We start from the raw sequence: 71,669 nt of genomic DNA on the forward strand, positions 1-71,669 counted from the left end.
GGTGGCATCTGTTGATGATTAGTTATTTGAGAAGGAGACCAAGTCAAGACGTTGGACCGGGTGGATTCAGTTTATAGTAAGGCAGTTTATTATGAGACAAAGATATTTGGCAAAGCGTGCACGGACTCCTTCGTTTAGCTCATAGGGAACTAGCAGAAGAGAGCCCCGAAACATAGTGTACATCCAATTTATACAATGAAATAACAGTGTGTTGACGTTGAGTCTAGTAGGTCCGCTCTCCTGACTGGTCGATGAGTGGAGGGACGGTCCACTCTCCAGGTGGTGTCGACTTCCCATTGGCCCTTGGCAGTGTCCGTTGTCCTCGGAGTCCAACACACCTAAGTGTGTGTGTGTGTGTGTGTATTTCTGGTAATTCGTGTCTGGGTGCTTGCGATATTCATGGAATGTTGTTCTTTACACCAGTGGTCAGTTCGTGTGGCTAGGGTGCTTTCATGTCTTGACATTTTTGTGTGAGTGCTTAGTCCGCCATCAGTCTCTGGGTGTGGTCGTGATTGGTATCCGTTGGTTGCTCAATATGTCTCTGGAGTTTTGTTGTGTGCTGTTGTGAAACATGTTGTGCAAATGCCCTCCTTATATATATCATTAGGTAAAACGTTAGATTATCTTTATTACAAATCTATGACTGTGCCACGTTGAAAGTCACTGAGCTCTTCAGTAAGGCCATTCTACAGCCAATGTTTACGAATTGAGATTGCATGGGGGTGGGCTCGATTTTATACACCTGTCAGGAACGGGTGGCTGAACTAGCCGAATCCACTAATTTGAAGTTGTGTCCACATACTTTTGTTTGTTTGATATATATATATATATATAACCACCTGAAACATGTCGGTTGGAGTTTGTACAGTAAACGCGCTATAACAGAACCTGATTTGGATACAGTACTGAATAGTAACAAAAAGCATCCTCTGAAAACTGACTGAACAGTTATAGTTTGCTGCTCAGACAACAGTAATGTGCAGTTTGTAGGTGTGATGCGTTTTGTTAAGATCTGATAGTGACAACAAAATGGTCTCATTGTAGGATCTAATTGTCAGTGAATGAATGGCAGACAATTCATGCAAAACACAAAATCTCAAATTCATCCATTCCAACAGTTTTATTTGTCAATCTTTTGAGTAATCACTTAGTACAACGACAACTAAAACTTTGCATTTCCAGTGAACCTTCATATCTGTGAATAATTAAGAACCATGTGTTGAAATGTAAATTAATTGGTTAAATTAGTAGAAAATGAAACCGTTAGAGCACAATGTATAACAGCATAATGTGTATAGAACATATGTCTAAGAGAAAAGACAAACCCGACTCAAATCAAAGGCTAAACCCAAAACATTTAGGCCATATCCTAACCTAAGATCCAAGTGTGTAGCTCACACGTTTCTTGTAAATCACGCATCGATTACAATAGAAGATTTGTGCTTAAAATGAGCGCTCAAATCTCTAGTCATGATTCGGCCCTACAGAAAAGGGTCAAGTTCTCATATTGCAACATTTAAATTTTAAGTGCAGGCTTTTTCTAAGTGTACTATAATCAAGGCTCTTCCAAGTCTGTACACATCCATATCAAGGTAGAATGGACCCAAGACATTCAGCAATTCCTCGTTGGCAGTGGCGCCTTTTACCGTCGCGTCCTCAAGCTGACGTGCGGTGGGGTGGAAGTTTGGCCACCGAGGTCCCCATTGTGTTAAGGGCAGCATGGATACGGAAGTGTAGCCTTGACTCCATGCTATAACCCTTGTAGTTCAGCCTGTAAACATCCAGATATGTCTTAATTATTCATCCTAGGCAGTAAAAAAATGCATCTAAAGTAGTGCTGGTTTCAATTGACACTTACTTGGCATTTTCTATGGTGGTGGTAGCCTTCCCCAAATCTCCTTGCTGCTTGTAGAGAAGACCCAGTTCATACATGCTGTATGGCACCAGGTAGCGGTCATGCTTGATCCCGTTTTCACTGTAAAAACACCACAACAGATTGTGAGAAAGCCAACAGATTTATTACATTTGGCTGCATCAATAGTCTTAACCCCTGGGCTGCCCCCTGAGGAGCCACACAAACCACATTCCTCAATGATCAGTGAATGGCGATAATAGCCTTACCTGGAGATGACCTGTGTGAAGCAGAGTTGGGCCTGGTCAAGACGGCCCAGGTGTCTCAGACACAGCCCCTTCAGCATCTGGACCATGCACTGGTCATCCACGTGGTACTCTGATGGATCTGGGAGAGGAAGGAAGAAAAAAAAAAAACTTTATTATTCTGTATTAGACGGGGGCTGATGGACCAGAAATCAGCCCTGGTATTTCTAACCTCAGACCATTTTTTCCCCCTTGAGACCCCCACACCGTCCCATAGATTAGACCTAGAGCATTGTGAAGGTAAACGAACTTGGGTCACTCTTCAGTTGCTCCTCTGCTTTCTTGATAGTGACCAGAATGCTCTCTGTCAGTTCAGGCCTTTTGCCAACAATGGTGAAGCCATTCCAAACGTATATCATTTCCTGTCATGAGGGAAATGCATTTTAGACCTAAATACTACATTTTAAAAGTTCACATATTGCTTTGAATGAATAAAAAGTGTTCTCACCACTGCAGGAATCAACAGCTTCACTGGCGTTGCGGCGCTGTACCGCTGAGCCTTCTTCGCGGCGAACTTCTCCGTTGGGATAGACTTCCCTGCCATCCGCAGCCGCAGGCTCTCCACTTGCCTATAAGACACATGAAAGTAGCCAAAACTATAAACCTTAACCCACCTTCCCTGTGTAACAGTGCCTTCCGTTCAGTTTATGATTCATATAAATATTACATTTATGCCATCCTGAAAATATAGTGATCTTTTTTTTGATGTGGACCTACTTTCTTTTCAAGTTGCATAGTATCTTTGGGTGCCATACAAATAAAATGCGTCTTTATTGACAACACATACCTGAACAACTGTTCCACATTCTCCCCAGTTTTCTTCACCTCCTCCTCTGGCATCATGCTGAGGATGGAAGCTTTCTGGAACACGTACACAGCCTGCCAGGAGAGACCAAAATTCACAATGAATATGTCCCATCTGTACCCAGACCTCCACGGGATATACCAGTTTTAGAACATGGGGGAGCTGTAAAGAGCAAGGAGGAAAGACCGTAAGGGTTAAATAAAAAAAATAAGAAAAAGGAGAGGAGAGTTACTGGAAAACTGGATAAGGACCTTAATCTGTGACCGGGAAGTAAAATGGTTTTAGTTAGGCTGCTAGGGCAGCAGGTAGCCTAGCGGTTAGTGTTGGGCCTGTAACCGAAATGTCCCTGGTTCATATACCCAAGCCGACAAGGTGAAAAATCTATCGATGTCCACTTGATCCTAAACTGCACCAGGGGCATCGTACCACTATGGCAGACCCTGTAAAACAACACATTTCACTGCACCTTTCCAGTGTATGTGACAACAACAAAAAGTGTGTGTACTATACCTGGGAACTCCATCCTAAATGTTTTAGTCAGGCTGCTACAGGTGTACTATACCTGGGACCTCCATCCTAAATGTTTTAGTCAGGCTGCTACAGGTCTACTATACCTGGGACCTCCATCCTAAATGTTTTAGTCAGGCTGCTACAGGTGTACTATACCTAGGACCTCCATCCTAAATGTTTTAGTCAGGCTGCTACAGGTCTACTATACCTGGGACCTCCATCCTAAATGTTTTAGTCAGGCTGCTACAGGTCTACTATACCTGGGACCACTTGCTCTCTTTGCAGAGAAGGTCTGCATACTGGTAGGCCTCCAGCCAGTCCTGCTGGAAGGAGTAGGACCACATAAGCTCCCAGTAACACAGATGGTGGATCTGACGCCACTCCTGCTGCGCCGCTATGCACTCCAGGAACTTCTTCTGGGCCTGGCGGACAGATACACAAAACAATGAGATATGGTTCTTGTTAGACAGAGGAGTACATTTTATAACTTGTAACATAGCAGACAGGGTCATATTCATTAGGGCACAGCATAGCAAAATACTTTGCAACAGAACACAAGCGTTTCTCATTGGACAAGTTTAGGAAGTTGCTCCCAGTTATGTTTTCCTCCATTTGGTACCCTAATGAATACTACCCAGGAAAATGTATGAAGATGCCATTCTTAAAAAGGGAGATTACTCACAAATTCAAAGTTACCCTTGAGCACAGCAATCCTGGCCTGGTAGAAGAGAATGAGGGCCCCCTAGAGAACAACCACAGTCGATGTTAACGGAGGAGAGGTGGCAAGTGGGAAGACCTTGCAGGAGGGGGACTGTTCACTTACATTGGGGAACTTTTCAATGTAGGGCTCCAGAAGAACATCAGACTCTACCAGGTTCGCCTCACCAGTACCTATAGAGAAGGAAAGACAAGGCATCAATCAACCCTAATGGCTGTTGTAAATTAAAACCCATTATCTAAGGATAGAATTGGACTGCCTGTGTAAATGTATCTTTTTCAATAATTCGTCTTTTGTCCAATCAGATCAGTTCTGAAAAAGATTTGACGTGAAAAGACCTGATTAGTCAAAAGATAAGAGATCACAACTGGGCTGCCTGTGTAAACACAGCCTAATAGTCCATACAAATGGATTAAATGCTCTTCACATAAGAAACCAGCTGGAGACAAAGTGACTTTGTAAAGCATGACTGAGACAGTTGATGATCACAGTACTGTAGTAACAATGGAGCAGTTTAGCATTGTCACCACCAGAGGGCATCCTTTATCCTCAAAACTCCAGTGGCCTGTGTGGCATTTGAGGAGTAGGTCAATGTTGCCCCTAGACACAAGTCTTAGGTCCTTTTGGGGTTTTCCCCAATTTAGGGTTCCCAGGTTATGGTAAGGTTTTGGGGAGGGAAAGCTGATCCTAGATCTGTACCTTACCCAGTATGACACTGATGTAGAGGTGGTACATCAGGAGGCACAGAGTGCTGAGGATGGAGCGCAGGCTGTTGCTGGCTGCCCCCTCCCTCAGCTGGGACAGACCCACTTCCTGTACAACAAGCCTCTGTCAACAACATACACTTCATTGCATCGTCATTGGCTTAATTATGAGGCATAATGGGAAGTAAACTAAAGAAATGTATAATTTAAAACATTTACAGATGTATTATTTTTTGACTTATGCAAGCACTCAGTTTTTGGGGGACAATAATTACTTTGAAAATAAAAAATATATATTAAAAAAAATAAATTAAAAAAAAGACTCCCCACTCGTACTATCCAAGAGAAAAGGAATATTTTGCAAGGCGGCCGGTGTGTGATGCTGAATAGTCTCAGAGAGAGAAGTGGTGAGACTGCTCCTCGTCACCTACCCGGTCTCCAGAGAAACCCATCCACTCCAGTAGTCTGAGGACCTTGCTCGGCAAGAGAGACAAATACTGAAAGAGGAAAACCAAACGGTAAAGATAGTGACCTCAGCATCTGAGGATCACAAAACAAAACCCCCCCTTGCATGTCAAAAAAAAAAAAAAAAAAAAAAGCCAATAGAAAATAAAAACATTCATAATTTGAGTTGAGAAAAAATATTTGTAATCTTACATTTGACCGCTTTAGCAACTCTTATTAATCTGCCTGTCCTACCATCTTCTACCTCACCCATACCGCTGAAGCTGAAACACCAATGCTCTTACCAAGTTAAATGAACCAATGCCCATGTTCACACCGCTCCTGAAGTGAGCTTGTGTGCTCATCTGGTCAGACTGGTTCTTTGCCATGGTTGACCAAACATCACATTCCCTATTAGAGAGGAGCCAAACAGGTATTTGGTTATTTTATAAGGATCCCCATTAGACATTGCAAATGAAGCAGCTACTCTTCCTGGGGTCCACACAAAACATGACATAATACAGAACATTAATAGACAACAGCAGCTCATGGATAGAATGACATATTGAACTATGAACTTGAGTACACTATCAACCATGCAAGATCTCCCAAAATACTTGACTCTCAAATGTGACCCTGCTAAAAACAATCACTGCTTGATAACATTTGATTCATTTCTTTCTAGTGCATCAATTCTGTGAACAGTCATTCTTATACTGGAAGCACAGGAGGCTGGTGAGAGGATGGTGGCAGCGGCTAATAATAAACTGGAATGGAGTGAATGGTATCAAACATATAGAAACCACATTTGATGTGCTTGATACCATTCCAGCCATTACTTTGAGCCCGTCCTCCCCAATTAAGGTGTCACCAGCCACCTGTGACTGGACCACAAAAACACGAAACATAATATCCTTTTCACATTATAACATAATATCCTTTTCACATTATATATATATCAACCAGTTCATGTGAAACCAGGCCAGCTCAGTACAGCTTGGTTTGGGTCAGTCGTGTGAAGAAAAAAAACAAAAAAAAAACTGCCCACTTGTAGATCAGAAAGCTGTTGCGGATCTTGATGCCTCCTTTGATGAAGCTGATCATGCTCTCGTCCAGAAAAGTGAGTGCACCCTTCTGCAATAGCGCCTCAGCATAGCACAACTCCGCATGCATCTCCTCTGCAGCAGGCAAGGAACAAACAAAGAGATGCCCTTCATTCAGTCAAAGTTTAGAATAGACCCACACATTTAAACCAATGTGGATGTAGTATATGTAAACAGTGCATTCGGAAAGTATTCAGGACCCCTTCCAATTTTCCACATTGTTATGTTGCCTTATTCTGAAATTGATTAAATACATTTGTCAATCTACACACACCATAACAGGTTTAGACATTTTTGCAGAACATAGAAATGTATTTACAAAAGTATTCAGACCCTTTGCTATTGACCCTTTGAAATTGAGCTCAGGTGCATCCTGTTTCCATTGATCATCCTTGAGATGTTTCTACAACTTGATTGGAGTCCACCTGTGGTAAATTCAATAGATTGGACATTATTTGGAAAGGCACGCACCTGTCTATATAAGGTCCCAACGTTGACAGTGCATGTCAGAGCAAAAACCAAGCCATGAGGTCAAAGGAATTGTCCGTAGAGCACCAAAACAGGATTGTGTTGAGGCACATACCCAAGAAGAATCAAGGCTGTAATCGCTGCCAAAGGTGCTTCAACAAAGTACTGAGTAAAGGGTCTGAATACTTATGTAAACGTGATAATTGTATTATAATTTTTGGGAAATTAGCTAACATTTCTAAACCTATTTTTACTTTGTCATTATGGGGTATTGTGTGTGTAGATTGAAAACAATTGAATACGTTTTAGAATAAGGCTGTAACTTAAAATGTGGAAAAAGTAATGGGGTCTGAACTTTCCGAATAAACTATACTGTGCATATTATAATTTTGCTACAGCAAATAGTATTTTAACCCCATGTGTGCTGGGCATCCTGACGCATGATAACCCAAACAATAAAATACATGAAATCAATGAAAAGGCCAGTCATGAAACATGTATATTTCAATATGGATGACTCATACTACATACTCATTTTCACATTGTCATGCATCATACTACATGTATGGATGTCCAGATATCATCCTTTATAACCTACAACCATCACGGAGATAGTATGCCCATCACACCTTCAGTTAAGTCGTCAGCTGGCTGCTTGTAAAACATTTCAGTGATGGCCTCCACCATGGTAGTCTTCTTCCGGAACCTGTGAGATAACGTACTGTGTTAAAGTTAGAATCCTTAGTTGCTACATCCACTTTTGGACAAAAATGTATAATATGTACACTACGATTGATTCTTGAAGACTATAACACAAATGCCTCATGAGCTTAGTTCAACTGTCATACCCAAATTTACATTTTGGGTTCTGATGGGGTAACTCCAATGTTTGCAAACTAACAGTCCTTGTATCATCCATAGTTGCATTACTCCAGGTCCATCCTTCAGCTTTTTACCAAAACAGAGGCGGGGTTTCCGCTTAGCTATTGTTTAGATTCCAGACTCTAGCTCTAAGTCCTGCCATTGCCCAACAATGTCTGAATCTGACGCGTGAGATAAAGCTTCAATGCATTGGCAATTGAAACTCTATAGAACTAGATGCCCTACATTCATGTCATTTCTATGAGAGAAGCAAAAGCATACATCTGGCACGTCTGCAGAGACTCCTTCAGAGCAGTCGTGGCCTTTTCAACATCATTGGGTTCAAAGGTCATGCCCGCCTGCATGACCAACATGCTGCTGTAGCCCACGGCGTGGTACATACTCTGGCTCCTCCTGAAAGAACATGACAAAACCCTTCAGAAACAGAAACTTGAAGCATTTTATTGAGAAATGGATCCAATGTGACCAACCAATGAATATACACAGAGAAAATGGACAGTTTCTGGTAGCCAATTAGGACAATTTGCGTTGGCAATATTGCAGTAGAATACACCTTATCGAACAGGTCACCATCAATCACCATTAGAGACAGACATGAGCAGTTCATCTTAAAGGATGTAAAGCCTCAAGGCAAGCTATGATGGTGAATGGGACATACCAGGGTCTGAGGAGATCCAAGGCGTCTGAGAACCGGTTGTTGAGGAAGAGGTCAAGGGCTTTGGCACTATCCTGCAAGGCAGTCTCTAAATCCATCTGGGATTTCCTGGGAAGGGAAACAGAAGTGCAGATCAGGTGTAGTATGTCTCCAGTAATGTTCTACACATGGATGTCATTGGCTGCTTTTGACAGGTCTCTAGCAAAGGGTTACTCAAGTACTATTTGAGAAGGTCGGGTAACACAAAATGTCAAAGGTAATTTATTGGCGTAATAAAATAAACTCACAACCCATGCGATTCCAAACTATTCAAACCCCTCTTGCTGGCGTTGAGAATTTAGCAATTTTAAAGCTAATTTCCTGTAATTCAACACTCTTCCATGTCTTGTGTGTGTTTATATGATACCAGGGGTTAAATCCCAACAGAGTTCCTAAAAAACTTGAGTCTGTATTGACCCCGTTCTGGGTCCGGATTGCAGTCCACCAGTTGAGTATTGGGGCTATAGCAATCACAGCATGCGGCAGACGGTATTAAATATCTATTTAGATACAACACAATGTTGAATCTGTCTGCATCGGCTGAGATTTGTGCAGTAGGCATTAATACTGTAACTATGGTTACATAGCTTATGGACTTCTGATAGCTCTTTTAAATAGAGGGAAGATCTAAATCAGTGTGTATCTTAGCATAGACTTGTGAAGTAGGAGACTTACGTCTTATCAGGTACCAGGAGAAAGGGATCCTCTGGGTCCATCTGAAAGTCAAGGAAATCAAGTTTATCAACTGCACAAGGAGCCATCATCAGTGCCGAGCCAAACTGCAAGCCATTTGGCTGTGTTTATACAGGCAGCCCAATTTTCATATTTTTCTCCACTAACTGGTCTTTTGACCAATCCCATTGGAGCTTTTCACATCAGCTCTTTTTCAGAGCTTATCTGATTGGTCAAAAGGCCAATTAGTGGAAAAATATAAGACACAGGATAAGTGTAAACGTATCCTCTGAGAATCAATCGAAATACCATCGCAGTGAATTTATTTTTCTTCTTTGGTATAGCAGTACATTTGTCACAGGATTCCCATTGGATAATTGAGAGTGCTGGGCATTGTTCAAATTCCTTAAGTGTATCCTTCCTTACCCTCTTCCTTGGTGTTTCTAATCAGTTATTACTTCAAAAGGAAGGCAATAACAAAGTCACTTACAGTGAGGGGTTTATTAATCCTTGGTCACACTGCAGGCCTTAACGCTCAAATCAGTTTTGCTTTTCAAATCCGCTTTGGCATACTGACTGTCCAAACCGCAAGTTACAAGTTACCAAATCGGATGTGTGTGTGTTCAGACTGCAGTCATTTGCTAACATGGCTACGCTAGTTGTCATTGTAATGACAGGTGTGTGCGCAGTGGTGTAGGCTGATTGGTGGTGGTGCTAGTGGTTCCTATCACTAGGAAGTTATGTAACAAGCTAAGGTGACAATGCCTGCCATGGACGTTTCCCAGGTGCTTTGAATACTCAATCATAGTGTATAAAAATGTTTAGAGCTTCAAAGTATAAGATGGTCCAACTTTCAAAACGAGTCCTTTTTGGCTAGCCACAGCAGTCAACTAGCTAGCTGTTTAGCTCTCTAGCACACAAACTAATTTGTCAACAATTAACAAGCTAGTTAGCTACCACATGTTCTTGTCAAACTGTCGTAGCTAGCAAGCAACAAGATATGCAGAACAGTCTAAAACCACTTCAGGGCAAATAAATCAGATTTGACCGTTAAGACAAGTCACAGCGCCAGGAATCAGATTTGTACCGGACTTCAAACCACCTACAAAGGGGGTTTGAAATGTGTATTGAAATATCTGATTCCATGTGCATTTTGGCTGTTCAGAATGCAGGAAAAATAAAGACTTATAACAGAAATGCAATTTTTTTTTTATTTGAGTCATTTCAAACTGCCAATGTGAACAAAGCTTTAATACCCCAGGCATGCCCCGGGAGAACCAGGTTACTGTTGATTGCATTCGTTTTGGAAGCGAGCTGCTTCCTAGGCGTGAGCCAGGTGCCATTTTGGCCGATGGCGAAGTGGTCTCAAAACAAAAGTGACGTACCCATATACCGGTTCAAAATAGCCAATTTTGATGAGTGTCACTGATAACTGAACTAAATGACTACCACCCCATAGCACTCACTTCTGTCATCATGAAGTGCTCAGAGACTACTCAAGGATCATGTCACCGCCACCTTACCGGCCACCCTAGACACTTCAGTTTGCATACCGCCCCAAAGGAATACCTATGTAAGAATGCTGTTCAGTGACTACAGCTCAGCATTTAACACCATAGTACCCTCCAAGCTCATCAAGCTAGAGGCCCTGGGTCTCAACCCCGCCCTGTACAATTGGGTCCTGGACTATGACGGGCCGCACACAGATGGTGACGGTAGGAAACAATATCTCCACTTGGCTGACCCTCAACAAGGGTGCGTGCTCAGCCCCCTCCTGTACTCCCTGTTCACCCACGACTGCGTGGCCATGCACGCCTCCAACTCAATCATTAAGTTTGCAGACAACAAAACAGTAGTGGCCTTGATTACCAACAACGAAGAGATAGCCTACAGGGAGAAGGTAAGGGCACTCGGAGTGTGGTGTCAGGAAAACAACGTCAACAAAACAAAAAGGAGATCATGGACTTCAGGAAACAGCAGAGGGCGCACCCCCCTATCCACATCGAAGGGACAGCAGTGGAGAAGGTGGAAAGTTTTAAGTTCCTGGACGTACACATCAGACACTGAAAAGGTCCACCCACACAGAGTTAGTTGAAGAATGATCAACAGCACCTCTTCAACCTCAGGAGGCTGAAGATATTTGGCTTGTCACCCAAAACCCTGACAAACTTTTACAGAAGCACAATTGAGAGCATCCTGTCGGGCTGCATAACAGCCTGGTACGGCAACTGCACCGCCCTCAACGGCAAGGCTCTCCAGAGGGTGGTGCGGTCTGCACAACGCATCACCAGGGGCAAACTACCTGCTCTCCATGACACCTACATCACCTAATGTCACAGGAAGGCCAAAAAGATCAAGGACAATAACCACCCGAGCCACTGGCTGTTCATACCGCTACCATCCAGAAGGCAAGGTCAGTACAGGTGCATCAAAGCTGGGACCGAGAGACTGAAAAACAGCTTCAAAAACAGCAATCACTAACTCAGAGGCTGCTGCCTACATTGAGACCCAATCACTGGCCACTTTAATTGATTGACAACTAGTCGCTTTAAACGATGCCACTTTAAATAATGCATACATATCTTACATTACTTATGTATGTACTGTATTTTATACCATCTACTGCACCTTGGCTATGCCGATCGGACATCGATATACTTACATGTACATATTCTCACTCACCCCTTTAGATTGTGTGTATTAGGTAGTTGTTGGGGAATTGTTAGATTACTCATTACTGCACTGTCGGAACTAGAAGCACAAGCATTTCGCTACACTCGCATTAACATCTGCTAACCATGTGTATGTGACCAATAAGATTTGATTTGACATTGGGACACAGGAGCTGTACAGAAACATGCTCATAGAATTAGAATATCAGATTGGCCATCAATCTTCTTATGATGGGATTAATGTCAGTCATTTTGGTCAGGGATTTGGTCAACCATGTTTGCCAGCGCTGTGATAATATACTGATTAAAAATATAAACGCAACATGTAAAGTGTTGGTCCCATGTTTCATGAGCTGAAATAAAAGATACCATTAATATTCCATATGCACAAAAACCTTATTCATCTCAAAGTTTACACAAATGTGTTTACATCCCTGTTAGTGAGCATTTCTCCCATTTGCCAAGGTACATCGATCCACCTGACAGGTGTGGCATATCAAGAAGCTGATTAAAGAGCGTCATCACACAGGTGCACCTTGTGCTGGGGACAACAAAAGGCCACTCTAAAATGTGCATTTGTCACAACTCAATGCCACAGATGTCTTGAGGGAGTGTCCACCAGAGCCTTTGCCTGAGAATTTAATGTTCATTTCTCTACCATAAGCCGCCGCCAATGTCATTTTAGAGAATTTGGCAGTATGTCAAACTGGCCTCACAACCGCAGACCACGTGTAACCACGCCAGCCCAGGACCTCCACCTCCGCCTTCTTCACCTGCGGTATCGTCTGAGACCAGCCACCCGGACAGCTGATTAAACTGAGGAATATTTCTGTCTGTATTAAAGCCATTTTGTGGGGGGGAAAACTCATTCTGATTGGATGGGCATGGCTCCCAAGTGGATGGCCTGACACCCAAGTGGGTGGCACCTGCCCAGTCATGTGAAATCCGTAGATTATGGCCTAATGCATTCATTTCAATCTAACTAACTCAGTAAAATCGTTAATTGTTGCCTTTATATTTTTGTTCAGTATATTTGCACACCAAAATTAACATCTGCTTCTCTGAATTGCCTTGTGAAAGTCTAACACTAAGATCATATTTTGTAACTTAGCTAGACATGTTGGCAATAGAACACTTTCAAATGCCCACCTGATCAGATTGCAATTTAGAATGGACCTTTTTAGAATGCGTAAACAGTAGTTGGGTGACAGCGGGGATGCAGGGTTGTGTTCCATAGAAAACAACTAAGTCAGCTTGCTCTAGTAGTTCCTCAACAGCACAGCTAGGAGAGCCCTATTGGTATGAAAATAAACAACTGAACAACTTGCTATTTAGAGCATTTCCACAAAATGCATGTCTTGTTTTTGGCTTCAAAGTCAATAACAAATGTGCATTGTCACACAGTGAGAACGATAATTGAGAATCCAAATAATGAATGATTACCTAGTTGGGCTAACTTTTTTACTTCTTGCTGTAGGCCAACATCATCCTCTTCCTGCATCCCTACTTGTAGCCTACCTGACTCTGGTATAATGCACTTTCACCTCTCACTATCAGTCTTGCATGTGCATCTTCCTGAATTAATATTAGATATTTTAACAGATCAATCTCGCTGGCATAACGCAAAATGATTTAGCTATAGTGTGGATGTAGGGCTGTTTTTGTTATGAGTTTATGAATATTTAATATGTAGCCTATAAACTGCATGGTTCCCCGTTTTTCGGTGGGAGGACAACACACCATTCATCGCGTGACTCCAATTTTACGTGGATATGGTGTTTATTATATCAATATTTGCGCATAAAGCCCTTTCCAATGCCATCTCTCCCATAACGAATTTTACGACACAAAAATATCCTACCATGTCCAACGAACAAATTAGGCCCATCTGTCTGCATTCATAAAATTGTACCGAAACCCATTTCCATCACAGCTGTCTTTGTTGATTTGTTTAGAAGGTAGCCTATGACTTTAATAGCATAACAACTGGGGATGGAAACGTGGTTAGTAAGGCTGCCCACTTAATTGTTACCCAGAAATGATTTGATATTGAGATAAAAACGGCAGCATTGGACCTTTTTAAGAACAACAAAACAATGAAGCTATTAGACATCTTCGACCAAATTACACTTTCCAACTCTAAAGTAATGTGTATGATGCTATACAAAAATTATTGAACGCTTCTATTGAAAGTAGGATTAGGGAAAATAAAATGTTGGCCAGTCCCATGATAGCAGATTATTTTGGTGTACATACAAATTACCCCCCAAAAATGTTATCACAATTTTAACCATAGAAGGGTCCTTTGGAAGAAGGACTGTTGAAATATGACATTATTGAAAATTGTTATTGAAATGTAACCACTGTCAAATTCATGGACAGATCTACAAGGACTGATCATCAACATCACAGATTCCCCCTTTAAAAAAATGTAGGCCTATTGAACGTTCAAATAATTAAAATAATTAAAAAGGCTAAAAGCGTCTTACCTTTTGGATGTTCCCATTCTTCACGTGAGCCATGTTCGATAGGACAGGAATGATTGTCAAATAAATAAGAAACGTTTTTATAAATACAATGGGGGGGGGAAATAGGTCTAAAAGATACAAGTTGATAAAAGAAAGAAGATAGTTCTCTCTGAATTTAGACGAAAAAATAGCTATTGGGCTTTGGAGTTAATCTTTCACCAGAAGGAAGAGAACTTACCCATTTGACACCTTTATTAAATAGCCTACTAAATTATGCATGGTGGGGTTTCATAATCAAGGACACACCCACCTAAATTGCAGGGCTCCCGAGCGGCGCAGCCGTCTATGGCACTGCATCTCAGCGCAAGAGGCTTCACTATAGTACCTGATTCGAAACCAGGCTGTATCACATCCTGCCGTGAATGGGAGTCCTATAGGACGACGCACAATTGGCCCAGAATGTGTTCTTAACTGACTTGCCTAGTTAAATAAAGGTTAAATACAAATAAAAAATGCAAAACGCAGCCCCACAATTAGCCTGTATTAGAGAGGGGGTTCGATTAATCTCGCCCGGGCACCCGTTTAGGCGTGTTTTTGCCGGGTTGAAAGTTGATTACATTCGATTTGGAACCTGGCTGCCCCACTCTGTCTTATGGCGAAGTCGGCGCAATGCAAAAGTGACGTAATTAAGCACGTGTAGAAATTATTAGGATTCTGTGATTGCTTTGGATAAAAACACTATCTGCCCTCCCAATGAAAACTAGTCATGGAAAGAGATGTATGTTTCTGGACGGTGCACTATGTTGACAAAATGACCGAGCGGCGGAGATTACTCTTCCATTTGAGATGGGCACTCCTCCCTCCCCGCTTTCGCTGGATGACGTGCCGGGTTTCGCCCGATTCAACCCGGGCCAGTGTAAAATAACTCAATCAATCGATAGTTTCCCTTGTATTTTCCCATCTCGAGACACTTCATTACCCAGAGTTACCTGGGAATTTTGACGTCATTTAGATGAAAAAATGGCGGCGGGCAGCAGCTCAAACGTGAACGAAAATATTCCAGTTTTTGAGTATAAAGACATAAACACCAAACCATTCCACGTTGGCTCATTCAGAACAGCATGGCTTGAGAAATTGAAACCAATTTACTATTCCTACGAGGAAAAATACGAAGAGACTGAAGATGCCGACTTTGCAAAGGAGATGGGAATCGCACCAGAAACTTTGGACGAACTGAAAGCTATCTGCAGGTTTGTACAGTAAGGGGTAGTTATACATGTATTTGGTACTCTAGCTAGGTAGCTGAAAAGCCATTGTGTCTGTCTAGTTGACAAGCAGTAACTTCTCAATATGCTAGTTATCGTTTGTCAATAATACGATGTTTTGGTGTTGAACTTCAGCGTCTGTAGTAGTGGACTTGGGATATCACTCCCCTTTGCTTTTGTTTTATGACGCATTTTAGAGTCTTGGTCAACTAGTTGTGTCAGAGATGGTTTTTATAAAGTGAAGGTTCAGACCCTTTGCTGTCAAATGACCCATCTGTTCTGTGATCTTCACATTGTTGAATTTTTTTCCAGCGTTGACACTCTTCGCTGTCAAGCTGAAGACGAGCCTCTTGACACCAACGTTGTGCCACCTGACCCCACTCTTCAAACACTAATGTAAAACATTACAACGTTTTTACTATACAAATGATATCCTAGACCATTTATACATGATACATGCACCAGTTCCATGTTCTGCAGACAGTTACTCATTCACTGCGTTAAAAAGGTGTTGCCATGTTCATGTTCAGACAGAGGAAGAAGAAGCAGGACTACAAAGGCACCCTGAGGATCGATAAGATCAGCAGAGTTGACCACTACCAAGACGAACTGGTTAGTTATACCCTGTGAAAGTAACCGCCCCTTCCGCTTTACTCCCGTGGTCTTCATGATTATATTATTTAAGTATATATTTGTTATATTTGTTTGGGGATGAATTTAATTCTACCTGGTGTTTGCGTTGCAGACCATTGCACACATTTTTCCCCCCCTTGAATACCATTTAAAAATGCCTACAAAAGTTCAAAAACTTTAAGGCCACTTCTTGGAAAACAATGCCTCACTTGCATAGAGTATAAGCTGTTGGTATGACCTTTAACCTGTAGCGTGACTGACACACACACTTGTGTGTGTTGTTTGATCTTCTAGGAGAGCCTGGCGGTGGGTAAAAGGCCTGAGGACCCTGTTGACTTGGTGCCAGAAGGGGAGATAATTTTGAGCATCAACGTTCTCTACCCAGCCATATTTGAGAGAGTATGTGCAGTTTCACTTCTTCGTTTCCAAGTCTTTGTGAGAATCACCAAAAGTTGAAAAGCCTAATTCCAACAATCTTCATCATTAGACACAACAATAGATGTGCTTTTGTAAGACATGTACATTTACATTTTAGTCATTTAGCAGACGCTCTTATCCAGAGCGACTTACAGTAGCGAATGCATACATTTAATATATATATATTTTTTTGTACTGGCCCCCCGTGGGAATCGAACCCACAACCCTGGCGTTGCACACACCATGCTCTACCAACTGAGCCACAGGGAAGACTCCACATTATCTTTGCCTATTAATATAAATTATACCATGGCATTGTAGAATACCCATTTCTGATTGGCTTAAAGGGCATTCTAGAGCTTGCATTATTTCCCTATAACGTACATTCTCTTCCAGTTTAAGTATGTGAGGCCCCACATGACCCTTCAGATGCTGGGCTCCCATAGTCTGGTGGACCTGAGGGACGCTATCTGCTGTATCAGCGACCTGCAGGTCTTTGGAGAGTTCAGCAACACACCCGACATGGCACCGGACTTCATCAGCAAGGTGACACACACAGAGACATACTCAAGCTCAAACCATACTATTGTAATGGTAGGTGGCTGCTTATATTTCCCTGTTTCACACATGTACAAGTGTGTATTATACACGTGTGAAATGTCTTTTTTGCATATCCCAACTCCCCCTGAGATGCCCTCAGAGATTGGGGTCACGGCCAGGGTCAGCCATTATCAGTGGCGACCCTGGAGCAATTAGTGTTAGTCTTTGCTCAAGGGCACATAGGTAGGTTTTTCACGTTGTCGGCTCGGGGATTCGAACTAGCAGCCGTTTTAGTTACTGACCCAACGCTCTAAACGCTAGGCTACCGTCGGAATGTGAATCCATATTCGGTCGACAGTTCGTCTTAAAAAGTCGTCCCTTACATCACCGAGCAGTGCACAACAAACGAATGAATCCAAATGTTAGACGCTACCACCCCACATCCAAAACCGAACATTCAGTAGATGCCAGTAGATTTCTTGTGCACGGCTCGGTGACGTAAAGGACGACTTCTCAAGAAGAACCGTCTAGCGATCATGGATATACAGTACATTCCAACGTGGAACACGTGCTGCTACACAGGTAGTCATTGATTGTGAGTCTTGGAACACGTTGACTATGGAACAGGATTAGTAATAAATGAGATGATAAGGATGTCTAAGTTAGGAGCTACTCAGCCACACACTCAGAGGATAAGCCTACATAATAGGACTTGATCATCATGTCGGTGTTGGGTGAACCTTATCACTGTCTGTTTCAGGATCACTTCAAATCCGCCTTCTTCTACTTTGAAGGGGTCTTCTACAATGACATGCGTCACCCTGAGTGTCAGGACATGAGTGAGTAAGTGGCTCTCTCTCGCTTTCTCTGACATCCAACTGTCATCTGGCTACGTCGACTGGACTGACTGAACACTTCAGACGAGGCTTACTTGAACTCTCACCTTAGCTCATCCTGATCCTGTGAGAGAACATCTGTGGAAATGGGCTTGTAGAAGTCAGGGAGTAACCCGAAAAAGACAAAAGCCAGGCCTGTATAGTGCAGAGACGATACTGTAGAGCGTGAGAGGTAGGTGCAGATCCACAAAGTATTAAGACAATACTTTTTTCAGCCATAGAACTCTATATTGGATCGGAGATGGAGATTTGAGGAGGTTTTAGGTGCAGAATATTGCATTCGGTTTGCCTAACTATGACCCAGACTCAACTATATGCCTGGGTTAACCTTGGGGATGTGTCAGCGGAATCAACAGATGTTAGATTGTAATGGGCCACAATCCAGTTCTTTAAAGTGTCAAACCAGGCCACAAGACCCATTGGAAATAGGAAAATACTTTCTACATGCGCCCCTCTCATCCACTTAGCCATTTGCTCAGTATCTGCTATATCTAATGGATATTCATGTGCATTTTATTGATGAACTGGAAACAACCTTTAAGCCCAAGTATAATCAAATAATTTTGCAGACACGGCTAGTAAGTATACTGAACAAAAAATATGAACCCAACATGTAAAGTGTTGGTCTCGTGTTTCGTGAGCGGAAATAAAAGATCCCAGAAATGTTTCATACACACAAAGCCGATTTCTCTAAAATGTTGTTTACATCCCTGTTAGTGAGCATTTCTCCCATTTGCCAAGATAATCCATCCACCTAACAGGTGTCATATCAAGAAGCTGATTAAACGACATAATCATTACACAGGTGCACCTTGTGCTGGCCAACAATAAAAGGACACTCTAAAATGTGCAGTTTTGTCACACAATACAATGCCACAGATATCTCAAGTTTTGAGGGAGCGTGCAATTGGCATGCTGACTGCAAGAATGTCCACCAGAGCTGTTTAGGGCCTAATTTATTAATTTCAATATGAACTGTAACTCAGTAAAATCTTAAATTGTTGCGCTTTTAGATTTTTGTTCTGTGTAAATTAAGATGAATTTCCATTGCGTATTTTCTGGGTGTTGGAGTTCATATCTCTTCCTCTACTTTCTACTGTACTTTTCAAATTGGACAATAAAGTTGCATTGTACTACATTTCCAGGACCACCATTGATTGGGCAAAGACCAGAGACTTCCCCACGTTCCACAAGGCCAAGATGGAGGACACCAGGTTCTACGACCTGAAGGTGAAGGTGGGCTACCCCTACCTCTTCTGTCACCAGGGAGACTGCGAGCATGTTGTCATCATCACCGATATCAGGTCAGAGGTCATATTTTGTCATCCATATTGATACCTGAATTTTGAGCTTTGACTTGGTGTGTCGTTTCCCCCTACAGTGAGCTCCAAAAGTATTGGGACAGTGACACGTTTGTTGTTTTGGCTCTGTACTCCAGCACTTTGGATTATAAATGATACAACTATGAGGTTAAAGTGCAGACTGTCAGCTTTAATTTGAGGGTATTTTTTATCCAAATTGGGTGAACCATTCAGAAATTACTGCACTTTTGTACATAGTCCCCCCCCCCCCCATTTTAGGGGACCTAAAGTATTGAGACAATTTCAAGTAAAATGTTTAGTATTTGGTCCCATGTTCATAGCACGCAATGACTATCAAACTTGTGACTCTACACATTTTTGGGATGCATTTGCTGTTTGTTTTGGTTGTTTCAGATTTATTTTGTGCCCAATAGAAACTCATGGTAAATAATGTGTTGTCATTTACAATAAAAGTGACTCCAAAATGACACACTACATTATTTATCATGGATTTCTATTGGGCACAAAATAATCTCAAACACAACCAAAACAAACAGCATATGCAAGAGCGAATATAGTAGACAGTTGCTGTCAAACTGATTGATGTGCTTTGCTGTGTCCTTTTGGTTGACCTCTTAATGACATCCTCTCTGGATGTTCTCACTATATTTAGTGTGTCATTAGGTAACTTGACAGGACACCTGTTTCTTTGAAGTAAAAAATGCGTTTGAAGTTTGAACTTGTTGATATCTAAGTGACATCCTCTCAGGTGATGTGTAGTGAACTTGTTGATCTCTAAGTGACATCCTCTCAGGTGATGTGTAGTGAACTTGTTGATCTCTAAGTGACATCCTCTCAGGTGATGTGTAGTGAACTTGTTGATCTCTAAGTGACATCCTCTCAGGTGATGTGTAGTGAACTTGTTGAACTTAAAGAAATGTGCTTTAAAATAAAAATATGTAAAAATAAACTTTTCGGGGAGGCTTGAGTTTGAACTTCTGATAGTTCAAACAGTTGGGAAGTTTTGTAGTGGAATTGTTGTGAGCGTGTGACCCCTTGTAGAATGAACATGAAAAAGCTATTTCAAATCACATTTGAAATGCTTGTGTTTCTAGTTCCGACAGTGCAGCAATATCTAACATGTAATCGAACAATTCCACAACAACTACCTAATACACACAAATCTAAGTAAAGGAATGGGATAAGAATATATACATATGAATATATGGCTGAGCAATGAGAGCGACCATAGGCAAGACGCAATAGATTATATAAAATACAGTTTATACTTATGAGCTGAGTAATGCAAGACATGTAAACATTATTAAAGTAACTAGTGATCCGTTTATTAAAGTGGCCAATGATTTCAAGTCTGTGTAGACGGCAGCCACTCTGTGTTAGTGATGGTTGTTTAGCAGTCTGATGGCCTTGAGATAGCTGGGACCGAGAGACAGCTGCTTTGATGCACCTGTACTGACCTCGCCTTCTGGATGATAGCTGGGTGAACAGGCAGTGGCTCGGGTGGTTGCGGTCCTTGATCTTTTTGGCCTTCCTGTGACATTAGGTGATGTAGGTGTCCTGGAGGGCAGGTAGTTTGCCCCTGGTGATGCGCTGTGCAGACCGCACCACCCTCTGGAGAGCCTTGCGGTTGAGGACGGTGCAGTTGCCGTACCAGGCTATGATTCAGCCCGACAGGATGCTCTCAAATGTGCAGCTGTAAAAGTTTGATGGTTTTAGGTGACCTGTTGTTGCACCTTCTTCACCACACTGTTTGTGTGGGTGGACCATTTCATTTTGTCCGTGATGTGTACGCCCAGGAACTTAAAACTTTCCACCTTCTCCACTGCTGTCCCTTCGATGTGGATAGGGGGGTGCTCCCTCTGCTGTTTCCTGAAGTCCACGATCATCTCCTTTGTTTTGTTGACGTTGAGTGAGAGGTTATTTTCCTGACACCACACTACGAGGGCCCTCACCTCCTCCCTGTAGGCCGTCTTGTTGTTGTTGGTAATCAAGGCCACTACTGTTGTGTCGTCTGCAAACTTGATGATTGAGTTGGAGGCGTGCGTGGTCACGCAGTCGTGGGTGAACAGAGTACAGAAGGAGGGTGAGCACGCACCTTGTGTTGAGGATCAGCGAAGTGGAGATGTTGTTTCCTACCTTCACCACCTGGGGGCGGCCTGTCAGGAAGTCCAGGACCCAGTTGCACAGGGCGCGGTTGAGACCCAGTGCCTCAAGCTTAACAATGAGCTTGGAGAGTACTATGGTGTTGAATGCTGAGCTGTAGTCAATGAACAGCATTCTTACATAGGTATTCCTCTTGTCCAGATGGGATAGGGAAGTGTGCAGCGTGACGGCGATTGCATCGTCTGTGGACCTATTGGGGCGATAAGCAAGTTGAAGTGGGTCTAGGGTGACCGGTAGGGTGGAGGTGATATGATCCTTGCCTAGTCTCTCAAAGCACTTTATGATGACAGAAGTGAGTGCTACGGTGCGATAGTAATTTAGTTCAGTGCCTTCTTGGGTACAGGAACATTGGTGGCCATCTTGAAGCATATGAGGACAGCAGACTGAGATTGAATAGCCAGTTGGTCTGCGCATGCTCTGAGTAGCGGTCTGGGCCGACAGCCTTGCAAGGGTTAACACGTTTAAATGTCTTACTCACGTCGGCCACGGAGAAGGAGAGCCCACAGTCCTTGGTAGCGGGCAGCATCGTTGGCGCTGTATTATCCTCAAAGTGGACAAAGAAGGTGTTTTAGTTTGTCTGGAAGCAAGACGTCCGTGAGGTGCCTGGTTTTCCTTTTGTAGCCTGTGATTTCCTGTAGACCCTGCCACGTATGTCTTGTGTCTGAGCCATTGAATTGCGACTCCACTTTGTCTCTATACTGACATTTCACTTGTTTGATTGCCTTGCGGAGGGAATAACTACACTGTTTGTATTCGGCCATATTCCCAGTCACCTTTCCATGGTTAAATGTGGTGGTTCACACTGTCAGTTTTGCGTGAATGCCGTCATCTATCCACAGTTTCCGGTTAGGTTAGGTTTTAATAGTCCCAGTAGCTACATCTCCTCTACACTTCCTTATAAGCTCATTCAGACTCAGCGTATACTTCAATATTATTCTCTGAGGCTACCCGGAACATGTCCCAGTCAGCGTGATCAAAACAATCTTGAAGTGCGGATTCCGATTGGTCAGACCAGCGTTGAATAGTCCTTAGCACGGGTACATCCTGTTTGAGTTTCTGCCTATAGGAAGGGAGGAGCAAAATGGAGTCGATCACATTTGCCGAAAGGAGGGTGGGGGAGGGCGTTGTATGCATCGCGGAAGTTAGAGTAGCAGTGACCCAGTGTTTTTCCAGCGCGATCAATATGCTAATAGAATTTAGGTAGCCTTGTTCTCAAATTTGCTTTGTTAAAATCCCCAGCTACAAAAAATGCAGCCTCCGGATATATGGTTTCCAGTTTGCATAAAGTCTAGTGAAGTTCCTTGAGGGCCGTCGTGGTATCGGCTTGAGGGGGGATAGACACAGCTGTGACGACAACCGAGGAGAATTCGGTCAGCATTTGATTGAGTCATTCTAGGTCGGGTGAGCAGAAGGACTTGAGTTCGTGTATGTTACAATTACACCATGAGTCGTTAATCATGAAACACAGCCCCTGCCCTTCTTCCTGGAGAGATGTTTATTCCTGTCGGCGTGACGCACAAAGAATCCAGGTGGCTGTACCGACTCCGACAGCAAATCCCGATAGAGCCATGTTTCCGTGAAAGTGTTAGAATCCTTGATGTCTCTCTGGAAAGCAACCCTTGCCCTAATTCCATCTACCTTGTTATCTAGAGACTGGACATTAGCAAGTAATATACTCGTAAGCGGTGGGTGGTGTGCGCGCCTCCCAAGTCTGACCTGAAGACCGCTCCATCTACCTCTTCTCCGGCGGCGTTGTTTTGGGTCAGCATCTGGAATCAGTTCAAATGGTTCGGACAAAGGATCCGCTTCGGGAAAGTCGTATTCCTGGTTGTAGTGCTGAAAAGTTGATGTCGCTCTGATACCCAATAGTTCTTCCTGGCTGTATGTATGATTTTCTGGGCTAACAATGTAAGGAATGATACATAAAAAACCAAAATACTGCAAAGTTTCCTAAGGCCTAGAAGCGAGGCAGCCCTCTCTGACGGCGCCATTTTGGTCAACCCGGGTAGGTCTGCCTGTGTATAAGTCAGTCTTAGGCTTGTCCTGTGAACACTGCTAGCGAGAAGAAACCTCGAGAGAGAGAAACAGAACTTTAAAGAGAAAAAAAACATGGAGTTGTTACTTTCTGACACGCACATGATGACCATAACATCGGAAGTAGGATGCAGGCTTCAACAGAAAAAGGGCGTAGTATAAATCAGCACTACAAAAAATATATTGCTCAAAAAAATAAAGGGAACACTAAAATAACACATCCTAGATCTGAATGAAATAATCTTATTAAATACTTTTTTCTTTACATAGTTGAATGTGCTGACAACAAAATCACACAAATAATCAATGGAAATCCAATTTATCAACCCACGGAGGTCTGGATTTGGAGTCACGCTCAAAATTAAAGTGGAAAACCACACTACAGGCTGATCCAACTTTGACGTAATGTCCTTAAAACAAGTCAAAATGAGGCTCAGTAGTGTGTGTGGCCTCCACGTGCCTGTATGACCTCCCTACAACGCCTGGGCATGCTCCTGATGAGGTGGCGGATGGTCTCCTGAGTGATCTCCTCCCAGACCTGGACTAAAGCATCCGCCAACTCCTGGACAGTCTGTGGTGCAACGTGGCGTTGGTGGATGGAGCGAGACATGATGTCCCAGATGTGCTCAATTGGATTCAGGTCTGGGGAACGGGCGGGCCAGTCCATAGCATCAATGCCTTCCTCTTGCAGGAACTGCTGACACACTCCAGCCACATGAGGTCTAGCATTGTCTTGCATTAGGAGGAACCCAGGGCCAACCGCACCAGCATATGGTCTCACAAGGGGTCTGAGGATCTCATCTCGGTACCTAATGGCAGTCAGGCTACCTCTGGCGAGCACATGGAGGGCTGTGCGGCCCCCCAAAGAAATGCCACCCCACACCATGACTGACCCACCGCCAAACCGGTCATGCTGGAGGATGTTGCGGGCAGCAGAACGTTCTCCACGGCGTCTCCAGACTCTGTCACGTCTGTCACGTGCTCAGTGTGAACCTGCTTTCATCTGTGAAGAGCACAGGGCGCCAGTGGCGAATTTGCCAATCTTGGTGTTCTCTGGCAAATGCCAAACGTCCTGCACGGTGTTGGGCTGTAAGCACAACCCCCACCTGTGGACGTCGGCCCCTCATACCACCCTCATGGAGTCTGTTTCTGACCGTTTGAGCAGACACATGCACATTTGTGGCCTGCTGGAGGTCATTTTGCAGGGCTCTGGCAGTGCTCCTCCTGCTCCTCCTTGCACAAAGGCGGAGGTAGCGGTCCTGCTGCTGGGTTGTTGCCCTCCTACGGCCTCCTCCACGTCTCCTGATGTACTGGCCTGTCTCCTGGTAGTGCCTCCTTGCTCTGGACACTACGCTGACAGACACAGCAAACCTTCTTGCCACAGCTCGCATTGATGTGCCATCCTGGATGAGCTGCACTACCTGAGCCACTTCTGTGGGTTGTAGAATCCGTCTCATGCTACCACTAGAGTGAAAGCACCGCCAGCATTCAAAAGTGACCAAAACATCAGCCAGGAAGCATAGGAACTGAGAAGTGGTCTGTGGTCCCCACCTGCAGAACCACTCCTTTATTGGGGGTGTCTTGCTAATTGCCTATCATTTCCACTTGTTGTCTATTCCATTTGCACAACAGCATGTGAAATTTGTCAGTGTTGCTTCCTAAGTGGACAGTTTGATTTCACAGAAGTGTGATTGACTTGGAGTTACATTGTGTTGTTTAAGTGTTCCCTTTGTTTTTTTGAGCAGTGTAGTTTTCTACATTTGTGCAGAACCCAAATACTACCCATAAAGGTGCTGGGAGATCAAGTGGTTATGTCTAATGGACAGCTATGGGGTTATGCGTTTGATTACCCAGCCTGTAGAGTGAAGCTCTATACCTTAGCCGAAGGAGAAGAATATACAGACCAAACCTTGAGTGGAATACAGGCTTGAGGACTGGGATGTGTTTCACAAGTTGGTGTGTCATGAGCTGAGAGTTAGCTCAAAGGGTTATTTATACCTTGTAGGAGGGTAAGGGTTATTTATGTATTGTACAAGGGGTAGGAGGGCAAGTGGGGGTGGTGTTCGGTTAGTCAGTCCCAGGTCAAAGACGGACATGCTCTTCTCTAAGAACAGTAATTAGAACAGTCTTTTAATATTGCATAGAAAACTAATAATTTGAATATGTATGCTTACATTTCTGTACTAAAGATCTAAGGGATTTAAACCCATCCCAATGGGTTCTTGGGATGTGTGTGTCAAATCAAAATCAAATTATATTTGTCACATGCGCCGAATACGAAAGGTGTAGTCCTTACTGTGAAATGCTTACTTAAAAACCCTTAACCCACAATGCAGTTAAGAAAAATAGGATTTAAGAAAATATTTCCTAAATCAACTAAATAAAATAAAAAATGTAACAATAACGAGGCTATATACAGGGGGTACCGGTGCGGGGGTGTCAGGTTACAAGCAGGGGTATTTACAAGCCGCGACGCGTCTGCAAGCTCGGAACTCTCGGCGTCTAACAGATAACGCCATAATGCGTTCAATATTATGAACTTAGGGTGACCCTAGGTTCACAACATGATTAATGACTTGGGCACCCACAATGTTTCTGCTTATGAAGCAATAAATGATCGACAGGCTTAAAACCACCTAAAAAATATAATTGTGCTCTTTAACGATGTGTTCTTTACTAATGACTTAAACAGATCATTTTACCCCCTTAATAACCTTTTACTGCAGTGGGCTAAATCAGGGTCACAGTGATTTCTTGGGAGTCTTAAACAAATCTACTTTGAAACAGAAGCATACACGAGACACACAGTTATGGGCTTGAAAAAAGAAGGCACCTGAACTATGTCAGATATAGAGTTTACATTTATTCAATTGAGTTTGCGTCTCAATATGACACACAAAATACATCACAGCAGACTGAAATGTAACAAAACGCCTAGTGTGTTTATTGAGCTGTACACTGATGCTCAGTTGGTCAATATTCCCCTTCAGTGATTCCCCAACATCTTGTCAACATGTGCTTTTCCACATTGTTACATTACAGCCTTATTCCAAAATTGCATTAAATAAAACATTTTCCTCATCAATCTACACACAATACCCCATAATGACATTAGTGAAAACAGGCATTTTAAAATATTAGCAAATGTATAAAAAATATAAAACAAGCGTACCTTATTTACTTAAGCATTTAGACCCTTTTGCTATGACTCAATTGAGCTCAGGTGTATCCTGTTTCCATTTATCATCCTTGAGATGTTTCTACAACTTGGGAGTCCACCTGTGGAAAATTCAATTGATTGGACATGATTTGGAAAGGCACACACCTGTCTATATAAGGTCCCACAGTTGACAGTGCATGTCAGAACAAAAACCATGCCATGAGGTTGACAGAGGAATTGTCCGTAGAGCTCCGAGAGAGGATTGTGTTGAGGCACAGATATGGGGAAAGCTACCATAAAATGTCTGCAGCATTGAAGGTCCCCAAGAACACAGTGGCCTCCATCATTCTTAAATGGAATACTTTGGAACCACCAAGACCCTTCCTAGAGCTGGCTGCCCGGCCAAACTGAGCAATCGGGGGAGAAGGGCCTTGTTCAGGGAGGTGACCAAGAACCTGATGGTTACTCTGACAGAGCTCCAGGGTTCCTCTGTGGAGATGGGAGAACCTTCCAGAAGGACAACCATCTCTGCAGCACTCCATCAATCAGGTCTTTATTGTAGAGTGGCAAGACGGAAGCCACTCCTCAGTAAAAGGCACATGAGAGCCCGCTTGGAGTTTGCCAAAAGGCACCTGACCATAAAACAAGATTCTCTGGTCTGATGAAACCAAGATTGAACTCTTTGGCCTGAATTCCAAGTGTCATGTCTGGAGAAGCATGGTGGTGGCGGCATCATGCTGTGGGGATGTTTTTCAGCGGCAAGGACTGGGAGACTAGTCAGGATCGAGGGAAAGATGAATGGCGCAAAGTACAGAGAGCGATCCTTGATGAAAACCTGCTCAGGACCTCACACTGGGGGCGAAGGTTCACCTTCCAACAGGACAACGACCCTAAGCACACAGCCAAGACAACGCAGGAGTGACTTCAGGACATGTCCTTGAGTGGCCCAGCCAAAGCCTGGACTTGAACCCATCGACCATTTCTGGAGAGACCTGAAAATAGCTGTGCAGCGACGCTCCCCAGCCAACCTGAAGAGAAGAATGTGAGAAACTCCCTAAATACAAGTGTGCCACGCGTGTAGCGTCATACCCTAGAATAATTGACTTAATCGCTGCCAAAGGTGCTTCAACAAAGTACTGTGTAAAGGGTCTGAATACTTATGTAAATTTAATGTTACTTTTTTTGTATATATTTTGCAAACATTTCTACAAACCATTATGGGGTATTGTGTGTCGATTGAGTGGGGAAAAAAACATTATGTTACAGCCTTATTCTAAAATGTAACAAAATATGAAAAAAGTCAAGGGGTCTGAATACTTTCCGAATGTACAAAAAGTGTGTTCATTTGTAAACGGGTCACCTGATGTGGTTGAAAATAAGCTCAAATTTAAGCTGACAGTCTACACTTTAACCTCAGTCATTGTATCATTTAAAAACCAAAGTGCCGACTACAGAGCCAAAACATGTTGCTGTATCTATGAGAAATCAATGTGTCAGAAATCAGTTCACCTTACTCATCTCAGTACTGTGAAGAAGGCCAGATTTCTGGTAAGACAGCAGGTCAGGGGAAAGTGCTGCACTTTCTAGATGAATAGGATCAAGTAATTTCTTTGATAAATTCACTCACATGATAAAGAGCCTTGAGGCTTTCCAATTGATCTGTATTGTAGGTCAGCCTTTTCAGCTTTCTGAGACTGATTTGATTTTAAGTTTTAACATTCTTCTGACTGGTTTTCTTTGCTGGAGGCACTAACTATGCATGAAGGCTGGTTTTGTGGCATGACGTTTCCAAGAAGGCCTCAGTGCTGCCAGTAAAACCGTTACCAAACTGTGCTGGTTCAGATATTTTCCCATCACTTTGTCCTTTTCAACACAGTTTTTATTGACTTAACCTTTTATTTTGACAGGGAGTGAAGGCTGAGATCAAGGTCTCTTTTCCAGATGAGCCCTGTTTAATACAACACAGAATACATTCATTAAAAAAAAATTAGGATAGTGTTTTGCTTTTCATGTATTGTGTCGTTTTAAGACATTCTTCAGTAAAAAGATACCCTAGGAGCCATCACATGCCCTAGACCAGTGTTTTCCAAACTCGGTCCTCTGGACCCCAACAGGTGCACGTTTTGGTTTTTGCCCTAGAACTACACAACTGATTCAAATAATCATCAACCTTTGATCATTTGAATCAGCTGTGCAGTGTTAGGGCAAAAAACAAAATGTGCCCCCCTTGGGGTCCAGAGGACTGAGTTTGGGGGAAAAAGTGCCCTAGGCCTACAGCGCAGGGGTCAAACTCATTCCACGGAGGACCGAGTGTTCGCTCCTCCCTTGTACTTGATTAATTAAGGTCAGCAAATAGTAAGGAACTCTCCTCACCTGGTTGTCCAGGTCTTCATTAAAAGGAAAAACAAAAACCAGCAGACACTTGGCCCTCCATGGAATGAGTTTGACACCCCTGCACTGAGGCACAAATTCATCATATTTTAAAGTGCATTGGAGATCATTCCACGCTAAAGGTGAAAGGTTCCAGCCACTATGGTGGATACTTAACAAGGCTAGCTCAGTACAGCTTGGTTTGGCTAGGTTTCATTAGTGTGGACATGTTTTTTATTTTATCTCTGTCCAATGTTTCCAGACTGGCTCATAAGGATGACTGCCTGGATAGGAAGCTGTACCCTCTCCTTACCCACAAGCACAGGGTCATGACCAGGAAGTGTGCCGTGTGTCACGTCTACATCGGCAGGTGTGTAGAGAAAATATGTCACCCACAATAAAAGATCATCTTTACTTGGGTTATGAGTTTTCCCCTTTTACATGACCTGGCCAAAGAAACATCCCTAATAACTGACTGTACATTAGTTTTAATTCATTACAAGTTGTCAGTGTACTAATTTGACGTTTTGTTTTCAGATGGTTAACCACAAATGATCCATTTGCCCCAAATGACCCGTGTCTTTTCTGTGAGCGGTGCTTCCGCATGCTTCACTACGACAAGAAAGGAAACAAACTAGGACAGTTCCTGGCCTACCCTTATGTGGACCCTGGGGCCTTCAACTGAGCTGGTCCCATGTTACTTACGTTTCTCCCTTCTACTGCTGTGCAGTATTGGCACATTGGGAATTTATTTCTATTGGCATTTAAAGCACTTTATTTACAGTTCTATTTGTCTTGGGATTCATGATCACATGGAAATGTTAATAAAGCATTTTTTTGCTGTAGTCATCTAGAATTGTAAAGCTCATATTGAGACTGTTCGTTTTGGATTAATGAACCTTCAGTGGTGAGCTGGTGATGTCACCAGCTCATGCTACTCATGATGAAAAGTTCACTTGAATGATTATAGCTTTGTAGCTCGTGCGAAGAATTGGTTTCACTAATTAAAGTGGAAATCAGTGGGACAACACCCTGCCGTGCCTCTGGATATCTCGCCCTGCAAAAGCTCTTGAGTGATGGTGACTTGGAAAGGCACTCTAGCAATGTCTTGATTCAAAACACTTCAATGGAATAATCTTAACCGATCTGTTAAGCTAATGATGGCCATTTTAGACCGGAAAGATCAAATCTGAGAAAAGATGTTAGGCAATAGTTTTCTATGTGACCTGTGAAAGGATAACCGTCGACTTGACACTACAGTACCGTTGATAGAAGCAATTTATTTGAATGGGTACAGATGATGTCAATTATATTGGCACCACTTGTACTTTGCAGTAGAGCAGAATATTCTGTTTCCTCTTACCCTGTAGGCACCTGCAACGTACTACTGGTGAGAAATGACTTAATGAGACTCATTGCCTCCAAATTAATGAATTTTGAATAAGCTAGTCTAGGCCATTTGACTTAAGTATTAATTTGGTCCTGTGAAGTGTAAACAAGTTTTTCATTTAAATGTATTTTTTGAAGAAAGTGAATCATGCAAGGGTGCCAATATATTTGACCATCTAAAAATGAATAATTACTCATTTGTTTCAATAAACAAAATAATATCAATTTATGTAGTTACTGACAAAAGGTTATTGAACCAATGCTTTATTACAAAGGAGGCAAAACAGGCTTTCAGACAGGCACAAAAATACTCTTATTTACATAAATGTCAGCAAATTGGAGGACTTAAACAACACAGACATTTAAACTTGGGTGTGCGAGTGGAAAAAAAACTTTGGCACACGAGTAGTATTTCCTTTCTGTGCAAGAACATAAAAATGTGCACCTACCCAGAGTAATATTGGTCAGTATTAAGTACATTTTACTAAACAACAAGTAATACAAAGTAACCAGTAACTACTGTATATTTAATGTATCTTCGAGAATTGAGTTGAACTGAAAGATCTTGTGATGTCAAACATTAAGTGATTTTAAAACAGACTATAAAGCTTCCTTGACCCACTCCATTTTTGCCATGACCTTCTCAAACATGATACTGTCAATATGTCACCACGTAGCAGAATAGTTCAAACAAAGTGAGGTCAGGGATAGTTATATATGCAAGTACTAAACATATTTTCCTTGTGGAACCACTTTTTACTACCATCAGTTTAAAAACAGCCATAGTGGATGCGTTAATCATCAAAAATAAAAAATAATTAAATCTAAAATAGGACTTTGGAAGACACTGCTCTGTAGGGTTTAAGACGTGTTCAGACCAGAAAAGAGCCTGGATTTTGTACTACTTGAGGGACATGATGTCAAAGCAACAGGAGTTAACCTCTTATTGGTGGTGTTTGGACTAGTGTGTCCAGGTGGGATCAGAACAGATCAGTCAGGACTCAGGATCAGGTCAGCAGCACCAACATCCCCTTCAGTTTAGTCAGTCAGATGTTTCTTCATCAGGTGGATTCCTCTTGGGCCTTCACTACACTGCCGGTAAAGGGATTAGAAAATGGGACGGCAACTAGCACAGCGCTGTTAAGAACGTTTATAGAAGTTAAACACAAATGGGGATGTAACTAGCAAATTGACAAAATACGGATACTTTGAAAATGTATTTGGTTTAGGACTTCTTGTTCATGAAACCTACTCAGACCCAAAAGAGATACAGTGAACAGAGTGAGATGGAGGACATTCACCAACGGCTTATGCACATGCAGGGATTGGTTAAGTCTGAGCAAACACAGACCTCCAAACACTCAGAACCTATTGGCCCCTGTCGGTCTGTCTGTCTTACCTGCTGTTATCTCCTGTAGAGGCCTCTTCAGCAGGCTTCTCCTTGTCCGACTCCTGCTTCTTATCATCAGGACTGGAGTCACCATTCATATTGTTATCTAGAGCAAGCGTCACACACACACACACACACACACACGTCAGGAACAGACGCACACGCAGACACACACACTTTCAGCCTGCATTAATAATCCAAACAAACAACCATCCTCTTGCCCAGACACACATTCTTCCAGCTCTCCTTTTACAAGCCCAACTCTGAAATCTCCTGGAGGAGTTAGGAGGGGGATGACATGTGATACGCTTATGCCTATATCTGGGCCAGGCGGAGACTAATCTGATTTTCCATCCATTGTAAATGCCTGTTTCATAGAGACACTTGTCTGAGGTATGGCTAAGTGGTACGGATGTGGTCCCGACTAGAACACAACCCTCCCGATCATGTTAATACTTACGGAGGCCATCATAAAAAAAGGGCATAATGCCTACAGACCGGTCATAGTCTGAAAAGTTATAGGATCACAGGAATTGAATTCTATGGTGGTGAGGCTTTTGCATACCTGATTAGAATCTGTTATTTTTCCTGCAGTCTGAACAACCAAAAATCACATGAATCCACCTTGGTATGTGGTTTGAAATCAGATTCAAATCTGTTCCCTGGCCATGTGAACAGTCAAATCTGATTTATTTCCTCTCAAGTGGTTTTTTAGACTGTTATTAGGCATATCTTGTTGCTTGCTGATACTCTTGACAAGAACACGTGGTAGCTAACTATTTTGTTAATTGTTTACAAACAAATTAGTGAACGTGCTAGAGAGCTAAACAGCTAGCTAGTTGACTGCTGTGGCTAGTCAAAAAGGACTCCTTTTCAAAGTTGGATCATTTAAAAAGGGTGTTTTTACTAGGGGTCACTCATATTACCGCCACACCAGCAGTCATGAGTCATGACTGCAGTAACATTTCACGTAACCATTCATGGTAACCTCCTTTTATGCACTCTGGACATGCTTGGTAGTACCCAACTTGCTAACTACCATCTGGTCCTAATGGCCTGCTACTCAGGGCTCTATTGTCGCTCTAACCACTCTGATGTCAATGCAAATACAATTGAAAATCACATCAACCACTAATCAAAACAGTAGGCCTATCTTACTTTTAAAACTCACCACACGGTGAGGATTCATTTGAACAGTGTAAAACATGGTTGGACAGCTCTTTCTAAGGTGATGATTCATTTGAACAGTGTAAAACATGGTTGGACAGCTCTTTCTAAGGTGATGATTCATTTGAACAGTGTAAAACATGGTTGGACAGCTCTTTCTAAGGTGATGATTCATTTGAACAGTGTAAAACATGGTTGGACAGCTCTTTCTAAGGTGATGATTCATTCAAAACTCCCATAAGCATATAGGAGCTGATGCATAGGCTTATGAGCCCAGACCCCCCCCAAAAAGAAAATGAAATTAAGATGTTATAAAATACATAAGCCTACTGTATATTACACATGCTAGAAAAACAAAACTGATTTGAAGGTGTATTTGGTACATAATTGGTCTAGCCTATACAAATTCTAGTAATTGCTTTTTAGTGTGGACTGTATTATTATGCATACTGGATGGACTGGTTACCTTATGCTACGCTCCAAAATGTATACCATGAGTCTGGGAGAGAACGTACAGCCCTAGGCCATGCTGTTGGTTCATTGTGCAGCTCACAGTTAGCCTGCAATTAGTGAATTTGTATTTCATTTTGAATAGCCTAGTAATAGGGAATGTTCATAATTAATTGGGTGACATGCTTGGAATGAAATAAGTATTCTTAGATTTATTTCTCAGCTGCTCATATTAAAGCACATGCTGGCTATAAACCCCAAGTAGCTTACAAAACGGGCTGGTGGGAAAGTAGCTTACAAAACGGGCTGGTGGGAAAGTAGCTTACAAAAGGGGCTGGTGGGAAAGTAGCTTACAAAAGGGGCTGGTGGGAAAGTAGCTTACAAAAGGGGCTGGGGGGAAAGTAGCTTACAAAACGGGCTGGGGGGAAAGTAGCTTACAAAACGGGCTGGGGGGAAAGTAGCTTACAAAACGGGCTGGGGGGAAAGTAGCTTACAAAACGGGCTGGGGGGAAAGTAGCTTACAAAACGGGCTGGTGGGAAAGCGCAGCCTCCAAAACGGGCTGGTGGGAAAGTAGCTTACAAAACGGGCTGGTGGGAAAGCAGCTTACAAAACGGGCTGGTGGGAAAGCGCAGCCTCCAAAACGGGCTGGTGGGAAAGCAGCTTACAAAACGGGCTGGTGGGAAAGCAGCTTACAAAACGGGCTGGTGGGAAAGTAGCTTACAAAACGGGCTGGTGGGAAAGCGCAGCCTCCAAAACGGGCTGGTGGGAAAGCAGCTTATAAAACGGGCTGGTGGGAAAGTAGCTTAGAAAACGGGCTGGTGGGAAAGCGCAGCCTCCAAAACGGGCTGGTGGGAAAGTAGCTTACAAAACGGGCTGGTGGGAAAGCAGCTTACAAAACGGGCTGGTGGGAAAGCAGCTTACAAAACGGGCTGGTGGGAAAGCAGCTTAAAAAAACGGGCTGGTGGGAAAGCGCAGCCTCCAAAACGGGCTGGTGGGAAAGCGCAGCCTCCAAAACGGGCTGGTGGGAAAGCGCAGCCTCCAAAACGGGCTGGTGGGAAAGCGCAGCCTCCAAAACGGGCTGGTGGGAAAGTAGCTTACAAAACGGGCTGGTGGGAAAGCAGCTTACAAAACGGGCTGGTGGGAAAGCAGCTTACAAAACGGGCTGGTGGGAAAGTAGCTTAAAAAAACGGGCTGGTGGGAAAGCGCAGCCTCCAAAACGGGCTGGTGGGAAAGCGCAGCCTCCAAAACGGGCTGGTGGGAAAGTAGCTTACAAAACGGGCTGGTGGGAAAGCAGCTTACAAAACGGGCTGGTGGGAAAGCAGCTTACAAAACGGGCTGGTGGGAAAGCGCAGCCTCCAAAACGGGCTGGTGGGAAAGCAGCTTACAAAACGGGCTGGTGGGAAAGCGCAGCCTCCATTCGCTATTCCAGGGCAGACAGACGTAATCTTTTTCCCCTGCCAATTTGATAATGGACCATTCTAAATCTAAACAAATGTTACATATTAGTAAAGACCAGATTAAATTGAGAATATTCTGATGGGTGAACATATGATCACTTGATGAGAGAACAGCTGTGCAGCCTGAGGCAAGTAACAGAGCGCACGCTTTTTAAAAATACTTTTTCAAATCATCAATAGCCTATAGTCGCATCATGCAGCCCTGCAGCCCCACGTTCTGATTTCTAAGATATTCTAATGTTTGTATCATTCACAACTAAAGTTCCCAAATAACTCTAAATCTAGTGTATAGGACCTGTTTTAAATGGTCACTTTTATGCTCAATATACATACTTCATATGCGCACTCGCTCCGTAATGGGAAAAATATCCTTTCTATTTTATGCAGCTAAATTCAGTTCTATGATTTTATAGTAAGAAGAATATAACATAAAATAATGCGATGGGACTTCTATATTATCAGCTAAATGAACAAGCCCATGGCATGGAGCATAGCCAGATAACACAGGCCTACAGTAGCCTGGCCAACTCATATGATGACTCAAATCCATTTTGTTGTTCTCCCTGGCCCTCTCAGCCTTCCTCTGGGCTCCCTTCCTGGCCTCCTCCTGCTGCTTCTGCTCTGCTATGGACTTGTTGAGCACCTGGCTGTTCTTCTGAAATACATTTCCTCATATCATGTTTCTTTAGACCTGACTAAAATAAATGGATTTATTGCGATGGTGTACATTAAATTGATTTAGACTTTTTTTAAACGTAGCTGTTCCAAAAGGGGCGACTCAGCGGCTTGTATGTGAGGAGGCATGGAGATGCTAAAGGTGTTTGTTAATTAACGGTCAATTAGCGTGAAACCGGCAGTCTTTGCATGACAATAACCTGCTGACCAGATTTCATGACCTCCACAACCCTAGCTCAAAAACGGATTTTTAACATTGAAAGCAACTGGGAAATGTCCATGGCAGGCATTGTCACCTTAGCTTGTTACTCTTCTGGAGTGATAGGAAGCACGTCACGAACACCACCCGCCGTTACTATGACAACTAGCGTAGCCAAGTCAGAAAAATGCCATTTGGACAGTCAGAATTCAAAATCAATTTAAAAAACATAACAGATTTGTGCATCAAGGCCTGCAGTGTGAACAAGGCTTTAGTCTACGCGCGTGGCCTAACCGGTCATAAAGGGTGGCCAATGACGTGACCAGAACACCAAAGCCTATATGATCAGTAGACAACACTCTTTTCATACAGGGATGAATGCACAATGTTAACGCCAATTTTCATTCCAATGAATCTCCCATTGACAACATGACGATTTATGCAAAAGTTGCGTGTATTTCCAGTCTGGATCCGGCCCACCATAACTGATTAAATACAGTGTCAAATCATAATACGATATGTGGGCATAACTAGAATTTGAGCTAAATTCTCCTAATGTTATCACTGCCTGACTTATGCACACACAAATCTGATTTTTGCATATCACAGGTTGGCATTGAGCCAAGAGCAGATACGTAACTACCTATACTAAGTGAGTGTTTGCCTTTCATCACAATATGTTCCCACAGTAATTGTTTATGTAAAAAATGTAATTACTAAATAACATTCTAAACAAAAGGGCACAGATCTGTTAAGTCTCAGAGTCGGTCTGGCCTTTCTCTATACTGGCTGGTGAAGAGTTTCTCCCAAACAATGAGTCTTTTGGACAGAAATTCACAGGATGTCACAGGCCACACAATGAGCACGGCAGAACACTGAGGAAGACACACATCCTTCTGAATCTGTAATGTGTGATGAGTTGGCGCTCATCACATCTAGGATTTCTATCAGATTCCCAAGGAGGAATATGTAGAGCGTTGACCCTGACCACAGATACTGGGGAATATTTCTTCCTCTTTCTGAAGGATTCTGTAGGCTAATCTGATCTGAGACCAGTGCTTTTGGACAACTTCTAAACCCAGCTATTGTGAGTGATCAGGTATCAACCACGTGACTCCAAATTGCATTAGCCCACTGAGCTAAAGCCTTGGGTTTAGCTCTAGGTCCAGACATACAGTCAGTAGTGTGTCACCAAACCACCTCCCTTACATTCATCACTTATCTGCCACTCCAAAAGACCCCAGTCCCACTCCCACACTCCCATTGGTGTGTTGTTCTCCCTGTTCTCGCTCAGCCTTCTTCAAAGCACCACTCTTGGCTTTACTAAGTTGACTAGTGTGCAGTTTACCAGTGTGGATATAGGAACAGAGCCCCAGTCCCTCTCTCCTCACAGTACCTGTGTTGTTCTCCCTGGCCCTCTCAGCCTTCCTCTGGGCTCCCTTCCTGGCCTCCTCCTGCTGCTTCTGCTCTGCTATGGACTTGTTGAGCACCTGGCTGAGCAGCTGGTCCCCCTCCCCCAGCAGGAACATGCTCTTAAACTTGTTGTACAGCATGGTGGACTTGTCCATGATGTCCTGGCTGGCCTTGAACCTTCGGATCTGCCCACCCATGGAGAGCAGACAGTAAATACAGGAGATATAGCTGGTCCTCTGTAGATCAGTTGGTAGAGCATAGCGCTTGCAACGCCAGGATAGTAGGTTTGATTCCCGGGACCAACCATAAGTAAAATGTATGCACAAATGAGTAAGTTGCTTTGGATAAAAGAGTCTGCTAAAGGACATATATTATTATTAGAATATCAAAAGCATTTCACTTATTACATCTCCAGATCTGGCAGCAAAGAGCAGCATGTACATGGGGTATAAAGTATGCACGAACGTACAAACATGCACCCACAGTTGCATACAATTAGCAGATGTTCTTATGTACTCTTATAATGTGATGACCTAAGCAGAATGAGAGGGCCAAGTGGCAGCAGGTGTGAGTCTATGTAGGGGAAGCTCTACCCTTAACCCCAACAGTCAGGGTCAGCACATTAATTCTGGGACACTTAGTGACAAACACACTTCAACATTAACTCAGGACACAGCAGCTGTGTGGAGAGACTAGCATAATGATTGGTCACTTGGTTTATGGTGAAACAAAAGGCATTGAGAACAGAGTGTGTGTGTGTGTGTGTAGGGGGGCAGCTCTGACAGAGACGTTACCTTTTTGAGTGTTGCAATGAGCTCTGAGTGTTTCTGCAGGTGCTGGGTGGTGACCTGCAGCATGCCCAGCTCATCCAAAGCCACCAGACACTTCTTCACATCCTACACACACACACACACACACACACACACACACACACACACGAGACAAGAGACAGACACGCAGAGAACAAACTATTTATCTTCTTCAACCAGGTGAGTAACAGCCTATTAAACAAAAATACAAAAGGTCTTACCCCCCTAAAAAATAATAACAGTATTGTGCAAGGCTGGGGTCAATTCCATTTCAATTCAGAAAGTTAACCGAAATTGGCCATAACCCTTGCTGGTATTGTCACCAATATAGCTGCTGGTATTGCCACCAATATAGCTGCTGGTTGTGTCACCAATATAGCTGCTGGTTGTGTCACCAATAAAGCTGCTGGTATTGCCACCAATATAGCTGCTGGTATTGCCACCAATATAGCTGCTGGTATTGCCACCAATATAGCTGCTGGTATTGTCACCAATATAGCTGCTGGTATTGTCACCAATAAAGCTGCTGGTATTGCCACCAATATAGCTGCTGGTTGTGTCACCAATAAAGCTGCTGGTATTGTCACCAATATAGCTGCTGGTTGTGCCACCAATAAAGCTGCTGGTTGTGCCACCAATAAAGCTGCTGGTTGTGCCACCAATAAAGCTGCTGGTTGTGCCACCAATAAAGCTGCTGGTTGTGCCACCAATAAAGCTGCTGGTTGTGCCACCAATAAAGCTGCTGGTTGTGCCACCAATATAGCTGCTGGTTGTGCCACCAATATAGCTGCTGGTATTGTCACCAATAAAGCTGCTGGTTGTGCCACCAATAAAGCTGCTGGTTGTGCCACCAATAAAGCTGCTGGTTGTGCCACCAATAAAGCTGCTGGTTGTGCCACCAATAAAGCTGCTGGTTGTGCCACCAATAAAGCTGCTGGTTGTGCCACCAATAAAGCTGCTGGTTGTGCCACCAATATAGCTGCTGGTTGTGCCACCAATAAAGCTGCTGGTTGTGCCACCAATAAAGCTGCTGGTTGTGCCAGCAATATAGCTGCTGGTTGTGCCACCAATAAAGCTGCTGGTTGTGTCACCAATATAACTGCTGGTTGTGCCACCAATATAGCTGCTGGTTGTGTCACCAATATAGCTGCTGGTTGTGCCACCAATAAAGCTGCTGGTTGTGTCACCAATATAGCTGCTGGTTGTGCCACCAATAAAGCTGCTGGTTGTGCCACCAATAAAGCTGCTGGTTGTGTCACCAATATAACTGCTGGTTGTGTCACCAATATAACTGCTGGTTGTGCCACCAATATAGCTGCTGGTTGTGTCACCAATATAGCTGCTGGTTGTGCCACCAATAAAGCTGCTGGTTGTGTCACCAATATAGCTGCTGGTTGTGCCACCAATAAAGCTGCTGGTTGTGCCACCAATAAAGCTGCTGGTTGTGTCACCAATATAGCTGCTGGTTGTGTCACCAATAAAGCTGCTGGTATTGTCACCAATAAAGCTGCTGGTATTGCCACCAATATAGCTGCTGGTTGTGTCACCAATAAAGCTGCTGGTATTGTCACCAATAAAGCTGCTGGTATTGCCACCAATATAGCTGCTGGTTGTGTCACCAATAAAGCTGCTGGTATTGTCACCAATATAGCTGCTGGTTGTGCCACCAATAAAGCTGCTGGTTGTGCCACCAATAAAGCTGCTGGTTGTGCCACCAATAAAGCTGCTGGTTGTGTAACCAATATAGCTTCTGGTTGTGCCACCAATAAAGCTGCTGGTTGTGCCACCAATAAAGCTGCTGGTTGTGCCACCAATAAAGCTGCTGGTTGTGCCACCAATAAAGCTGCTGGTTGTGCCACCAATAAAGCTGCTGGTTGTGCCACCAATAAAGCTGCTGGTTGTGCCACCAATATAGCTGCTGGTATTGTCACCAATAAAGCTGCTGGTTGTGCCACCAATAAAGCTGCTGGTTGTGCCACCAATAAAGCTGCTGGTTGTGCCACCAATAAAGCTGCTGGTTGTGCCACCAATAAAGCTGCTGGTTGTGCCACCAATAAAGCTGCTGGTTGTGCCACCAATAAAGCTGCTGGTTGTGCCACCAATATAGCTGCTGGTTGTGCCACCAATATAGCTGCTGGTTGTGCCACCAATATAGCTGCTGGTTGTGCCACCAATAAAGCTGCTGGTTGTGTCACCAATATAGCTGCTGGTTGTGCCACCAATATAGCTGCTGGTTGTGCCACCAATATAGCTGCTGGTTGTGCCACCAATAAAGCTGCTGGTTGTGTCACCAATATAGCTGCTGGTTGTGCCACCAATAAAGCTGCTGGTTGTGCCACCAATAAAGCTGCTGGTTGTGCCACCAATATAGCTGCTGGTTGTGCCACCAATAAAGCTGCTGGTTGTGCCACCAATAAAGCTGCTGGTTGTGCCACCAATAAAGCTGCTGGTTGTGCCACCAATATAGCTGCTGGTATTGTCACCAATATAGCTGCTGGTTGTGCCACCAATAAAGCTGCTGGTTGTGCCACCAATAAAGCTGCTGGTTGTGCCACCAATAAAGCTGCTGGTTGTGCCACCAATAAAGCTGCTGGTTGTGCCACCAATAAAGCTGCTGGTTGTGCCACCAATAAAGCTGCTGGTTGTGCCACCAATATAGCTGCTGGTTGTGCCACCAATAAAGCTGCTGGTTGTGCCACCAATATAGCTGCTGGTTGTGCCACCAATAAAGCTGCTGGTTGTGCCACCAATAAAGCTGCTGGTTGTGCCACCAATATAGCTGCTGGTTGTGCCACCAATAAAGCTGCTGGTTGTGTCACCAATATAACTGCTGGTTGTGCCACCAATATAACTGCTGGTTGTGCCACCAATATAACTGCTGGTTGTGTCACCAATAAAGCTGCTGGTTGTGTCACCAATATAACTGCTGGTTGTGCCACCAATATAACTGCTGGTTGTGTCACCAATATAACTGCTGGTTGTGCCACCAATGTAGCCGTTTTGCCCATTTGAGAACGTGTGTTGACTGAAAATAATGGTCTATGTATGCACATAACTAAGTCACTCAGGACAAAAGCATCTGCTAAATGGCATATTATATGTCACCCAGAAAGACATCTGGTAACAGTCAGGAAGGTGCCAAGAGGTCAAGTGAACTCAATGACAACTAGTGTTCCCCTTGTCCACACTGGTACTCCTTGTATATAGCCTCGTTATTTCTTTTTATTGTGTTACCATTTTATTTTGCAAATATTGGTCTTACTTTTTAACTCTGCAGTGTTGGGAATGGGCTCGTAAGCATTTCACTGTTCGGTGCATGTGACCAATACAAAATGGGATTAGATGTTTCCCCTCCCATATATATGGTGTGGTTTGGGAAGGGGTGGGGTTGAAGGTTAAGAGTAGCAGCAGAGCCATCCGTTGCAATAGACGGACACACAAAACTCTCAACTTGAAATACCATTGCATAATAATTTCACCCTCGGTCTAACCAAAAAGAGCAGCTTATTTTTCTTTCAGCCTCATGTAAACCCAGACAGAAACCTGATGCTTTACTCAATGAACTTGTCTGCTCTGAAGACCTGAATCCATCACAGGTAGACTCTGGCGTCAGTCAAAGTGTGACAGCCACAAATGTCAAACAAAACCAAAAACACCCTTCAGCTTACAATGGCAAGGCTAGGAGGATCCATTAAACTGTCTCCCAACTAAAACCTACAGTGATTTGAAAGCTTCTGCTTCTGCATAAAGTGAGTGTGTAAAATGACCCTGGTGAAGTAAATAAGTGATTGTCTCTTGGGTAAGGGCTCTGTAGAAGGCAGGGTCTAGGTTTAGGGCAGTCTTTTAGGGCAACTTACTGGGTTGTCAATCTTGAGGGATATTTTGATTTCTCCGTGCAACCTCTGCAGCCTCGATTCTGTGGATATCTCTGCGATGAAGGAAACAAAAACCGACATCGGTCATGACTCGTTCATGAAAGCCAGAGTTGAGCTATCTCGACAGAGGACAAGTAGCAATGATCTTCATAATGTCCATGAGAAAACACCAACACACTGTCACCTTTCTTCTTGTCTCCTTTCCTTTCATCCACTTTGTTTCCATTGTCTTTGTTTTGCCTGAAACACAGAAGACATTTAACGCACCAAATCAACTCAGGTCATCTGTCCATTTCAATTTGAAGTTGACTTACCAAAAACCTCATATGTCCCCCCCCCCCACACACACACACACACACACACACACACACACACACACACACACACACACACACACCCAAACTGCCAGTTGTTTTAAGAGTGGCACCACTGGAAATTCCATCATCAACATATCAACTGGAGATCATTTGAGATGGATGTACAGAACAGGGAACCCAATTCCCGCCCCATCCAGACCCCTACGGAGTGTTTTTAATGGACACTCTGCCCAGCGCCAGCCGGGCAGGGCCCTTGTGACCTGTGCACATAGAATGACCCTCACCTCTGACATCCAATTCTGTCACTCCCCTGTCCTCCCGCTGCGGCTGCCATTCGACAAAAACCCTGACCCTGCCATCTTGTCACAGTGACCTCTGACACATGGCATTCTACACACCCGACTGTCACGTAGGGAGCCATTTTTAGATGGAGCAGTAAAAAATTAAATCACTAGCCATTGAAAATGTATAGTCCCCGTGTGGGGTGATGTGGAGCCCCCGTGTGGGGTGATGTGGAGCCCCCGTGTGGGGTGATGTGGAGCCCCCGTGGGGGAATGTATATCCCCCGTGGGGGAATGCGGAGCCCCCGTGGGGTACTAAATAGAAAGGTAAATGTTGGGAGATAGATAAGATCGATAAGACGGATGGATAGACAGATGGTTGCCTTACTCTTTCTGCTCGTCTTGTTTGCGTCGTTGACGATCGTCTTTGTCCCCTGTCTCGGTCGGAGTGGGCTGCTGCCGCTTGCGGTCTCCCGCAGCCCCCTTGCTCTTCTAATGGTTACATTGGTTAACGGGGTGGAGAAAGAGATGCTGATTGGATGTACATACATGTAGACATGCTTTGCTGGCACCGTTTGTCATGACATGGTTTCACTGTGTAACTGTCTGCTCTACTAGGCTATTTAGGGCACACTCTGTTATAGTGGAAACAGTAACTAAATTAGAATAACTAGTTCACTACTTTTGACCAGAGCACCAGCACCCTAATCCCCATTTAGGGCACATAGGGAATAGGGTGCCATTTGGAATGCAAACCAGGTGTGATGAATTTAGCCAATCCCTGTTGGTGTGGTGATTGGTTGTTCACCCTCTTCAAGTCCCAAATGGCACCCTATTACCTGTTTAGTGCACTACTCCCTATGGGCCCTGGTCAATAGTAGTGCACCACATAGGGATTAGGGTTCCATTTGGGACACTTCCCCTGTCTGGTTGTGGAACACCCACCTCCTGGTCCTCCGAGTCAGAGGAGCTCTCCTCTTTGGTCTGTCTCCTCCGTTTAGCATCAGGGTCCTTCTTCCCCTCCAACTCTCTCCCTTTGTTGTCTTCCTTCTTTCTCCTCCCGTCCAGCCTCTTCTCCTCCTCTCCTCTCTTGGACTTGTCTTCCGGCGTCCTCTTTCTCTTTCTCTCCGACTCAGCAGTGTCCCTGAATGGAGAGAAACGTCTTTTAGGAGTTATTTTACCCAGGAATGTCAAAGCAATGTTGCTCAATGGTAGCTACAGTAGTGTTGAGCTGAGCCGCTGTTGTTTTTCTGACAATTTAACAGTCCGTTAATGATGGATTACTAGTGGATCCTTTAAAAATCAGCAGATGGGTCTCATATAGAGATTATATTAGATACATAGACCTGAAATTCTTAAAATTCACATTTATTGTTCTTGTAAATGCACATTTCCTCTTATTGTATGTATTTGTGTGTTTATCTGTCTCTATGTCTCTTGCTCTAGATGAGACTAATGGTGACTCCAGTCCTGATGATAAGAAGCAGGAGTCGGACAAGGAGAAGCCTGCTGAAGAGGCCTCTACAGGAGATAACAGCAGGTAAGACAGACAGATGAACCATAACCACATAATGCAACTGTACATGTCACTGCCTGAGCCCTGGGGGTCCTGCTGCTGGAGTAAGAGCATCTTCTCAGCTTTGGTCTTCCTGCCTCGCCGCTTAGGAGTGGGGCCCTCTCCACCTGGACACACACACAGGTCATAGAGTTTGTAGTTAGGAGTTGTCATCAGTTAGCATAATGAGGGGGACACCACTGTCCCAATACAGAGGAGCGCTATGCAAGCTGTTTTCCATTACTTTTGTTGTTGTTTTACCCTTTGACAAAACAAGAGTGCCTGGGGTAGGTCTGCTGTCTTGCACACACGCACCCAACACCTGCAACAGTGGGAAAGGTAGAGGGTTGCATTGACAGGAACTGTACCTTGAGGGCTGGATGTGGGACTGTTGGCAGCGTCCTCTTTCTCGGAGTCGGCCTCTACATCACTCTGACAAGAGACACAAGACACCGAGTTTAGTTTCAAAGTGATTGACAAGTTGTATTATGTCTAGATTAGGTGAATTAATGTTATACTTAAGCAATAAGGCCCGAGGGGGTGTGGTATATGATCAATATACCACGGCTATGGGTTGTTCTTATCCATGACGCAACAGAGTGCCTGGATACAGCCCTTAGCTGTGGTATATTGGCCATATACCACAAAACCCAGAGGTGTCTTATTGCTATTATAAACTGGTTACCAACATAATTAGAGCAGTAAAAATGTAATATTTTGTCATACCCGTGGTATACAGTCTGATATACCACGGCTGTCAGCCAATCAGCATTCAGGGCTCGAACCACCCAGTTTATAAATGAGGATATGGGATACCTTTTTCTTCCTTCTTCTCTTGGGTTTGGGAGTGTCTGTAGATTCCTTTGGTGTGGGGTCCTAGAAAAAAACACACATACAGATGCAGTCAAATAGATTAGCACTTCACAATGCAGTGCAGTGGAATAGAATGTTCTGCTTTTCTTTTCAATTGCTATTTGAAACTTAGCACAGGTGAGAAATTACACAGTAAACAAGAATCATTGGCTCCTAACAAATGAATTTGATCAATTTAATCCAAGCCATTATTTTACTTTTAAGTTAGAAATCTTAATGTATTCATTTTTTGTCAAGTACAGTTGTAAATCAAACAAATACACGTGTAAACACCAACATCTTTTTCAATTTTAACTTATTTTAGAATAAATAGTATATCATACAAAGGTGCCAATATAAACCATGCAAGGGTGCCAATATATTTGACTACATCTGCATTGTAATAATTCCCTCCCAACTGTCCTTGCCATAAAATAAGGGGAAGTTGTGTTTCAGCCACATCTAGTGGATTACTGTGGTATTACACCTACCAAGTCAGCAGGCAAGAGTCTAGTTCCCAAGTCCCAGAACAGTTCCTATCAAATGAAGGATCGGTCATTGGCGCAAGAGAGCAACTTACCTTTCTCCATAGCGACATAGAATGCCATGCAAAAATAAAACAAATACGTTACTTTAACTGATAAGAATTGCTGTAGTTCAGCCCACCAATTAAAAGCTTGATAAAAACACCACAAGGAGTGAGGGAACAACACGTGCCACTGATCAACAATCAGGCCTCGATGCCTGAATCAGTAAAACAGTCTAGTACATCAAACCTTTAGGAGGTGGGAAGGAAAGGGAGGGAACATGCATTGAGGTCATGCAAATTACATTTAACATACCACATCTAATTCACAAAAACATTTATTTACATTGTTATGGTGAATGACTACATACTCTCACTAAACACAATATTTGCGTGATCCCCCATAGTGAGAGCCCAGGTTTGTTCAAAATGAATGACAGTGGTTATTTTAAGGACACAATCACACCACTATCCATGGTATATTAAAGACAGGTAATGAAAACTTCTCTCTCTTTGCCCTGCCCTCTCACCATTCACTACAGTGAAATAACCCTGCATACCCCTATCCTCTCTGTAGTTCAGTGGTACAGTTGTAAAACACTCAAAATACTGTTGTTACCAACAGAAAAACCAGGCTAGCTAAGAAACAGAGGTAGGGTACGGCACCAAATCAACACCTTATGGCTTTGCAATAGTAGTCGTGCAAGCCAATGGTAACACAGTTGCCTAGCAATAGGAACAAAAAAACACAACCTATAAAATCAAAGTCACCAGGTGCCACATGCTTTCCCTAAGTGGGGTGGGAGGGTCACCTATCCCATCATGCAACAGTACGTACATCCTGGCCCTGGGGCTGTCCCTGTTCAGAGACCTGCATGCCCCCATCCTCCTCCTGTCCAGCCTCACTCTCAGCCCCCGACACCTGGGTAACCATACCAAACACACAGGGCCCAGGGTATGGGAGGTTAGTTATTTAGTGGGGCCAATTGACAGCTAGACAGAGAGAGAAGTTGGGCCCCGTCTCTCCCTTGACTTCAGTCCTTCGCTCCCAGACAATTTCATACGTAATTGGGATTCAGCTTGGACAAACAACTCTGGTCAAGTACTAGTAATATACCCCACAAATAACATTTACCAATTCATGATTTGCCTCCTGGGGTATTACGACACAACGCACGGTACCATTGGCAATAGGAGACAACATCAACAGCAGACAGACACATTGGTACAAGAGCGCACATCATTTAATGTTACGTAGGCATGGTGCTAGTCAAGAAAGTGAGGTTAGTCAGTATTCTATGGTGTTCACGTGAATAACACAGTAAAGTCCATATAAAAATAATGACCAATGAATTAAGGTAGATGGTAGAATGGTTAGCTTACTTTGGGTTTCTTCCTCTTCTCATAATCTCCCTCCTCGTCCCCTTCCGGGTTACTGTCAGAGTCCTTCTCCGTTACGTTATCCGACAGCATCATTTGCTAATCAAAGAAAACCAAACATGTTACCCAAAATGTTTTTTTTTTTTTTTTAAACATTCCTAAATCACCGACCTAGGAACAGACTACTTTAACCCCACAACCCAACCTTAAAGGGGAAATCCACATTTGAAACAATAACAAAAAGGGGTCACTTGTTTTGGTAAACAGCTGAGGGATGGGCCTTGAGAAATAGAATATTCCCGCTCTCGCATTCATAGGCAGAGCTATGGATGCAACGACTGACCATCCATGATATCCAAATGATAGATTTAACCACATATTTTGAAGCTATACAGTGTTTGTTTACATTGACTTTGTTTAAATTTTTTTTTAAAACAATTGAGTTAAATAAGCTTATATTCTGGGTTCTGATAGGGTATGACATTTAAACTAAGCTCATGAGGCATTTATAAGTTATATTCTTCAAGAATCAATGGCTATATATCATTAATTTAACAGTCCAAAAACTGATGTAGCAATAGTAGACTGCCCCTTTAACCATTAGGGCAACCCCACCTACATAGAGAACTCCAGGGTCATGTTCATTAGGCACCAAATGGAAGTAAATTGATTAATGTACTGATTGTTGGGGGAGCTAGCACATAAGTATTTCATTGCACCGTTTATACCTGCTGTAAACTGTGTACGTGACAAATAAAATTAGATTTGATGGGCTAGCTAAAATGCTACAGTTGTCCCTGACCCGACTCTCAACGTGCAACCTAGACGGTCGCGGATTAGGCCCCCCATCCTCCCCGCTTTTGTTTCTGTCTGTATGATGCCTATTAACTAGACCATTAATAGGCATCATACAGTACGTCTTAGAGGTGCTTAGAAATACGTAAAGTACTTTTCATATGGCTCTGAGGCCAGGCTGAACGCTCAGATTAATTTTCTGTTGCATAACGTCTTCCGTTGTGTGCCCTAATGAACACGAACCAGGGCAACATGACTAAAGAGAGGAGATAAAACAAACCGTCTCTCCATTCAGCTCCACCTTTGGGTTGTTCTCAACCTCCCACAGGCCTTCGTTGAAGCCCTTTCTCTTGTTAGGCTTGGCATACTTCTCTTTATTGGGCAGGTAGGGATATATATCTTTGGGGCCGAGGAATGCACTGCAATAGAGGAGGAAAGTCAATGCTTAGATGCTTTTCTGGTGCTCAAACTGATATTTGTATATTGTACACAATGCCAATATCAAGTACTGGTGTATTGTTCAGATAGAGGGTGTAGAGTATTGTAGTATAGTGTATGGGTGAGACAAAGGGAACTACTGTAGCTAACTTCTTACGTTTCATGGGTACCAAAGAAAAAGATGGGAAACTTCATGTTGGCCGGCTTCACAGCTCCATCAGAGTAGTCATTAATCTGGTAGAAAGGGAAAGAGCAGTGAATTGATTAGCCTAGTATGCGCATGTCATGTAATTGGCAGACAATTCAAAACACCCATCTTTAATAAATGTCCTATGTGACAAATTATCTGTGTAACAAGTGCTTTAAGTGTTCAAAATAAGTTTAGAATGGAAGTAACAACTCTATAATACCATGAAATTAGACAAAAATGACTATACGTTAGAGCTGGGATGATAAACCAAAAATAATCGACAGACCATACCCATCACTTATCGCAGAGAAATATGAAGTTTGAAATGAAATAATTGTGCTAATATGAGTGATTGTTAACGGGACAATTGATGGCTACAATCAGCAAACTAGTAGCAGTAGTTTAAAAGGATAATACTTTTTTTTTTTAATGTGGTGCACATTGTTATTATAAATGTATCGTTATTACATCATTTCAGGCAATTTATCACGATATGGATTTCTGTCGATCTCGCCCCGCTCTACATACGTCGTTATGGTAAATGGAAGTAACTTGTCTTGTGTGATTGTGTTTTGGCTTACCCTGGCAGGCCAGTGAGGGTAGCCCTTCATCTTCGCAAAGATCAGGTCACCAGGTTTGTAATCCCGAGCCATTCTTCTTTCGACGTACTGCACTCTGTTGACACATGTGACCAATCAAATTTGATGTGTTTTGATTTGACATAATAATACACAGATCATCTACACAGTGCGAACAGAATGCAACTTTAGCCTACATACACAGAAAGAGCAGCTAGACGAAATGCATCAAGTCCTACGAAAAAGCCAATTGGGAAAATGTTTACAGGACCATGCACCTACCTATTGCACACCTGAATTGAGTTTCAGATGTGGATCCATTCTACAAAGTGTCTGACTCGGAAGACATGCATGATTCGTGCATAACAGTGTGGGTATGTATGTAGCAAGGGCACTAACCCTTGCCCCCATGCATTAGCCCATCGGCTCGTGCACACAAACAGAAACGTGGACGAATCCAGTTTCATTCAAAATGCCGATTCTCCCGCAACCCATGAACAGGGTATTATATATGTTTACATGTAGATACTTTTTCATGCTTGTCAAAATGTAGCTACCTAGCGTTTAGATACAATGTTTCCTTTTCGCGACGTTCTAGTATTTTCTGGTGACAACATGAACATGCGGACTGTCTTTTTAGCTTTGACCTCAGTTCAAAACGAACTAATTCATACCGTTAAGAAAGGAATACTATTTTGTGTATGTTAGTATCATATTCACAAACATTCTGAATCGTGTTTACTAGAAGAAAATGTAAAATGCTTACCAAAGTAGTACTATATTCGTAGCTAGCTAAGCAGCCTACACAAGTTTTCCTGGTCCCGCGCAACACGGTAATGGATTTTACCATAATAGCTCTAAAATAGGGTGAGCTAAAATCCTAAAAACAAAAATTATAATCTTTGCAATGTGTATCGTGGTCTTTTTATGTGAAGAAAGTAATTGAAGTGACGTTATTTGTGCTTCTGGTGTGCACACAGTTGTATTTGTAGATGTAATCAATACAAGACAATTCAAGTGGATGAGGTACACCCCTCCTATAAGATGCAAGTTTAGGAGAACTGCACAAGTACATTTCCTTGGTACTGATGCTGCATTCTGTTATTATGGTTGTTATTATGGTTGACCAAGTCCGCATCTGATCATTTTGGCAGCTATTGCAGTTGACTTGAGGAACTATACTTTCCAACTTCCTCAACTTGCATCAAACTGAAATATGAGTTTGTCTAACACCCCAAAATTGGACTATGTTATCACATACTAATACATATCACTCATTTGCAGGTAAGAGCATTTGGTAAAGCGTTTGCCTGACTCCTGCGTGAAATAACTTTTTATTGAAATTGTTGGCTACTTTGGATGTCAACGTGGTCATTATAGCTGTCTTCATATCTTACAGAATGCTGACATGTAGTGGAGTATTCTAGTCTTGCACCAGTTCAGGAAATCACATTCCTTACTGCTTGCTATTCATTGCCCTCCAGTGGTGAAGATCTGTACTTAGCCCTACTAACATACCACTACAGGAACTGAGTATTGTTCCCTCACTTCTCTTTCATTGTATTATAGTATTTAGTTACATTCTCTTTTGCATCTTCTGAATGTCTCATTCATTGAGGAACATATATGTTTGGTTATGTGTATGTTGTAGTATAGGGATGTAGTGGTAAAAAGGGTATATAGACCCTATTCACACAATTAAAAAGGTTTTAGTTTGAGTTTATCTTCCACTACATCACCGAGTTGGAATTATCAGAGGTCTCGTCTAGAAAGGTGAATCTCTGTGCATTGACAACAGCAATGACATCCCATCAGTAATCCTAGGCCTGCGACTGCTTCCTCTGACACCACCAGAACCGTCACGACTACTTGAACCTTTCTACTGTTGAATGAACACATCAGGAAGGACTGAATGAAGGTGACCTAGGTGTGTGTGACCACCAAACACAGAACAGAACTGTGTGTGTGTGTGTGTGTGTGTGTGTGTGTGAGTGAGTGAGTAAGACAATAGGAGTAAAGGAGATACTGATGAATGTGAAGGACAGGCATGTCACCCCAGAGAGGGGGATTGGGGAGGAGAGAGAGGAGCAAAGCAGGTCGGGCAGGCCCCAGGAATAGCACAGAGGAGCAACCAGGAGGAGGAGGACCCCTGCCCAGCCTGTAGGGTGAGAGACCTTGGTGTTGGACCTGAGCCAGCTCAGTGGGGTTCAGACACCAGGCCTAGTGGGGATGGAGGTAGGTAGGGAAGGAAGGAAGGAGGGGGGATGGATAGATGGAGAGAGGGAGGGAGGGATGGACGGTGGTAGCGTGTCTATCTACCCTTCACCCTGGCAGATGAGGTGTTGGCACCACGTTCCATGCCTCTTTCTCTCTGGAGCCCCATGATGTCCTGCTATTCTCACTGCTGATGCTCCACATCACCTAGTGACATTCAGAGTGTATGTACATTTACTTGGTGAATAAAGGTGATTCTAACATACCCTTAACATAATAACATACCCTTAAAATTATGAATTTAACTATTCTCTGTATGTGTGTTCAGGTTTTGGCATATTTTAGGACGAGGTGTGCAAGGTTTAGGGTACTCCAGGCCTGTGTATGTAGTGTGTAGGGTACTCCAGGCCTGTGTGTGGGGTTTAGGGTACACCAGACGTGTGTAGGGTTTAAGGCATTCCAGGACTGAGTGTGTAGGGTTTAGGGTACTCCATGCCTGTGTATGTAGTGTGTAGGGTACTCCAGGCCTGTGTGTGTAGGGTTTAGTGTGTAGTGTTTAGGGTACTCCAGGACTGTGTCTGTAGGGTTTAATGTGTTGGGTTTAGGGTACTCCAGGACTGTGTGGCTTCTTCTGAAGGGCACCTTGCCAGAGTTCAGTGAACGATGGTGTCCTTGAGTGTGTGTGTGTGTGTGTGTGTGTGTGTGTGTGTGTGTGTGTGTGTGTCAGTCGTGCCCGTGGATTGGCATCCTTCCCCTCGCCGCTGCTGGCAACTCTTCAGCTCGTTGGGGGGTGGGCAGGGGTGCCGTTGGTGAATGATAAAGTAATCGCCAGGCAGGTCAGTATCTTCATTAACACCACAGCCATGTTCAGGGGGCATATTTTGGGTTTATGAAGTATTACTCAACCCGGTGATGAACTATGGAACTCTATTAAATGACCTAGTATGTAAGTAAAAGAACCAAACAAACTTCATATGATTCAGTAGGTATTTTTAATAGTGTTTTTAATTAATACTATAGGTGAGATGTCGTCCAAAAGAATGGATTTAATTACATGTCTTAAACAATATTTGGTACCGAGAGGCACAGGTCATGTCTTAGCAGTAATGCAAAATGGCTATTGTTCAAACACTGGATAGCTGGTGGAGACTAATCTGAAGTAGAATTAGTTTGTAAATGGATAGTGACGGCATTTATGTTTTTTACCCCCAAGTCCAAAAATGAATGTACCTTTCCCAGATTAAACAAGAACAAGAGATGGCAGAGTTTTTCTGGAGGAGGCGTAGGAGAGCTTCCTATCAGCTCTGCAGCGAGAAAGAGAGAGAGAGGGAGGGACGAGGGAGGGAGGGAGGGACGAGAGAGGGAGGAGAAAGCAAGAGAGAGGGAATGAGAGAGTCAGGCCCTCGGACAGCAGGTGAGTGTGTGAAGGCAGGGGATGACAGATGCTTCTGTCAGCGTTCCAACAGTCGCCAGTTAGTGGGAGCGCCACAGATGCCTCCTCCTCCTCCCTCCCTTCTTCCATCCCTCCATCCTCTACTCTCGACAGGCTGCGATGGGGGGATGACAAGACAGGATCAGTCCTCTCAGTGGTGGAGTGACCACACTGACACGCGGGCGGGGGCGTGGGCAGAGGAGGAGTAAGGTGATGGAACGGGCCAGAGCAGGGCCGGGGGCTCGGGTCTAGGGGGCATGTGTGGGGCTGCTGGCGGGGTTATAAATGCCGGGGTCAGCGAGCGAGGACAGGAGAAGGGCTCTCTTGCTGGGCTAGAGGAGCCAGCTGAGACTCAGGGTCCGCCGCGCTGGTCCACCCTGCGAGGGGAGCAGATGTTTTCGCTCAGGGGCGAGCCAAGTTCCGGAGCAACCTTCAGCTGCTTGGAGGTCAGGTCTTCAATAAGGGGAGCGGTGCACGGGACATTTCGGAGGCAAACGCTTCAACTTTGATACAACAACATATTAATTATGGTGCTAGACCCGGTGCCGAGGGTTATAGTGGAACATCCCACCCCACTGGGTTGAGCCTCGATCAGGTTGACATTAGCCAAGGTGGCTGGCAGTTCCCTCGCCGTCCCAGAGCTAGCCTACTTTTTTACCCAGAAACATAACACACACACACACACACACACAGCAGACCTCTATGGCCACATCTCTGTGGAAGAGTAGTTAAACCATGATAGATGGACCAGGATACATTTAGATAGCAGCACCTCTGTCATGAAGAATAAGAGTTTAGGACAACAGGTCAACTACTGAACTTTTCCCCCAGTGGTGTATGGAGTAGGTTTGCACATGTTTAAGGATATATCTGACCGACCATCTCTATTCAGTCTTATGTTGCAATTATTATTATTTTTTTTACATTTGATAAATATAGAGATTCAGAGCTACACAATTATATATCATACACTGAAGTTGAGGAACAATGGGAAAGTCATTCTGCATTGAATGTTGATAAGCTTGTAACCACAGAAAATGTCCCTTGAATGTTTTGGTACACCTACTGGAGAGCTCTTCTTTGTCTACACCTATTCAGCATTGTTCACACCCTCTTAAGCCTTAGCTCCACCCATCTCTATAAGGAGTCACATGTGAGGCCATGTGCTAAACAGAGTGAGTAAGGTAGTGTAGTAAACAACCCAAGACTAAAAGTGGTGACAGTAGTAGCCTACGATAATGAAAAACTCCAGGTAACTTTATATAGTCCTTGGCCTATATCCTAATCTGTCTTTGGTGTAGGTCATGTTGTTCTTCACATTACCGTATCTGGTAAACACACACTATATCAAATGAAATCAAAGTGTATTTGTCACATGCATAGAATACGGAAGGTGTAAACAGTACAGTGAAATGGTTACTTGCATAGTAGCAATATCAAAAATAGAAAGTGTCTGGATAAAAATATTGTATAAATATTTGATAATTATTAGATGATGCTTACCCAGACACACTTGTCTAAATTCATGGGCCATATGAAAGAAATGCTATAACCAACCCCAGCCACATCTAGCTAAGTGGATGGGTCACTATTGTCAAGTACACATGTTCGTGAAATACATTAGATGGCCGTAATCACATCCAGACACACACAACTTGAAGGGTCATATAATCATCTGGAGAAGTGGAGCCTTTTGTTCAGACATGTAGCTAGCTAGCTATGAACCATAATCCCAACCCATATAGTACTACTAGTAATACAAACGGATTGTCATAGCTAGCCACCATGCATGAAATGCTGTGGTATGAATCTGCAGGTAGCTAAAGCTAACTAATGAGGTTCAGTGTTAGCTAGCTAGCTAACATTAGGCTATAACTAGCAATGCAAATACATTTCTGAGATACAAATACAATTATTACACAGATCATACACGTATCGTTAGCTAGCAAGCCAACAAGCTAACATTCGATAGCTAGCTAACAGTACACTTTAACTTGCAATGAAAACGACTTTCTGACAAAATTAGAAACGTATAACATCTGAAAATGTAGCTTGACTCTTACCCGTATATATGGATGAACACCTTTAAGTAAGTAAGACGTCCTGTGTCATTTCCGTTTTGTTTGTACAGCTTGCACATGAAAGTTCACATGTTCCAGAAGGCATTTCTATCAAAAAACACATTTTGATAAAAATAGTTTTTTATGTACACTACCAGTCAAAAGTTTTAGAACACCTACTCAAGTGTTTTTCTTGATTTTGATTATTTTCTACATTGTGGAATAATACTGAAGACATTAAAACTATGAAATAACACATATGGAATTATGTAGTAACCAAAGAAGTGTTAAACAAATCAAAATATATTTTATATTTGAAATTGTTCAAATAGCCACCCTTTGCCTTGATGACAGCTTCGCACACTCTTGGCATTCTCTCAACCAGCTTCATAAGGTAGTCACCTGGAATGCATTTCAATTAACAGGTGTGCCTTCTTAAAAGTTAATTTGTGGAATTTCTTTCCTTCTTAATGTGTTTGAGCCAATCAGTTGTGTTGTGACAAGGTAGGGGGGTATTCAGAAGATAGCCCTATTTGGAAAAAGACCAAGTATATATTATGGCAAGAACAGCTCAAATAAGCAAAGAGAAACGACAGTCCATCATTACTTTAAGACATGAAGGTCAGTCAATACAGAAAATGTTGAGAACTTTAAAAGTTTCTTCAAATGCAGTCGCAAAAACCATCAAGTGCTATGATGAAACTGTCTCTCATGAGGACCGTCACAGGAATGGAAGACCGCTGCTGCAGAGGATAAGTTCATTAGAGTTACCAGCCTCAGAAATTGCAGCCCAAATAAATGCTTCACAGAGTTCAAGTAACGGACACATCTCAACATCAACTGTTCAGAGCAGATTGTGTGAATCAAGCCTTCCTGGTCGAATTGCTGCAAAGAAACCACTACTAAAGGACACCAATAAGAAGAAGAGACTTGCTTGGGCCAAGAAACACGAGCAATAGACATTAGACCGGTGGAAATTTGTCCTTTGGTCTGGAGTCCAAATTTTTGATTTTTGGTTCCAACCTCCGTGTCTTTGTGAGACGCGGATCTCTGCATGTGTATTTCCCACCATAAAGCATGGAGGAGGAGGTCTCATGGTGTGGAGGTGCTTTGCTGGTGACACTGTCTGTGATTTATTTAGAATTCAAGGCACACTTAACCAGCATGGCTACCACAGCATTCTGCAGCGATACGCCACCCCATCTGGTTTGTTTATCAACAGGACAATGACCCAACAGACCTCCAGGCTGTGTAAGGGCTTATTTACCAAGAAGGGGAGTGATGGAGTGCTGCATCAGATGACCTGGCCTCCACAATCCTCCAAGCTCAACCAAATTGAGATGGTTTGGGATGAGTCGGACCACAAAGTGAAGGAAAAACAGCATATGTGGGAACTCCTTCAAGACAGTTGGAAAAGCATTCCAGGTGAAGCTGGTTGAGAGAATGCCAAGAGTGTGCAAAGCTGTCATCAAGGCAAAGGGTGGCTATTTGCAGAAAAACAAATATAAAATATATTTTGATTTGTTTAACACTTTTTTGGTTACTACATGATTCCATAGCTGTTATTTCATAGTGTTGATGTCTTCACTATTATTCTACAATGTAGAAAATAGTAAAAATAAAGAAAAACCCTTGAATGAGTAGGTGTTCTAAAACATTTTACCGGTAGTGTATATGTTCAAATGACTCTCCTGTGAAGTAGTGACATGCGACATACACCTAGCTTCTTGAAACAGGTCACATATTGACACAATGTTGTTACCAAATGTACCATGTTGAAAGATGTGGGCAGTTAATTGCATCATGTAGACCAATGCCCATACTAACAAAAAAAGGGTGATCCCTTAAATTTTACCACTTTCCAACCCCAATGAGTGAATAATTTCAAGTTAACCTCCTCTCAACCTTTGCATTGATTTCTGAGAGAGAGTCAGAGCTGAGGATTACTTGGAGAGCAACAATGAAGACCTAGCTTATTGGCCCTTTTGAGTATTTGGCAAACGGGCTTGACAAAGATGGGCGAGACAAAATCTAGGGCTTACATCTACGGCACACTATCGAGGGGAACTTGAAACTTGAAAGCAGTGCTGGTGATGGGAAACTGGGAGAAAGGGGTTCCTCCTCGTTTAAGAGCTGTGAATTTGGACAGGGGCATGGTGATGGGGAAACACTCTTTAACTGAACTGCCGAGGCCCAACATCGTCAAGGAATTGAGACGTTTTAAACCGTTAACCGGGGACTGCCTGCATGCGATCAAAGGCGGCGCCGCGGCAGCGGATCCTCGCTCGGGAATGTGAATGGGGGAACAGAGGGAACAGAGGGGATTGTGGGGGATCACGGCGGGTTGAAAACCTAAAGTCAGCACATTAGCTTTATAAGTGCGTCAGAGAAGAAGATGATCAGGGGGGAATCATTGAACCCAGGGGGAGACTGACTGGAGGAAAAAGCCTAACTGTGTGTCGAGTAGAAACCAGGCTACTATAGCAGAGAACAGAGAGCACTGCAGCATCATCAAAGCAGCTATCTGATTAGAAACGATTCTGTATGTCTACTATTCTAAATGGAGTAGCTACACTACATATTTTTGGTCTTGTCTTGGTCCGACTTTTTCTTATGACACAGACGCAGAGTGTCAGATGAAAGGTCACATAAAGCGCCTACTGCGTGTGCAGTAGATTACAATAACTATTGGTGTTGTCACTACAGTCCTCCTATGAAGTCCTCATATGAGGTCCTCTTCCTTCCTGTAGTTTGGGGGATGGGGGGTCTCTCAGTCCCTACTAACCTATCCCTTCATCCCTTTCATCTGGCTAGATATCAGAGAGAGAGAGAGAGACCCTTCTTTCTTCCCATCTTTCAGACCTCGCTGACCCTTCTCTACTATGTTCCCCCTCTTCCTGTGATCTGATGCCTGATGCCCGCCAGGTGGATGGTTGAGAGAGACAGGGCCAGGTATGGACCTCACGTCTCTCGCCCTCTTTAAACCCACCTTAAACAGAGCACAAATTACCCACCATGTTGGGTTGGCTGGCCCCTCTCCTCTCCCAGTCGCACGCAGGTCTAGCTAATTCAGTAGAGCATTAGCCTTGGGTTAGCAGGAGCGCTGCGCTACTGAATTATAAATCAAAGAGCTGCTCACATGAAACCCTTTCGCTAATTACACTTTTTCGCTCCCTCGTTTCTTCCCCACTTTTTTTTACACTGCTGTGTCACTTTAAACTGCCTGTGAGCGCTGCAAAGTAATTGCAAGGTACAAAACCGCCGAAAATGGCTTTGGAGGATTCCTCCACCTTAACCGGAACTCTAGTGAAGATGATGCCAATTATTTTCCTGTCATTACCAGACTTTCAATTCATGTTAATGCCTACCACTTGTTCGCACTTTGGGGCCTGTCCTTGATGTGAGGACCAGTGGTCTCTTGCTAATTCAACCCCAGAATAGGGTTGTTATTTAAGGGGCCAGAATGGACAGAGACTGTAGCTGGAAGTGTACTTCTCCTGTCTCTCTCTCTGCTCTCTCTTTGAACTAGATATTTTTATCTGCTGCTGATTCCCTCACCTCCTTTAATGTTGTTTGTGACTTCTTCTTCTTCTTTGTGTTCTTCCCCCCTTCATGTCCTCTGCGTGTCATTCTACCCCCCTCCCTCCCTCCCCCTACCTCCAGCCTGCAAGGCGAACCAATTTATCACCGGCCAAAAGAGGGGCCTTCACTCTGTCCGGCTGCCTCCTGCCTCCTGCCTCCGTTAGCTGCTACTTTCCTAATGAAAGAAATAAAAGGGGGCCGCGTCCTGGACACTCCTGAGGGAGCTGGCGGGGGCAAGGAGACAAGTTCCAGACCCAACCAACCCGGGGAACTAATTACCTCCACTGCTGGGCCACGGAGAGGAGACAGCAACCCATCCCCCCCACCCCCGGCTGGGCCGGAGGAACTCACTAGACTACTGGACTTAACTTTATACATCGAGAGCACACAGCTCTGGATCTGCCATCACCATCACAATCATTAGGTAGTCACATGACCCTACGGGGCGGGGGATGGGTGTAATGGGGCTACCAGAGGGGGGCTGTCGGGGGGCTGGATGGGGGCGGCGTGGAGGGGTGGACTCAGCAGGCATTGGCCCGGGGAGCTGGCACTTGGCTGTAGTTCCAGGGAGCGGAGAGTGGAGGACGAGTGCCAGACACAGCGGAGCGGAGAGGAAGAGAGGGAATGGGGGATGGGGAAGGAGAGAGAGATGACAGGAAGAGGAATGGACTGTCCGACAGAGATAAATAACGAGGAATAGAGACGGCGCCAGGTGACCCGTGGCGGGGCACCCTCGTAGGGACAGTGGGTCCCACTGGTCCACCCACCAGTCACCTACATCTAGACTATCACCAGCCCCACCAACCACAGGGCAGATGGGTCAGAGGTGGATCTGTCCTGGCTGATGGACTGAACTGGACCGGAGGGAAGCAGAGAGGACATATAGTGGATGTTTATAATCTGGGCTGACCACAAGACTGGGCTGACCACAAGACTGGGCTGACCACAATTAGATTACTACTCTCTCTGCACTAGATCCTCCTCCTTCTTGGTCTGTATCAAACCAGACATGTTCACTCCAAATATAGTGGTCATGTGTGGCTCAGTTGTTAGAGCATGGTGCTTGCAACGCCAGGGTTGTGGGTTTGATTCCTGCTGGGACCACCCATACTTAAAATGTATGCAGGCATGACTGTAAGTTGCTTTGGATAAAAGCCTCTACTAAATAAGATATATTATTATTATTATTGACACAGAGTTCATCTGTTATTATGAAACATGTTCATGTCAAAGCAATTCATTCAGAAAATATTGTCATAATTAATTAGTTGGTTGACATGTTGAGCCTATATGTGAATCGGGATCTATTCAGATACATCCATATCAGTCATTGCTGACAGGTTTGGCATACAGTATCCAGATGAATCGTTTGGGAAACGCTGATCTACAGTATCCAGATGAATCGTTTGGGAAACGCTGATCTACAGTATCCAGATGAATTGTTTGGGAAACTCTGATCTACAGTATCCAGATGAATCGTTTGGGAAACGCTGATCTACAGTATCCAGATGAATCGTTTGGGAAACGCTGATCTACAGTATCCAGATGAATCGTTTGGGAAACGCTGATCTACAGTATCCAGATGAATCGTTTGGGAAACTCTGATCAACAGTATCTAGATGAATCGTTTGGGAAACGCTGATCTACAGTATCCAGATGAATCGTTTGGGAAATGCTGATCTTGATGAATCGTTTGGGAAACGCTGATCTACAGTATCCAGATGAATCATCTGCCATCACAGGGATGATGGTGATTTATAGACATTTCAATTGAACAATTTGATTCAATACAAGAGTCAAATCTGTAATTGATAGTGAGGCAGAATTGTAGTGTATTGGCCAGTCAACCAAGTCATAGACTGCTCTCTCTGCTATCGCACGGCAAGCGGTACTGAATCGCCAAGTCTTGGTCCAAAAGGTTCCTTAACAGCTTCTACCCCCAAGCTATAAGACTGCTGAATAATTAATCAAATGGCCACCCAGACTATTTACATTAACCCCCCTTTGTTTTTACACTGCTGCTACTCAACTGACCTGTAACCCCGCACATTAACTCAGTACTGGTACCCTCTGTATATAGCCTCATTATTGTTATTGTGTTACCTTTTAAAAAAACATTTTTTTACTTTAGTTTATTTAGTAAATATTTTCTTAACTCAATTTCTTGAACTGCGTTGTTGGTTAAGGGCTTAAGTAAGTAAGCATTTCACTGTAAGGTCTACTACACCTGTTGTATTCGGCGCATGTGACAAATGAAATAAAATGTGATTTGATTTGATTGATTTGGACCCTTGTTTAGAGCTGAGATCTGCTTACAAATGAGACAACTAGTGTACTGTAACTACCTGGAGAGCACAGGTTAACTTCATCTCAGTCACTACTGATCTAGATGGGGCTGCCTTTCTCTCTCAGTTAGATTCAGGCACCTGTGTCTATCTGAAATACACAGACCGAGTCGAACAAACTTAGGGATTCACAGCTAAACCCTTCAAAAAACTGTCTTCTTGGTTTTTTTTGTTATTATTTTCTCTGTGTTTTATCATGAATCAGCAGCTGGCCTTCCTAATGTAATATACCTGTGTGTGTGTGTGTGTGTGTGTGTGTGTGTGTGTGTGTGTGTGTGTGTGTGTGTGTGTGTGTGTGTGTGTGTGTGTGTGTGTGTGTGTGTGTGTGTGTGTGTGTGTGTGTGTGTGTGTGTGTGTGTGTGTGTGTGACGCTGCATGGAGTACCCATCACTCCCTCTGTATCTGCCTCAGGTCTTATCGATCTACTTCCTATGCCCATTCTAGCTCTCTCCACTCAACGAGATGTTGCTTCAGAATCTGCACTGCAGCACAACTCGCTCCCCCCTCAAGTCCTAATGACACCCTTCACTCACTGATGAATGATTAAATGCTCACCTATGCAGTACTGTCCATTATGGCTTATATTGGAGATGCGTTGTCCAAGTGTTGACCAAGCACTGATTGGTCAGAACAAATAATTGACAAGTGACTTATCTAATCATATTCGACTATCTCCCGCTTATTGAACATCATGATCCACCTCGTTTGACTGTGACGTTTGGTTGTGGTCTGGAGATTCGTCAAAAACAATGAATGACAAGTGGCTCATCCAATCATATTCAACCATTTCCCGCTCATTAAATATGACCCGGCCCGTTTGACTGGTTGTGGTCTGGGGAGTAGAAGGCTGTTCATGACCATCATCATCAGATTGTCTGGCTGGATCAGCATTCTAACTCCACAATCAGTCTGTTATTCCTTACCTGGAGACAGGATGCCACTTTTAATTTAGGGCTGTGTCCTACCTTTTGAAAACCCTTGTAAATATTTGATCACCTCGGAAGGGTTCTGACAGGCCCGTTTTGTAAAAAAGCCGGGCCTTGCAATTAAGCAATAGCGGAGAATGGACTAATTACACTTGATAGGCTGGAGTGAGTTAATCTGATTTCCCATTGGGTCGATGCAGAGAGGGGCTATGAGGGACACTGGGGAAATGTAGCTTGGGGTTTGGCAGGAATCCGTTGGCCAGTCCTTGTCTTGATTAGAAACTTGTTTTGTGGTCGGACTGGGTTGAGGGAACTCAATTTGTCCCTGCTGGTAAGACAAGAGGGCCCCATAGAGAGGTGTGTGTGTGTGTGTGTGGGTGGTTGTATACGTGTGTGTGTGGGTGGGTGTTTGTGTGTGTGTGTGTTCTTAGCCTCTACTCCCAACACAAGGCCGTCAGATGAACTCTATCCCATAGTACTCCAGGCTCTGCCCCTAAGAGAGGCAGGTGACAGCGGGCCAGAATCGGCATGGTGATGGCCCATGCAGAAAGTCGATACTCACAGAGAAGAGGGAAAAATAGGAAGGGAGGGAGGAAAGGAGGGGAGGGGTGGTTGAGGGAAGAGCCGATCAATGTTGCTGTTTGATCTCAGCCCGGTCTGAATAAATGTATATTTAAACGTGTCTCTCTCTCCCTCAGACCAAACATTGACATTCTCCTTGTTGATTTTGTGGATAAAGTAGTTTTTTTTTTCTTCTTTCCAACATCTTGAGGCTTGTTTTTGCTACAGTGGTTTTTCTGTGCCTCGCTGCCGCTGGGATGGGCTGGCTGGCTGGCTGGCTGGGAGGCAGGGCATGCTGAGACGCCGGGCCACCCTCCTTTTGGCCCGTGTGTCCAAAGCTCCACATTCAACCAGACAATAACCATTCCACTCACCCTCCTCTCTCCACACCATCACTACCCAGAAAAACTCACCCAGGAGTCGTCCCAGACAAACCCAAGGTCTCTCTGTCGTCCTTCTCCGTGAGCCTTTCATCTTTAAACTTAAGGACATAACCTCCCTCATGTCCCCTTCTCTAACTGCCAGCCATAACACAGAGTCAGACTGTAGACAAACTTAAGGACATAACCTCCCTCATGTCCCCTTCTCTAACTGCCAGCCATAACACAGAGTCAGAGTGTAGACAAACTTGCCTTTTATTTTTTGATTTGTGTCATTCTGATGCAACAAGAGCAGAGATAAAGACTCCAACGGGTTGGCAAGTGGCCAAATAATGCACCATAAACATGGTTGTTACTGTGGCATTGAGATCTGTTCAACTCCAGCTGTGTCATTATGTTCCTCAGTAAGACTGGGGGGTAGGGGGTATGTGTCTTGTGTTTATGGGGGTTGGGGGTTCATAGGGGCTTTGGCCCATTTACACTGAGTGGTGTCACTGCCCTGCCTCACCCCTCTCCCTCGTCTCACCCCTCACACACCCATCCTACGGCCACCCAAGTAACACCTTTCTACACCCCTCACACCCCCATACTACAGCCACCCAGGGTACCCACTTCTCTCCCTCAGGTTCCCCCTGTCCTTGATCTGGGTTTAAATAATGAGCACTGTAATTACGATTTCATCTGGTTTAAACATCACTGGATTACCGTGATACATTTTCAATGTTGGACAGATTGAGAAAAAAAATCTATAATTATACTGGCTGGACATACGTCTAAATAATTAATTGTCTGTGTGATGTTAAAGCTATGCTGTGATTAGCAATTTAAATGTCCAGGGGAGATGTTATTGCTTTCAGTATGTATGTGTAAAAAGAAGAGCGAGCAACCTGCTACTTGTCAGGGAGTACCTCTGTGGTGTGTGTGTGTGTGTGTGTGTGTGTGTGTGTTTGTGTGTTTGTTTATGTGTGTGTGTGTGTGTGTTTATGTGTGTGCAGCCAGGTCACCCGTGATACAAGTCAGTATTCAACATCCATCCATGTCTGAGGACGTCGGGAGATGACATGGAAATCGGCCACTAGGGGGCAACAGTGAGCCCTGACCTCCACGTAGGTACAACATCTACCTCTGGTGACAAGGGTTGTATGTTCGAATCCAGCGATAGAAAGTTGTTTTTGAGATTTTTCTTTTTAAGTCTATCCCAAACCTTACCCCTTAACCTTAACCATTCAGAGTTAATGCCTAACCTTAAGATTTCAGAGTTAATGCCTAAATGTCAGACTAGCCTTAAACACTTCCAAATGTAACATTACATTTACATTTTACATTTTAGTCATTTAGCAGACGCTCTTATCCAGAGCGACTTACAGTAGTGAATGCATACATTTCATTTCATACATTTTGTTTTTTCTGTGCTGGCCCCCCGTGGGAATCGAACCCACAACCCTGGCGTTGCAAACACCATGCTCTACCAAGTTAAAAATTCTACGTTTGAAAAACATGGATGAACGTCTAATTTTGACGTGAGAGCTTGTGTGTGTGTGTGTGTGTGTGTGTGTGTGTGTGTGTGCTAAAAATGCTTATTTATTCCGTCAACACCACAGATACATAAATAATGGACTCTACCTTTTTTATATCCTTTTAACTGCAAATAACTTCTTTAAGAGTAGTGTTTGAGGGATCAAATTACTTTTCAAGGAGTAAAAGAAAACTTGAAACCCCTAAAGTATTAGGATATTGTAGTTATATGCTGACATATTAGTTATGTGTCACCTATGGTGATGTATTGCCTCAAGAGTTCTTAAATGTCGGGACAATCGTTGTCCGGCAGGGAAACTTTATTTTTACAGTTTAAAAAAATATTGATTTGGTTTCGTTATTTGAGCTTAAAAATACATTTAGGGCAATTTTATAAGGGGAAAGATTTTCTTTTGGAATTGTCCAAATATTTTCAATATTATTCATTTCCTGATAGAAGGGTCATGTTTTTATTCATGTTTTATCTTTAGAGGCAAAAATATTTATGCGTTGGGTATTTGTTGTCAAGTCAATCAATGGCTTGTCAACTGGTTGATTGCTAAACCCCCTGAAGATCGATTTGTTTTTTTTATATTCAGAAAAAAACACTTTCATCAACGTTCTGCAACATGTGCTTAAACTATTAAAGTATTTACTGTTCTAGATCTAAGGGATAATGTTTGCTTTAAACATGTTGTTTTACGTTCTGAACCTAGAAAAACATGCCAAAATGCTAACGAAATTAGCCCTGCAGCATTTATTAAAATATACAAAATAAAACAAAAATACATTTGGAGATTTGTATCACAAATTTGAATAATCTAATGTTAGAATTAAACAGTCAAGGCCTTTAACAACTCTTGTCGGACAATACATGTACAAATGAAATGCCTTTACGGAGTCTGAAGGAGTTGACCTAAATCCAGTTAGTTGCATTTTATGAAAACATTTAAGAATTAGGTTGTTCCTTTACATGGTGTGATAGCTGGTACTTTGGTCTATCAAAATATGTATTTCAAATGTTGTTAATATTAAGAAGATTGTCCCATCTTTCAAGAATCCCTAACCTACAGTTAAGTTGGAAGTTTACACACACTTAGGTTGGAGTCATTAAAATTAGTTTTTCAACCACTCCACAAATTTCTTGTTAGCAAACTATAGTTTTGGCAAGTCGGTTAGGACATCTACTTTGTGCATGACACAATAGTTTTTCCAACAATTATTTACAGACAGATTTTTTCACTTACCATTCATTCACTGTATCACAATTCCAGTAGGTCAGAAGTTTACATACGCTAAGTTGACTGTGCCTTTAAACAGCTTGGAAAATGGCTTTAGAATCTTCTGATAAGCTAATTGACATAATATGAGTCAATTGGAGGTTTACCTGTGGATGTATTTCAAGGCCAACTTTCAAAGTCAGTCTTTACTTGCCATCATGGGAAAATCAAAAATAATCAGCCAAGACCTCAGAAACAAATTGTAGACCTCCACAAGTCTGGTTCATCCTTGGGAGCAATTTCCAAACGCCTGAAGGTACCACGTTCATCTGTACAAACAACAGTACTGTCACGTCCTGACGAGTAAAGGGGTTATTTGTTCTTGTAGTTTGGTCAGGACGTGGCAGGGGGTATTTGTTTTATGTGGTTCAGGGTGTGTTTGTGCATGTGTTCATGTCCAGGGGGTATTTGGTTTATATGGTTCGGGCTATGTATTTAGGTAGAAGGTTGGTTATTGTTCTATGTTAGTTTTTCTATGTTCTGTCTAGGTGTTTGTATTTCTATGTTTTGGTAATGGGGATTGGGGCCTTCAATTGGAGGCAGCTGTCTATCGTTGCCTCTGATTGAAGGTCCTATATTTAGGAGGGTGTTTGTCATGGGATTTTGTGGGAGATTGTTGCTGTGTATAGCTTTGTGCCTTACCGGCCTGTTCTTTGTCGTCGTGTTTTTGTATACGTTTTTGGTTTTCCTTCTTTGTCCTTAAATAAAAGAAGATGAGTATACATTTTCCCGCTGCGTTTTGGTCTAAACCCTACGACACCCGTGACAGTACGCAAGTATAAACACCATGGGACAACACAGCAGTCATACCGCTCAGGAAGGAGATGAACGTACTTTGGTGCGAAAGTGCAAATCAATCCCAGAACAACAGCAAAGGACCTTGTGAAGATGCTGGAGGCAACAGGTACAAAAGTATCTATATCCACAGTAAAACGAGTCCTATATTGACATAACCTGAAAGGCCGCTCAGCAAGGAAGAAGCCACTGCTCCAAAACCGCCATAAAAAAAGCCAGACTACGGTTTGCAACTGCACATGGGGACAAAGATCATACTTTCTGGAGAAATGTCCTCTGGACTGATGAAACAAAAATAGAACTGTTTGGCCATAATGACCATTGTTATGTTTGGAGGAAAAAGGGGGATGCTTGCAAGCCGAAGAACACCACCCCAACCGTGAAGCACGGGGATGGCAGCATCATGTTGTGGGGGGTGCTTTGCTGCAGGAGGGACTGGTGCACTTCACAAAATAGATGGCATCATGAGGAAAGAAAATTAGGTGGATATATTGAAGCAACATCTCAAGACATCAGTCAGGAAGTTAAAGCTTGGTCGCAAATGGGTCTTCCAAATGGACAATGACCAGAAGCATACTTGTGGCAAAATGGCTTAAGGACAATAAAGTCAAGGTATTGGAGTGGCCATCACAAAGCCCTTACCTCAATCCCATAGAACATTTGTGGGCAGAACTGAAAAACCGTGTGCGAGCAAGGAGGCCTACAAACCTGACTCAGTTACACCAGCTCTGTCAGGAGGAATGGGCCAAAATTCACCTAACTTATTGTGGGAAGCTTGTGGAAGGCTACCCAAAATGTTTGACCCAAGTTAAACAATTTAAAGGCAATGCTACCAAATACTAATTGAGTGTATGTACATTTCTGACCCACTGGGAATGTGATGAAAGAAATAAAAGTTGAAATAAATCATTCTCTCTACTATTATTCTGACATTTCACATTCTTAAACTAAAGTGGTGATCCTAACTGACCTAAGACAGGGAATTTATACTTGGATTAAATGTCAGGAATTGTGAAAAACTGAGTTTAAATGTGTTTGGCTAAGGTGTACGTAAACTTCCGACTTCAAGTGTATATGCCACTAGAATACAGTACCGTAACAAATCTGTTTGGCTTTGTCTCATCCTGTATTGCTTTAGATATTTCCTAAATTAGACATTTTTCAGTTAGGTTCTGAATCAGGTTTTGACTGGGTCAAATCCCTAAAATTTCAATGCAAAATGTGTGAATATGTTATGTTGCAATGTATTTCTTGCCGTATCAAATAAAATCAGCTCTATAAATTTCTAGTGGCCTATCCCGTTTTGATTTGACTTATAGCCTGAATTCCCTCGTGGAATTGCACTATAAATCAAGGCTATAAAACAGACCACACAAGAAGAATTTCTTACACAATGTGTATTGGTCTGGTGTGACTATGTATTACTATATGTATCAACTTAGCCTCGGTCAGTATTTTGCATTGAATCCCACACACATATGTTTGAGTTCACATACTGAAGGCATACCTTCAGCTACTGTTTACCTTTGTGTGCACTGTCTAGCTGTCTGTCTGTTATGCATCTGTGTGTGTGTGTGTGTGTGTGTGTGTGTGTGTGTGTGTGTGTGTGTGTGTGTGTGTGTGTGTGTGTGTGTGTGTGTGTGTGTACATCTGAGGTGTGTGGGTGTGTATTTGTGTTTAAATCTGTGTCTACATCTCTCTCTCCCAGGACATCCTCCAGTCCTCCCAGACCTGTGTGATGTTGACCTGTACCAGCCTCTGGCAGCAGGCAGTGTCTTAATAACTCAGCCCCTGGTCCTGCTGCTCCTGCTGGGATAGCTGTGTGTCTGTGGCCCCTGCTCCACCAAACTCCACTGGGCTCCACGGTGCAGTGTTGACCTCTGACACTGACTATGGCTAATGAGCCAGGTAGGGCCGTGCTGGAGCGGAGCTGGGGCCCCGGCAGCTGCAGCTGAGCTTTATACCCCTGTTCCAGGTGATGTCATTCGTCCTCATCAGCGAAGGTGTGTGTGTGTGTGTGTGTGTGTGTGTGTGTGTGTGTGTGTGTGTGTGTGTGTGTGTGTGTGTGTGTGTGTGTGTGTGTGTGTGTGTGTGTGTGTGTGTGTGTGTGTGTGTGTGTGTGAAAAGAGACTTGTCCTGCAACAACTGAAGCACTGAGAAGGTATAGACACACGCACGCACACACATACACACACACACAATGAGGACTCATGCGCCATTAATAATTCACCAGCATTAATTATGACTTGTCTATATCTCAGTTTGATGCCATTGCTGAGGGCATGTTAATGCGACTGATGTCTGCAAGGAGCCTCTCTCTCTTTTTACCCTCTCTATCTCTTTCCCCCTCTCACTTTCGCTTTCTCTCTCTTTCAATCTCTCATTCTCTTTCTCTCTCTCTCTCTCTCTCTCTCTCTCTCTCTCTCTCTCTGTGTCTGTCACACACACACACACACACACACACACACACACACACACACACACACACACACACACACACCTCCCTTGGTGTGAGCATGAAGTCACCGCTAGCAGCCAGGCCCAGCCACAGGGACCTAATTAACACAACATAAATTATGGGATGCTGATGAAGCAGTCACTGGAGCCATCTCAGGACATTGTCCAGACAACAGTGTGGGAGAGTGCCTTCAGTGTGTGTGTGTGTTTTCTAGCTGGGGGGGGGGGGTGTGTGCCAATGCCAATGCCACCACACCAGGTGTGTAATTAACTGTAGCCTGGTGGAGCAGTGAGCCCATGCTAATTAGCCTAGCTGCTTCTCCGCCACTCCTCTTTCCTCTTCTCTGTCCACAGTTGACCCTTAAGTGCCCAGTGCAGTCAGAAACGTGAGTTTCCTGGGGTGGCAGGCAATGTGCAACTTCCGCACGTTTACTGTGAACACTGAGGCTGTATGCGCTTTAAGTTACAGTTTTAAGTGGCTATTTGACCATAATGTAGCATTACCAGAATGGCCAACCATCATAAACAATGGAAAAAATGCATCCCATAACATTTTAACATGGAAATAGCTGTTCTATCATTCAGCCTACAGTGGCAGCAAATGTGTGGTGTTCAATGTAGGCCTAAGGATCCTGAGTGGCGCAGTGCTAGAGACCTGGGTTCGATCCCGGGCTGTATCACAACTGGCCGTGATCGGGAGTCCCATAGGGCGGCACATCATTGACCCAGCGTCGTCCGGGTTAGGGGAGGGTTTGGCTGGGGTAGGCCGTCGTTGTAAATAAGAATTTGTTATTTTGCCAAGTTAAATAAAAACATTCCATGAGACTTTTGAAAAAAACATTCAGGGCTTGACATTAACCTGTTAATCTACTTTTCCTACAGACAAGGAGGTGACTGAAAAAGTTGTTGTGTTGTTTGATGCAAGAAACCACTTTACAAAATAAAATGCATTATTATTCCCACACCATTATTACAGAGAATCAAACAAATTATGTTACCCTCTGCCTATTGGCTATTTAGCTTATTCAAGCATGTCTCAAAATACAACACTTCCCTTTTAAGAAAAAAAGCTCTTCACCTGACTCTCTTTTCAAAGATGTCTAGAAATGTACATGTTTTGTGCTCTTGTAGGAAGCAATCACTCCTCCATTGCTGTCTACAAATGATCTCTAACTGGGCTAATAACTTACTAACTGGCAAAGAATATGAACAAATGTGTGTGTGGCTGATGCAGCTCTCGCTTTGATCTCAAAACAAACTAATCTACTCAGGACCGCTCATGCTGTAAACAGCAGTTCAAAGTGAATGGCACAGATCAATATACGGCAATGGTGTATTTGCACATAGGCCTACTGCAGCTCTGATTGGTTATGGCGCACCAGTCTGTGTAGACTAAAGTATGGGCCTGAGTCGTGCCTGTCAATGCAATAGAATCCTACTCCGATGCGTTCTGCCTACAAAACAGTCTCCTGCATAGTTTGTTTTGCATACTAAGTTTGCATAGTTCATTTCGTTTCGGTATGTTGCATTGAAAGTGGCTAATATTGCATTGATTCGATCACAATTCCCACAGTAAAGGGAAACGTTGAGTGTTAACTAACGGGGAAAACTCTAGAAAGTTGAGTGAAGGGACTGATATTTCTTCTGAGGTTTAGTCACTTTTGAGGACACAAGCTCAAGTTCACAGTACAAATATGATGAAGATATGAAATATTTTATATGATGTATTTCCTATTCAACAAAACTGTATGAATAAGGCTTGAAATGACTTCTATGCTTTGTAAATATAGTATAATCAAATTATAAAATGACTAACTACAAGATGTTTAGGTAGAGAAAATCTTCATGTTTTCTAAAGGTCTCTCTTGGTCTTCTGTCTCACAGACCTCTAGCTTGGCATCCTGAACTCGTTAGGAACTTGCTTTACATCTCATATTATCTATGCATGGTGATGTCACCATGGAACGCCGAAACCCCCGCCCTTGCAAACCTGCTGTTTAGAAGGACCCGTGTAGATTATATTTTTCAACCAGCAACTATCAGGAAATAACACTGATGACATTTTTTCACACTTTTACAGTGTTAGTTTCATCAGCTGTACAATATGATACAAAACACTGGAAAAACTGAATTATGACTGCGCTGGGCCTTTAAAGGCTCGCAATAGAAGATTTTAAGTGGATAAAGGGTGTTGTAATTGTGAAATCATTATATTTTGATACACTCTTGATCCGGAGATCAGTCATTCAATGTAACAACTGACGGACATTTAAAAACTAAACGTAAACATGTTGTAGTGTTTATTTCAGTGAAGCTCCTCCGGTTCCAGGGGTAATACGTGGCGGAAGATGAAGAACGCCACTGATCTTTGGGTAAAGGAAAACAGCTGATGTAGTGTCTTATTAATGAGTTATTATTACCGTCTTCACTGAGAAAAAAAGGAGTGATTTCTGTCCTCTTTTTCTCTAGAGGCTTGTCCTCCATCAGGAGAGAGAGAGAGAGAGAGAGAGAGAGAGAGAGAGAGAGAGAGAGAGAGAGAAAGGGATCAGTTTTGGCAGAGAGGAGAGGAGTAACTGTATGTCGGAGGTACTGGCAATGGTATTAGACTGATACTGCTAATCCTTCTGTACACACACACACACACACACACACACACACACACACACACACACACACACACACACACACACACACACACACACACACACACACCTTCTCTGTTAACAGCCTTGAATAACACTCAGCAGATGTTTGACTGGTTATTTCATTAAACCATGGCATCAAGCTTCAGATTGGTGGTAGGCTGCATTGCACTTTGCAGACATTGCACACAAAGGCACGGTTCCCACTTGGTGTTGTTTGTAAGATTCCATCTTGTGTGTAAGGACAGCATTTGTATTAAATAGACACAAGCCAGGTAATATCTCAGGCAAATTGTCCCATATGGTTGTCAGGGGCTCACCAGCATCCTTACAGGGTCTCGTCAACTGTCATTTTGCAGCTTGACAGTCTAACAGTCTAACCTTTAATACAAAAGCCTATTCCACCCCGCAAAATGGATTAAATATTACATGCGGCAGCAAACAGAGAGGGGAATTGGAGTGAACTCCCTGAGAGAGTAGAGTGGACAACACAAACCCTACCCTGCACATTCCTTTAAATTGATGTTGAGGAGTTCAGGTCCAAGAGAAACATGTTACATTTCTGCAGGTCGGAATCCCCAGACGAGAGAGACAGAGAGAGAGACAGCGAGACAGCGAGAGAGAGAGAGAGATTCATTGACCGGTA

The 71,669-nt window shown here is 43.3% G+C and overlaps 3 protein-coding genes across 7 annotated transcripts; 1 reads left to right on the top strand and 2 right to left on the bottom strand.

The window, feature by feature from the left end:
• Window positions 1-1,105: 1,105 nt before the first annotated feature.
• Window positions 1,106-14,558, bottom strand: LOC106602306 (tetratricopeptide repeat protein 39B). Of its 3 annotated transcripts, none has more exons than XM_045716489.2 (18): window positions 14,319-14,558; window positions 9,161-9,201; window positions 8,450-8,554; window positions 8,053-8,184; window positions 7,539-7,615; window positions 6,387-6,516; window positions 5,644-5,749; window positions 5,326-5,391; window positions 4,895-5,018; window positions 4,296-4,363; window positions 4,155-4,214; window positions 3,733-3,894; window positions 2,945-3,036; window positions 2,606-2,726; window positions 2,408-2,519; window positions 2,122-2,239; window positions 1,859-1,975; window positions 1,106-1,771 (listed from the first exon to the last, which is right to left on the bottom strand). In XM_045716489.2, exons 1-18 carry the CDS (start codon window positions 14,349-14,351, stop codon window positions 1,657-1,659), a joined length of 1,779 nt encoding a protein of 592 aa, XP_045572445.1. In that variant the 5' UTR covers window positions 14,352-14,558; the 3' UTR covers window positions 1,106-1,656. The 3 variants fall into 3 exon arrangements, with proteins under 3 accessions (XP_045572445.1, XP_045572447.1, XP_045572446.1); XM_045716491.2 differs by having other exon boundaries at window positions 4,895-5,003; window positions 14,319-14,557; XM_045716490.2 differs by lacking the exon at window positions 14,319-14,558 and adding an exon at window positions 13,691-13,775.
• A 631-nt stretch (window positions 14,559-15,189) lies between these two features.
• On the top strand, window positions 15,190-29,883 carry LOC106602307 (snRNA-activating protein complex subunit 3). The gene is made up of 9 exons (XM_014194856.3): window positions 15,190-15,547; window positions 15,875-15,958; window positions 16,093-16,174; window positions 16,490-16,594; window positions 17,009-17,158; window positions 17,913-17,995; window positions 19,194-19,352; window positions 29,360-29,467; window positions 29,635-29,883. The coding sequence occupies exons 1-9, from the start codon at window positions 15,318-15,320 to the stop codon at window positions 29,780-29,782; spliced, it is 1,149 nt and encodes a 382-aa protein (XP_014050331.2). The 5' UTR covers window positions 15,190-15,317; the 3' UTR covers window positions 29,783-29,883.
• Window positions 29,884-30,734: 851 nt separating this feature from the next.
• psip1 (PC4 and SFRS1 interacting protein 1) lies at window positions 30,735-49,752 on the bottom strand. Of its 3 annotated transcripts, none has more exons than XM_045716217.2 (17): window positions 49,601-49,752; window positions 48,838-48,931; window positions 48,224-48,300; window positions 47,909-48,047; window positions 46,837-46,932; window positions 46,292-46,375; window positions 44,892-44,951; window positions 44,444-44,507; window positions 44,104-44,203; window positions 43,466-43,664; window positions 42,909-43,012; window positions 42,107-42,162; window positions 41,905-41,975; window positions 38,033-38,134; window positions 37,222-37,423; window positions 31,886-31,982; window positions 30,735-31,578 (listed from the first exon to the last, which is right to left on the bottom strand). In XM_045716217.2, the coding sequence occupies exons 2-17, from the start codon at window positions 48,907-48,909 to the stop codon at window positions 31,548-31,550; spliced, it is 1,554 nt and encodes a 517-aa protein (XP_045572173.1). In that variant the 5' UTR covers window positions 48,910-48,931; window positions 49,601-49,752; the 3' UTR covers window positions 30,735-31,547.
• Window positions 49,753-71,669: the final 21,917 nt, after the last annotated feature.

The sequence above is a fragment of the Salmo salar genome, chromosome 04, assembly GCF_965601325.2.
Source record: "Salmo salar chromosome 04, fSalSal1, whole genome shotgun sequence".
In the NCBI taxonomy this organism is placed as follows: domain Eukaryota; kingdom Metazoa; phylum Chordata; class Actinopteri; order Salmoniformes; family Salmonidae; genus Salmo; species Salmo salar.

Bases quoted from the DNA above. Each gene is read 5' to 3' on its own strand.
- LOC106602306 (XM_045716489.2), bottom strand. From the start codon at position 14,351: ATGGCTCACGTGAAGAATGGGAACATCCAAAAG. The intron at 3,895-4,154 runs GTGAGTAATCTC...TCTGTCCGCCAG, and splicing joins TCAAGGGTAACTTTGAATTT to GCCCAGAAGAAGTTCCTGGA. The intron at 3,037-3,732 runs GTATAGTAGACC...CTCTCCTGGCAG, and splicing joins AAGAGAGCAAGTGGTCCCAG to GCTGTGTACGTGTTCCAGAA.
- LOC106602307 (XM_014194856.3), top strand. From the start codon at position 15,318: ATGGCGGCGGGCAGCAGCTCAAACGTGAACGAAAATATTCCAGTTTTT. The intron at 15,959-16,092 runs GTAAAACATTAC...GTTCATGTTCAG, and splicing joins CCCACTCTTCAAACACTAAT to ACAGAGGAAGAAGAAGCAGG. The intron at 29,468-29,634 runs GTGTGTAGAGAA...TTTTGTTTTCAG, and splicing joins TGTCACGTCTACATCGGCAG to ATGGTTAACCACAAATGATC.
- psip1 (XM_045716217.2), bottom strand. From the start codon at position 48,909: ATGGCTCGGGATTACAAACCTGGTGACCTGATCTTTGCGAAGATGAAG. The intron at 44,952-46,291 runs GTACGTACTGTT...GTTTTTTTCTAG, and splicing joins GACAGCCCCAGGGCCAGGAT to GACCCCACACCAAAGGAATC. The intron at 31,983-37,221 runs GTACTGTGAGGA...CGCTTGCTCTAG, and splicing joins GGCCAGGGAGAACAACACAG to ATAACAATATGAATGGTGAC.